The sequence below is a fragment of the Ipomoea nil genome, unplaced genomic scaffold (genome assembly GCF_001879475.1).
Source record: "Ipomoea nil cultivar Tokyo-kokei standard unplaced genomic scaffold, Asagao_1.1 scaffold0980, whole genome shotgun sequence".
Lineage (NCBI taxonomy): Eukaryota > Viridiplantae > Streptophyta > Magnoliopsida > Solanales > Convolvulaceae > Ipomoea > Ipomoea nil.
In genome coordinates, this window is record NW_017617408.1 from 427,953 (window position 1) to 500,041 (window position 72,089).

At 39.8% G+C, this 72,089-nt stretch overlaps 5 protein-coding genes across 5 annotated transcripts; 1 reads left to right on the top strand and 4 right to left on the bottom strand.

Annotated features, from left to right (window-relative positions):
- Positions 1-6,315: 6,315 nt before the first annotated feature.
- LOC109179725 (PITH domain-containing protein 1) lies at positions 6,316-10,570 on the bottom strand. Its single transcript, XM_019329214.1, has 9 exons — positions 10,387-10,570; positions 9,437-9,517; positions 8,752-8,801; positions 7,937-8,014; positions 7,575-7,632; positions 7,252-7,301; positions 6,850-6,958; positions 6,705-6,766; positions 6,316-6,571 (listed from the first exon to the last, which is right to left on the bottom strand). Exons 1-9 carry the CDS (start codon positions 10,468-10,470, stop codon positions 6,529-6,531), a joined length of 615 nt encoding a protein of 204 aa, XP_019184759.1. The 5' UTR covers positions 10,471-10,570; the 3' UTR covers positions 6,316-6,528.
- A 15,689-nt stretch (positions 10,571-26,259) lies between these two features.
- On the bottom strand, positions 26,260-28,048 carry LOC109179749. The gene is made up of 2 exons (XM_019329245.1): positions 27,330-28,048; positions 26,260-26,281 (listed from the first exon to the last, which is right to left on the bottom strand). Exons 1-2 carry the CDS (start codon positions 28,046-28,048, stop codon positions 26,260-26,262), a joined length of 741 nt encoding a protein of 246 aa, XP_019184790.1.
- A 3-nt stretch (positions 28,049-28,051) lies between these two features.
- On the bottom strand, positions 28,052-34,414 carry LOC109179750. The gene is made up of 8 exons (XM_019329246.1): positions 33,952-34,414; positions 31,545-31,613; positions 31,033-31,474; positions 30,024-30,952; positions 29,097-29,934; positions 28,717-28,985; positions 28,526-28,632; positions 28,052-28,363 (listed from the first exon to the last, which is right to left on the bottom strand). The coding sequence occupies exons 1-8, from the start codon at positions 34,412-34,414 to the stop codon at positions 28,052-28,054; spliced, it is 3,429 nt and encodes a 1,142-aa protein (XP_019184791.1).
- An 11,669-nt stretch (positions 34,415-46,083) lies between these two features.
- LOC109179751 lies at positions 46,084-47,397 on the top strand. Its single transcript, XM_019329247.1, has one exon. The coding sequence runs from the start codon at positions 46,084-46,086 to the stop codon at positions 47,395-47,397; it is 1,314 nt and encodes a 437-aa protein (XP_019184792.1).
- Positions 47,398-57,299: 9,902 nt separating this feature from the next.
- Positions 57,300-58,835, bottom strand: LOC109179752. Its single transcript, XM_019329248.1, has 2 exons — positions 57,792-58,835; positions 57,300-57,569 (listed from the first exon to the last, which is right to left on the bottom strand). Exons 1-2 carry the CDS (start codon positions 58,833-58,835, stop codon positions 57,300-57,302), a joined length of 1,314 nt encoding a protein of 437 aa, XP_019184793.1.
- Between the last annotated feature and the right edge of the window lie 13,254 nt (positions 58,836-72,089).

Genomic DNA, 72,089 nt, shown 5'->3' on the forward strand with positions numbered 1-72,089 from the left:
ATGACCGAGACGCGATATTCGGGTAGCGAGTGAAAGGAATTTCGATTTGCAACCTTCAAGTCTCTGGTTAATTTGATCAATCATCGGATTAAACAAACTAGCCATGACACTGCCACGGAAAGATAGATCTCCCAAGTACTTACTCAAATCTAACGTATGTTGAAATTCAACCAAATATGTAATATGTTTTGCCAGATTAATTAACGTGCACATTGCGAGAGCAACATATACTAGACTTAGCAATGTTGACTTTCTGCCCTGAAGCCTTGCTAAATGTGTCAAGGCAACTCTTAATGACCATCATTTGCTCCACGCTAGCTTCTGCAAAAAGAACTATATCATCAGTAAAAAGGAGGTGAGAGAGGGTAGGGTTGTACCTGGACAATCTGACAACTTTCTAATTGCCACAGTTAACTGCATCATTAATTAGATAGCTCAACCTTTCAATGCATAACACAAACAGGTAGAGAGAAATGGCGTCTCCGTGGTGAGCTCCCCTTTTTGGGGAAAACCATATAGAACATTATTTCCCATTCAATAGGATCGCAAGTCATGCTTCGAGTTCTCATTGCTAATATCATCAGGTTCGGTGTCCCCGGTGGTGCATCCGGTCTGCCAATAACTACAAGCTTCTTCAAATGCTCGTATATGTCACACTTAAAGCAAATCAAATGCATGCCTTCTTCGTATTCGATCCATCGAACCTTCCTTCAAAACCAAAATTTTAGTGAGCAATAGCTTGGTGATGTCAACTTCGACATATAGACTTCCTTGAAATCAGACTTGTAGCACAGTATAGTACGTCAAGTCGTCAACCATTATATTATAGGATTCCCTATCTTTTCTACAATAATTCTAAATTAAACAAGAATGCCATATCATATATTCCAGAGGAAGTTCTGGAAACCTAACCCCAACAATAATCTTCTCTGTTTTATCGGTCATGCATGGGGTCGAAGTTCAATGACCACTCCTTCGTAATGAGATAGTGGTCCATAATCATCCATGTACCCCCAAACTTAGCGAATTCATATATAATCCATCATTGAGCAATAAGTTCCATCTTAGATTTGGGGTGCCAGATGATGGATGGATAAGCATTTAAGGAGATAGGCCCGCATACCCAACTTTACGTCCCAGGACTTTGACAATCAAACTCTGCCTCTAGGGTGAATGCAACCGTGCCTTCTCCTCTCGGCTAAGTGAAATAACTGGGCATTATATTCGATCTGGATCACCATCACTGAAATATATATAAGCGCAGCACACAATGATGTTGAAACTGACGTTGTAACACAAACGATCTGTAACGCAGTTTGGGCAAACAACCCTAATCTGCGAGGCACTTCTCAATTTGAGAATTTGCCTAAATCCACTAAAAGTTTAATATTTAAAGTACACTGTTTGGAACCTGAGATTACACAATAGAATGATCTTTCTTATCGAACTATTGAAACCTAAACACATGTACTACTTTCTAGGGGATTTGGATATCTCTTCTCAGTGACTATCGTACCTCACAAATTAGATCTTGAAAGCTTGACTTCTGTGATAAAGGACAACCTCTATTTATAGTAGCTACTTCTAACAAATTTCTGAATAATAATGCTATTCCTAATCAAACTAGAACTAGAAGATCTTCAATAACAATTCCTCTTAGAACTAGTATTCTTCAATATCTATTCCTTTTAGGACAGTATTCCTTCATAGAACTGGAATCCTTTTTGCACATAACTTTGACAAGGTCTTTGAGTCAACAATCTCCCCCTTTGTCAAATTTTTGGCAAAATCCTTGATTCCATATAAAAGGTTGGTATTTGACTCATTTCCCCCTTAACTGATTCCATGTATCTCTGTTATTGGTGAGTGCTATCTTTGAGTATGATTTGTTTAAAAAAAATCCCAATTAAATCAGTCTATCACAGCTAATTTCTCATCTGATTTATTCTTCCTCTGTTATTACCGCAAACGCTTTTGATTTCATCACTTCTCCTCAATCGCGACATCCCGAAGGGAAATTGCACATCGGAGGAGCGCGATGCCAAAGCTGAGACAATCTGTCGAGAATCTTTTAATCGGAGATGTATTATGGCCATGCAAACATGAATCTACTGAGATTCCATCAATCGGTCTCTTCTGCCTTACGATCGCATCTAGATTTCCTGATCGGAATTTCGAATATACTAACTCTGCGCCATCATTAATTTATGGAAATAACACAAAATCCGGCGAAAGCTCTTCCACATGATCTCTAAAATATCTGATCTGATCTTCATGAGATAACCTAGACGCAATTGGAATTTCTCCAATTTCCGGTGACATAATCATCGACAGAAAACGCTTCGTCGCCACCGCCAGACCACCCTCGCCCTTCAGGGCTGTCTCGCACAAATAGGCTGGAGGTGGTTCGCGTTCGTCTTGAATATTTTTGTAGGGTTCCTGTGAAATCAGAACAGGACCCATAATGATCGTTGCAGAGCCATCATCCTTTTCTTCATCTGGTTCTGTTTCTGTTTTGTGATTCTGCATAATAGTAGTCAGAGGTGTTGGAACAGTTGTTTCAACAACTCTAGGACTTTCGTCATCATTAGTGGTTATTGTTGAAATTGTGTCATTAATAACCACATTCATGGATTCCATTGTACTGTCTATATTGAAAGCCCTACTGTTTGATGTATAACCTGAATAATCTAGGAATATTTCTTGGTCCCCTTTGATGTCATGAGAATTTATGTGTCCCATATGTTGGTGCCGTAATTGTTTTTGCTTGATGGTTGTCTGTAAACCAGATAGGTCACCATCCCATGTATAGCATTTGTTTGCGGACCCTTTTCCCATCATGACACACTTGTGATTCTGATTAAACACGGTGCAATTTTCTTTAGAGAATTCTACTTTGAGTTCATCTTCACAAAGTTGACTTATGCTGATTAGATTTGTTTTTAGACTTTGTACTAGGATGACTTTTGGCAACCTAGGCAGTCCATGGACATTCAAGATGCCGCTTGCAATGATCTGGCATTTTCCTCCATCTCCAAAGGTAATATGTCCTTCATTCTTATACTGAATGTTTTTCAGATTTTCTGGATTTCCAATCATATGCCTTGAACACTCGCTATCAAAATACCATACGTTTTGTTCTTTGCTAGTTTTTGAGGTGTAGGCAACATTCTGATCTTTTCTTACCCAGATTTTCTTGCTTTGTACGGACCATTCTCTGTTGATTTGTCTGTAATAAAGATCATTTTGTCTTTTGAAGCAGTATGCTTTTATGTGCCCCAGTCTATGACAGTAATAGCATTTGATCCTCCTTCGGTGTTGGAAGTGATGTTGCGACACTTCAGGAATTTCAGAAGAACGACTTTCATTTGAAGCTGGATTTGGAGATTTAGGCCTCTCAGTTAGTGCCTTGATCTCTTGTAACAGTTTGGCCTCTCTGCCTTTTGACCCCATTAATTCATTATGAGTATCTTTAAGGTGTTTTTCATTACTCTCTTTTTCATCTTTTAGAAACTAATTTTCATGCATGAGTTCTAGATTTACCTTGATGATTTGTTCTCATTTAGCATGCAGCTGTGTATATGACTCTAGCAGTTCTTGTATATCATTTTCGTTTCCGTTGTCATTCTCATAATTTGCGGTGAATGCTACGAAATTAGTGTTGGTGTCTTCTTCACTGTCTGAGTCATCGCTTAGTGATGTCACATATGTTTTGTTCTTCCTTTTAAAGTATGTTGGACATTCTGACTGGATGTGTCCAAACCCTTTGCACTCTTAGCACTGAATTCCTTCAGGTGTTGGAATCTCCCTTCTTTTTGTAGTAGACTGATTTTGTCCAGTTGGGGAGTTCCCTTGATTGATTGAAGCACTTTTGTTTCTAAATTTTTTGAGAACTCTGTTGAAATTCTTTGTTAGGAGAGCAATTGATTGTTCCATGGTTTCAGTATCAATTTCTGGACTCTCTTTCTGCTTAGATTGAAACGCAATTCCTTTGTCATTATTTTTCCCTTTTTGCAGTATCTGAAGCTCATATTTTTGAAGATTTCCCATTAGATCACTGAGTTTGTAGGTGTTTAGATCTTTGTTTTCTTGGATGGCTGTAACCTTTATCATAAATCTTTCAGGTAGGGAACGTAGGACCTTTTTAACGAGCCTATGTTCAGGAATAGGTTCGCCTAGGTTAGACGCATCTCCAGAGATGCTTAAAACTCTCGCACTAAATTGAGTGATATTCTCTTCTTCTTCCATTTTCAAGTTTTCAAAGTCTGTCTGTATCATTTGTAATTTGGATTGCCTAACAAATGTGTTCCCTTCATGATGATTACATAATATATCCCATGCAATTTTGGCTATGCCAGTGGTAACGATTAGTTTGAAAGTATCTTCACTTACTGCTCCATAGATGGCGTTCATTGATTTTGAATTGTAAGTATATTTCCTTCGCTCTTCTTCGTTCCATTCTGTTTTAGGTTTTCGATTACCTTTATCATCAACTAGAATCTTCCATTCTTCTTCAACGGCTTCCTAGACTCCTTCTCCTTGTGCCAAAATATAGATTTTCATTCTAGCTTTCCAGTAGGAGAAATTTGTACCAAAGAGAGCAGGGGCCTGGTGCTTGACAATCCTTCTCTGGGAAACTCCATTAGGATCCTGCTAATAACTTAAGCAGTTTGGCTCTGATACCAATTGAAATATATATAAGCGCAGCACACAGTGATGTTGAAACTGACGTTGTAACACAAACGATCTGTAACGCAGTTCGGGCAAACAACTCTAATCTGCGAGGCACTTCTCAATTTGAGAATTTGCCTAAATCCACTAAAAGCTTAATATTTAAAGTACATTGTTTGGAACCTAAGATTACACAATAGAATGATCTTTCCTATCGAACTATTGAAACCTAAACACATGTACTACTTTCTAGGGGATTTGGGTATCTCTTCTCAATGACTCTCATACCTCACAAGTTAGATCTTGAAAGCTTGATTTCTGTGATAAAGGACAACCCCTATTTATAGTAGCTACTTCTAACAGATTTGTGAATAATAATGCTATTCTTAGTTAAACTAGAACTATAACAATTCCTCTTAGAACTAGTATTCTTCAATATCTATTCCTTTTAGGACAGTATTACTTCATAGAACTGGAATCCTTTTTGCACATAACTTTGACAAGGTCTTTGAGTCAACAATCACACTTCCTGACGTTCTTGTCTTCATCTTCATCATCCGACGCGAGGTCTAATTCACTTTTCTCCTTCCTCTTCGTCATCCGATGTGAGGTCCAGTTCACTTTTCTCCTATCGCCTCGATCCATGTGGCGGTTGAAACTCCAAATTATTGCACGGGAATCGGAGTTCGTGTTCATGGTAGCTCCAGCATTAGGCATTTCATCCAATGAAACAGTAGTTTCAATACCTTTCATAGCATCATATCGTTAACATCCCCTCCCATGGCAATTTTCATATTTTTGGTGCTCCGTTCAAGCAAGTCCTGGACTTCCAATGAACGGTTTTTTGACGACGAAGCATTTTCAGACGGGTTCATTCATACATTTATATATTCATTATTTATTTATGATAAGTATTAATCAATTTTGACGATTCATTGAATTACGATGGATGTAAAGATATTGGAGCTGAGTAGGTAGGCGAGATGATAAAATAAAGCAAGTGGATCATGAAAATAGCGATGATAATGGATAGATACACAAATAACATAACCATTTGTATGATATAGGTAAAAGTGTAAAACGGTTTAGTATATTATAAAATATAAATACATATAAGTGGTAGGAACATGACTAAATTTAACATAACCACTCAAGTCAAAATCAAAATGTTATTATATTTTTTTAGAGTTAATTACTTAATTTCAAAAATGATCGATTATTAACATTATCTCAAATTTTAATTGGATCATAAATAGTCTGACTCTATTAAAGCACATAGATATAATACTGCCCCCACTAGAGCTCAAACCCATAACCTCCCATTCAGGAAAGTCAATTCATGCCATTAGACCACAAGATCATTGGCCATGAGTCCATGACTACTAATTTTTATCCTTAACTAACAAATTGACCATAAATAGTCTCTTGAGTATTGATTTTATTCCAAATTAATTAATAAATGCCAGTAAAAGTGTAACATGAAAAAAGTTAAAAAGTAGCACTGGAGTTAGGTCTTTAGTCTTTCTTTTCCATAAATTTAGGCCGAGTGGACAAAATATTTATGGGCTCAAAAAGATACTCCGTAGTGAATTTGAACCCATTCTTTTCCTGTGTGTCCTATTCACACATTGACACATCAGAACAGATGAGAAGACAACTCCAAACTTCATTAGGATAGAGGTTAAAACCATATCCATATATATTAGCATGCAAGACTCCTAAATGTTGTTATTCAGGGCAGTGGTGTTCGATCATCAAATGTACACACGTTGGACCACTCATAACTACTTGTGGGATAATACAAGACGCCATTTCCTTTCTCCATTTTTCTCTCGACCCTTCTTCATGAAAGAACCATTATTCCACGTGTGAAAAGCCACCACCATGCTCAGCACGCGTTCTATACACATTATCATTTAGTTAAACCCATAACTATTATTGTATGAAATGTCCAACTTGGGAAATGATGTAACCTAACCTATCAACAAGTGTGACATTTAGAAACCTTTTGACAATGATAAAGAGTGACTTACTTGTGATCGGAAGGATTAGGCATAAGCTCGTAGACAATATTTGCAACAGCATCCCTCTTCATCTGTATGTTTCATTAAATTCGTGTTTTAGATTGAACACCAATAACTCCATGTAAATAAGATAATTTCATAGAAATTATTTCACCTGGGTGGCTTCTCCTTTTAAGCCAATGTAATGGATTTGAGTAACATCTGCACCAAAACTGTCAGGGAAATGCAAGGTGATATTCCCAACACTTTGAAACTTGGAGTACCTGAATTAGTGAACTGGTGGTATCAGAAAACGAATGCCAACAAACATATTAAACAGCCAATGGCTGCACAATTTTATCACCAAATTATCAATCTTGTTATTCAGTTCACGCTACTCTTGTAATCCACGTTTTAGGAACAAATTAGTCTACGCATTGAACACTTGGAATATCTCTCCTTTCTTGTCCACAGGAATGTGGTGTGAGTTCCAGAACAGTAAATAACACTATAGAAAAGTTGACTATGGCAATAAAATGACAACACTTGTAGAGTTCATGGGGCAAGGAGCATTTACCTTGTTTGATACTCTAGGACACCTTGCAAATTTTCAGCCAAATCCCATTCCTTAAAAGTAAAAATTATTCATTAATGTAGCACATTACATAATGGACAATGCTAGATGCCCCTACATCTACCACTCACAAAATAGCCACTCCCTCATGTGGCAAGTTTTAATAGGTTGAGATTTGAAAAAAAAAAAAAAAAAAAAAAAAAAAAAAACTATTTAAACTTGCCACATCAGGGAGTGGCTATGTTGTGAGTGGTAGATGTAGGGGCAGCTAGCATTTTCGTTACATAATAAACGTAGCATTCCTATATGCCATCAACATTAAATACCTGAACTGGTTGCATATTTTGAGCATCTGAAAAGTCTATACCATCTCTATTAATAAACCTGTAGTTATTGTAGAACATTGTCAGCGCAGGGGATGAGTAAGTGAGTGGCAGTAGGTTGGAAGAACTGAATATGTGGGGAAATTGCAGGGAGCGGACATAACTCACTGCAAAGAATTAACAGACATGCATTTAAATGACAAATTAACTAACTTCCCCATTAAGGAAAAAACTAATGCATAATCATCTCCCACAAGAATCCAGGATCACTAGAATAAATATTAGCCAGCAAATTACTGATATTACACTATTACAGTGTAAGATATGTCAAGGAGAAAAGGAGTGAGAAGAAGAAACACACTAACACTCTCATCTTGGAAGGACTTGTTCCATCAGAACCACCAACAATTGCAATGCTCTTGATTTTAACATCCGAAGTAAATCTGTCGTAATTGGTTCCAAGAAGTAAATGCATCCATAAGATTTGCAGCAATATAAAATGGAATTTAGTAATTTGAAAGCGATATCAATAATTAAAAACACTGCAAAACAAAGGAACATTATTTCTTTCACTCCCTAGTGGAGACTATTTTGAAAAATAAAACTTAAAAAAAAAAAAAAAAAAAAAGGAAATTTCAATAGGTCATAGAATGCCAGATGTACAGTTTAAGTAGAAAACCAACACATGCATAGTTTATTAACTTATTTAGTTCAATTCTTTCCTATCAGGTTGAAACAAAGCGAAAGGAGAAAATGAAATTCCACAGGGATCTAGGAGTGGCCACTCCATGCCAGTTCACCTGACACCTGTTAATTACAAATCTACAAACACATTAAGCAATCAGAGCACATATTACAATTGCTTTTCATTGGCAAATGAGGTCGACAGGCATTTTAAAGATAGATATTAACAAAAATTATTCAAATCGAGAGCAAGCATGGTATATGAAGGTCATATCAAGACGTGGAAAACAAATTATTTGAATTATAACATTTCTAGTTGCTTGTTGACATATAGCATAAATGTCCTTATAATGACATATCAAACATCCAGGACTGAGGACACACGTAAAACAGAACACACAACTGATTGTAAATGAAGCTACCAAGTAACAGTAAAACTGAAGCAGGTAAGATGGTTAAGAAAATCGCTTATTTCCATGGAAAAGTTAGCACTCACGGGATGAAGACAATCAATTCAGGATCACCCTCATTGCTCTCCAAGTAACCCTGTGACAACAAAAAATGTCAAACTCAGAGTGTAGACACCTTCAGAATAGTAAAACAAAAAGTACAAGAAAGAAAAGAAAGGAGGGGAAAACGGGGAAAATTTTCAATGGCTACAGAATGTGTTGGTAGTAGGAGGAGGAAATTATTTGTCTTTCCCATATTTTGACATTTGAAAAAAAAGAAAAAAAAAAGATTCAATGAATAAAAAATTTCAAATATCCCCAAAAAATGGTTTTAAAATTTAATGGCACTATGGCAGAAGAAACACCTTATAAATAATAAAGGTATCATAACTCCTGCTAACAACAGACACATCATGTTTGGAATAGTCCTTTAAGGATGAAAGAATCTGAGATTTTTCATGTGACAATTATAATTTATAGGCTCCTTCCTTTCAGACACAAAAATGTTAGTCTTCCACAGGTAACATAGATTTTACTGTTACAAAAGAGAAACAAGACAAATTGAACATAAAATACATTTCATGTTTACACTTTCAGTTTCCCCTGTACTTGCCATAAACACTTTCTACTGGACTTGCCCAAAGTTATCTCTGGCACAAACAAGTGAAGAACTACTTGTTTGTAAGCAGCATAGTACAAGACTATAATTACAGAGGGAAAGAAACCAAATACCTCTGATGAATTAAGACGCTGTTCCCATGGTTTAAAAATAGACTTTACACTGCCTATGACAGCCTCATTCAGAGCAGTAACCTGTTGGAGAAGAAAATCAAAGTGTCAATCTCAAAAAGTATAGATTGTTTGATGAGAAATAGAAAACAATTGTGAGAAAGGAACCCTTCCCATCAATAAGTAAAAAGTCCACTGAACATAAGAAAACGAAAGTAACAATAAAAACCCCAGCTGTATTAGCATCAAGATAAGAGTTAGCAACAACTCTCCATAAAGATAATGGCAAACTGACAGTAAAATCTTACATTCCTGCCAGATCATGCCTTTCATATTAAAGCCATGAATAAGATCATTGTAATATTTATGCATTTAATCAAAGGAAACACACAAGTCCTAATATATCCATGCCGATTTTTAGGTGTTTATACAGCTGCTTTTCAAAACAAAACTTTTGATCCCACATCAAGATTTCATTTGGCAACTCCTTAAGGCCAAAAACTCAAGACACCAACATTAGTCTCAGTACCAAACAATCAATGCTAAACAAAGAAAAGCCTTAAACATCAGCAACCATGATGCTCAAATCATGAAAGCTATGACCCGAATTGACCAGTGACTCTCAACTCTCAAGATATAGAGACTACGGAATTCAATTTCCAACAAAAAAAAAAAAAATGGTAGCAGCCTGCATAATTCATCAATAGTAAAACACTCGTATAATTAAATAACAAAAAAATAATAATAATTTTCCAAAGTGAGAAAATTTTAGAACTAGGGTTTTATTGATCGTGAATAATTCAAGTAAAAATCCTTCCATTTCCAACTCTTGAAAGCGAAATCAACATCGAAATGGAGCTCTCAACGATATACAAGCAATAATAATACTTAAATTCCTGTTTCAAATACAGTCCAGAGCAAACAGTAAAACGCAGAAAAGATGGAGGGAGAACCTTGGAGAGGTCAATGTGTTTGTAGAGAGACCAACTGGAAGAACAGTCGTGATCTCCGCAGTCGTGATCGTGAAGGCAAGCCATCTTCGCTCTGTCTCCCTCTCTGTATTGCCTTTTGCCTCTCAATACAAGAAACGAATTGACGTAGAGAACCTTTCCACAAATTATATCATTATACGACGACCTGCGAATATGTGCGAAGGAATTTTTTGGAAATCCGATAAGGAATTCTAGTGTATTTAGAGAGCAAATATCAATTTTGATTTTACGAGTATTAGTAAAATGATGATTTTGGTTTACATATTTAATTTTTATTAATTTTCATTCACAATTATTATTTTAGTATTAATTTTTATTCACAATTATTATTTTAGTGTCAAAATTCATCACGCTGATTACCCATTCGTTTAAGACATGTGGGGAATATGAAATTATTTAAGATATTTTCGTCCTTTTCAAATTAATATCTCAATTTAAGCGTGAATAAAGAGATTTAAGCCCTAAGATCTATCCCAATTCGCAATTCTCGTCTTCAAATTAATGTATGAGGAGGAGGAGAACTGCGAATTGAGATCAATCTTAGGACTTAAATTCCATTATTCATGCTCAAATTGGAATCTTAAATTGAAAAAAAGGTGAAAATGCCCTTATTATTAACCCGCATGGGCAGCTCAACTGGTCACAGAGGTAATAAATTATGGTAATTAGACTCGATCCCTAGTAATTTATGCCCTAATTTATGCCCAAATTCCCATTGGTGACACAAACATGACTATGAAGCTAGTAATTTAGGCCTTTAATTACCAACAACAACAGGTTAAAACAAGATTGCAACACAAATCATAAAATCAAACATAAATATATTAAGAAATTAACGAACTAGGCACATAGGTTCATAAACAAATTCACCAAAAAATCCTTATAGAATTTAGCCAAGCATGGCTAAATTATACATAGCAAATATAAATAAAGAATTACAAATCATCAAAAGAGTACAAGAATTGACCAAGCGATTCTCCCAAATCTCCCTAGTCTTCTTCTTGCTTCCCAAGACAACTTGTGACTCTTGATTTCGCTCTTTCTTGTCTCCAAAGAACTCTAAAAATCTCTCTAATCTGGATTAGGGTTGAAATATTAAGTTTTTTTCTGATCTAAATAATCAAAAGAATATTAAGTTTTTTTCTGATCAAATGATTTTTAAAGTTCTTGATTTATAATTTTTGATGCTTAACTTTTAATGTTATGTATTTAGTCAGACTAATTATTTGAACAAAGTTTATGTTAAATTTTATATTAAGTTTTTTCTGATCAAATGATTTTTAAAGTTCTTGATTTATAATTTTTGATGCTTAACTTTGAATGTTATGTATTTAGTCAGACTAATTATTTAAACAAAGTTTATGTTAAATTTTATATTATATATATTTTAAATATATTTTAACATATTCGTAGTATATGTTTAACAATTATGCCAACTCTAATTGGGATGTGGTTCGAAACTAAGACTTTTCTTATAGAAATTAATGTGTAAGTTAAAATAATAAATACTTAACGGAATATTCCGTTACTAAAGTTTATGCTAACGGAATTTAGGTTATTTAAGGGAAGAAAATAATATAATAGAGGGTAAATAAGGAAAATCAATAAAAAAAAATACTAAAATAAAAATAATATGAACCATTCATTTTAAGAAACAATAGGACCGATATTTTTTTTTTCCAGTTAAGGGCCTAATATTATTGGCTCTTATTAGAATTGTAGATTGTAGATGTAGATGTAGATGTAGATGTAGATGTAGATGTAAATGTAGATGTAGATTCCAGTTAAGGGCCTAACATTATTGGCTCTTATTAGAATTGTATAGATGTATAGATAGATGTAGATAGATTGTAGATGTAGATGTAGATTGTAGATAATAATTGCCGCCTTCCAATTTGATTAGGAATATAAATGTTGTATTGGTTTGCATGGAAATCAGCGCCAATGATTGAGAAATAATCCTTTTTTTTATCAGGAATTAAATTGTCTTTCTTCATCAAGACTATGTGGTTTAATGGTACTCGGGTTGGACTTCTATTTGGAAGGTTGTGAGTTCAAGCCTCAGTGGAGGTGTTATTGGATCTTTGTGTTTCAATAGGTTGAGAAAGTATACGAACAGATACTACAATGTAATAGAGCCAGTAGCATTTGGAAATTGAACCAGCGCCATGCCTTTTGTGTTTCGCGAATTTTTCGACGCGTCGAGCCCTACTGGTCTGGATCACGATATTTTTTGAAAATTTTCGACGTGTCGAGCCTTTGGTTCGACGCGTCGAGTTCTCTGGGTTCCGAACTTGTCCAAAATTGTTTCAAACTCATCCTTGAACTCCCCTTGCTCATATATTTAACCCAAAATGGTTCAAAAACATTAACAAACACCGTAAAACATTCAAAACAAGTGTGAACCATAATTAAATGATAATAGCAAGGAAAACATGTATTAAATAAGCAAAATTGATGATTCAAAATAACTATAAAAACAAGCACAGATGTGAAGCAATGATTTCAAAATGAAATTAATCTATCTATAGTATTAACAAAAGTAAATAATAATTTACACCAATCTATATCTATACTATTAATAAAAGTAAAATCTTCCATTAAAATGTCTCTTACCCCTTCTGATACGAGATTGCCCTTCAAGTTCTAGCATAATTTACATCAATCTATATCTATACTATAATTTCGGTGTAATTTTATATGGAATAAATTATTATTTCCACCACTCTATATCAATACTATTAATAAAAGAAAAATCTTCCATAAATAATGTTTAATAATTGAGAAATTCTATTAGGCAATAAAAATTACTATTATAAAATCTTTTGTACTATGGACACATTATTTTTAATTATTTCAGTTTAATAATATTATATCTTATTTATAAAAATTCAAAGTAATACTTTTAGTAATATTGAATATTGATTGACTCAAAATTATCTTAATTATTATTAAGACAATTAATAGGTATTTAGCTTTAACAAGTATTCAAATATATGAATTATACATAGTAGCATGGAATCAATTAGTAGGACAATTATATTAGGTAATCTAATTAATAATTTACTTTTTAAATTATATCTCATTTTCAATAATGAATATTTTCTTAAAGTATATACACAGACTATACTTATCAATATAGAATTAAAAGAGCGCGTGTTTGTGTGTGTCTATACCACCACCACCACCAACACCACCATCTATCTACATCTACAAGTCTAATAAGAGCCAATAATGATAGGTAATCTAATTAATGTTAGTATTATTTAATGATTTTCCTTATTTACCCTCTATTATATTATTTTCTTCCCTTAAGTATCCCTAATTTCCGTTAGTATAAATTTTAGTAACGGGATATTCTGTTAACTATTTATTATTCTTAACTTACTCATTAATTTTTATAAAAAAGATCTTAGGCTTGAACCCATCCCAATTAGAGTTGACATAATTGTTAAACATATACTACGAATATGTTAAAATGTGTGTGTGTGTGTGTGTGTATATATATATATATATATATATATATATATATATATATATATATATATATATATATATATATATATATATATATAAAATTTAAAATAAATTTTGGCAAAATAATTAGTCTTACTAAATACATAGCATTCAAAGTTGAGCATCAAAGACTATAAAAAATCATGAACTTTAAAAATCATTTGATTTTCTTGTGTTTTTTTAAAAAAAAAAAAAACAAATTTAAGTTAAGGTTTTTTTTTTTTTTTTTTTTTTTTTTTGTTTAATTAATCGTCTTTTGATTATTTAGAACAAAACTTAATATTTGAATTATGCTTTTGCATTATTGGAATGACTTAGGTCATTATGGTATTAATATTTTTTGTATGTATTTTTATAATGGTACAATTGTACATTACTTTACAAATATTATACTATTAGGTTTTTATCGGAAAAAATTGTTCTTATATCATTGTCAGACTTGCGCAACCTAACTACAAAGTTGTTGATCATAAATACAATTACACTTGGACACTAAAACAGTACGACCATTTTTCAAAAAATTGTCAATGTTGACATCCCACTAGCCCCAATTGAATAAGTTTACACATCAGAGTATTATTAATGCATGAAAACTTCTAAAGAAATTTGTAAGTTAATTTAATTTTTACTATATCATTATAACAATATCTATTGTGACCATATCTTTTGAATTATTTATTAGCAATTGACAGCAATTGTAGCAATTGCCATTGACAAACTCTCAAAAAAAATTATCTCAACAACGGATGGAAATTAAAAAAAATCAATAATTTCATTATTGTTGATGAAAAGTATGTACGTCATTTTAGTACTCTTATTAAATTAAAATAAATTAGTAGCTGCAACAAAAAATAATTACATATGCATTTAATTAATTTAAAATTAGATGCCAAACACCTTATGCTCAGATGGTGTGTAGTGACCTCACCTATATGGGAGGTTATGAGATCAAGCCTCATTGGAGGTATTGTTGACTCTTTGTGCTTTAATATGTTGAGAAAGTTTATAATGCCATTATTTTTAAAAAATATTCATTATAAAAAAATTTAAAAAGAGATATAACTTCATTCGTTATATTATCTTTATTTTCTACAATTCGAAGTTTCCTTACCTTCAAATTTATTAATTTATTATATTTACTACATTGTCCATTGTCTTCTTTTTACATTATCTTGTAATTAAATATCAAAGTTATAATACAAAATATGTTATATATATTTATTTACCAAGTATTTTATACAAATATAATAAATATTAATATTTTCTTCTATACTTTCACATGATAACCTACGATAGACATCTCACAACACATGAAACATGTAGAAGAAAAACTACGACTACCAAATATCAATAGGTGTTTGTAAGTTAAAGAGTTTATAGTACAACTAAGATTACAGTCATATACACAGCAAACCAAATCTAAAGCTTCCTACACTATAATCTCATTGCACGATGTATCCCTCTATGCTAGGCAAATTATGCTGCGAGGTGGACACTGTTCCAAAACTGTTCATAATTATGAATATATAGTTCAAAATTGTGAACATATAGTTCTATAATTATAAATATAGAGTTGTGAACATAATTATGAACCTATAGTTCTGTGATTATGAATATAGAGATTCAATAATTGTGAATATGAAGTTACAAAATTATGAATATATATCATTTTATAATTATGAATATATAATTTAGTAATTATGAACATAGAGTTCTATAATTCTGAATATAAAGTTCAATAATTATGAATATAAAGTTCAAAAATTATGAATATATAACTTTATAATTATGAATATATAGTTCAGTAACTATGAACATAGAACTGTGTCCACCTTGCAATTTGGACATGGTTCCACAACATAACGATTGACTATGCTACCACCAGAAATCCAATTGCACATGACACAATACCAATAAAAAAAACAAAAACAAAAAAAAATGACATGTACTGAAGATGAAGATAATGACAATGTTACCCAAAAGAGAATTAAGAAAAATTAGAGAAAGTTAAATAAAAAATAGTATTTATTTAGACTATTGCTTTTAGACTAAGAATTTAGACTAACGTTATTACAAAGTTGCAAACAGTTATTTTAGTGACAATTATAATCAATCTTAGTATCTTGCATTTATATACTTTAAATTAACGATTTAAATAAACAAATTCAACATTTATTTACCGATGCATGAATATCTCCTATATAATATTGCATTGATATACTTATTTAAAAATAATTATTGGGCATTATCGCATTCGCGCAAAACGCGTAAAAAAACTAGTTATTATTATGTAGGAACATTTTAGTCTTTACGCTCATTATTCCTTACCATTCTAACTCCAACAAAACAACGAAATTAATATCCCCAGTTATTTCTTTTCACCAACCAAACAAAGAAATCAATCTTTCTAATAATTTCTTTTACGTGAAATTTCATTTCCATTTCCTCGCAAATATTTTCCACTGCACAAATAAAAAAGAACATTAGAATTATATTTCATTATAATTTTTGTTTATTTTTTTTAATAAATAAAAAGTATTTGTTCCCTGCCAAAATTTTCCTCTTTTAAAATTTCTCATGACATTTCTTATAATCATAAGTTGTCATGAATTGGTTGACTCCACTAATTTGTTATCAAAGATTAAATCATCTCATGAAAATGTGCCATATCGGCAAAGAGAATAAGAAGAGAAAAATTTTAGATTTTTGAAATTTATATCTTTTAAATTTTAACATAACAAAAATTTATTGATGTCAAGCACATTGTATTCAGACACCTATGTGCTCCCTTGAGGGAAGGTCACATGATGGAATCCCGGTGGTAGAGTCTTGACTCATTAAGCTACAATAGATAGAGAAAGTATAGAACAGATACTACATTATAATAGAATCAATAGTATTAAAAAAAAGTATCATTGATTCATTACAATATATTGTAACTTTTTAATAAAGAGTTTTGAATTATCGATATAATAATTTAGAAACTATTATATATTGATATATATATATATATATATATATATATATATATATATATATATATATATATATATATATTTGAAAAGTTAATATTTAATTGCTAAAAGATATATTAAAAAAACGTAGGGAATAGAACTAAAAAGGAATGACACTAAAATTCTTTAATTTATGGTATGTCAATAAATTCTTTCAATTGTAAGGTAACAATAATATGAAAGATTGTAAAATTTGTAACAAGCCACACCATATTAATCTGGCAAATTATGCCCTGGAAACGTGTTCACCGTGAATGGTGAACACAAGGCCAAACGACGTCGTTTTTAGGCAAAAAAAAAAATAAAAATTCGCGGATGTGGAGTTAACGGCACGCATTGATCAAATTATGAATTTTCTGTTATGAGATTATGAATTTTCATAAAATTCATAATCTCATAACAGAAAATTCATAATCGCATAACAGAAAATTCATAATCTCATAACAGAAAATTCATAATCTTATAACAGAAAATTCATAATCTTATAACAGAAAATTCATAATCTCATGGTTCCAAAGTGAATATGCAGGCATGGATTCATAATTTATGAATGTCCGTGATTTCGGACGGGAATGTGTAGGCATGATTCCAAAGTGAATGTGCAGGCATGAATTCATAATTTATGAATGTCCGAAATCATTGTTCACCTCAAATTAAAGTGAAACCGCAAAATGTGAAAATGAAGAAGAAAAGTCACGCAATTAATTAAGTAAAAAAAAAAAAAAAGATAACGGTGTACTAACACCGTTGAAACCGTGTTCACCATGAATGGTGAACACGGTTCCATGGCATAACGCTCCTACCTTCTGAGGTTCACTTGCTGCGATGGTAATAGCCTAATATCTTAAAAGGTAATGTTTTTGTCTTAAATAGTATAATTTTGTCAATTAATTTATGGTATGTTAACAAATATAATTCTTTAAATTGTAAGCTAGCAATAATATAAAAGACTGTAAAATTTTTAACAAGCCACATCATATTAATCTATATTTGGTACTGACAGGATAATAGGGCTGACCCGGATCACAAATGAGCATCTGACTCAGCATCACATGGGAACCCAACGGGCAGAACTCCAACGGTTAGAATCCAACAGGTGTCACATTTATTGTCATTGAAGCCACCTTTGATGCCACCATTGATGAGAGAGAGTTAAAGCCTCAACGCCTCATTCATGACTCTTGATATTCTTGCCATTAGCTCAGCTCCCCAAGGATGTCTCTTCATGTTGTTACCGTTAGGACCTAGCATAAATAGAACTTCCCTCAGCTGAGCAGGGGACACTGTACTTTCTATACTGAGACAAAGAGCAATACAACTATTGTTACTCTCTTTCACGGAACGTCATTCTAATATTATATTTCCGGTAACATTATTACCGTCATTGGTGCTTTCATTGAGAGCCTGAGTCCAATACTCAAGCAGGCTACAACACAACTCATTCCTCTTTCAACAGCAAGCTTGAAAGAATGGTGTCCCGCAGCTCCCATGGTTCCCGCAACGTGAACAATGACAATGCCTCAGGTGACCTCCGGGACCAACTCACCAACAATCGCGGAGGGGACCTTCGAGACCAACTCAACAATGGAGGGGACCTTCGAGACCAACTCAACAATGGAGGGGTGAACCAAGCCGTGAACCTCCAGGCGACTGCCGATGTCATTCAACAAGCAGTGACGGCGGCGCTAAATCAGGTGGCGGTGGGACTGCAAGGCCAAGTGCCCCCGCCGCGGCCCCAGGAAATAAGGGTGGAGACCCAAAGAAGTGGACCGGCCAGACGACAACCAGGCCCTTCCCAATCTGCACCAGAACGATTGGGACAAAGGGCGCCCGTGCGGCAAAGATTAGGACCACGGGCCGAGGGATCCTCTACCAGAGGTCCTCGCCAACACGAAAACATAGAAGCCGAGAGATCACCCACAGAGGAGGTGAGCGAGTCTCGGGAGCCGACCCCACGCCAACACGTTGATGAGTCGGCCTTACGTCGACACTTGGAGGAGCGACGCGTCGAAGAGCCGGCTCCGCGACGGCACTCGGCGGGGAAGCGACGCGTTGATGAGCGGGCTCCACACCGACACTTGGAGGAGCGGCAGCCGGCCCCGCGCCGGCACCCTGATGAGTCGGCCCTGGTCGAGAGGCTACAGAGAAGAATCGAGGAGTTAGCAAGAAGGGTGGAGGCACGGGAGCAGTCGCCGGAACCCGAGGTACGGATGGCAGCACCATTCTCCCCAAGCATCATGGACGTACCTTTGCCGAGGGACTTTAGGTTGCCCGCCATCAAGGAGTACACGGGGGTCACTGACCCAAGCGTCCACATGACGAGGTACAAGGCTGCTATGGTAATGATCGGGGCAGGGGACGCCATCATGTGCCGAGCGTTCTTGTCCACCCTGGATGGAGCGGCCCAAGACTGGTTCAACACCATCCCTGATGGGTCGATCTAAAACTTTGGGGAGTTGTCCAAGAGCTTCCTGACATACTTCTCCGGTAGCATACAGCGTAAGAAACCCTTCTCTCACCTCTGTGTAGTGAAGCAAGATAGAGGTGAGAGCCTCAAAGACTTCCTGATAAAATGGAAAAAGGAAGTCAATAATGTGTACGACTTCGACTCCAAGGCGGCGATCCCGATATTTATCCATGCCTTAAGATCAGGGTATTTCCACAAGCAGTTGAACGCCCACCACCCCCGCTCTTACGAAGATCTTATAAGGACGGCTAGCCGCTATGCTGAAGCAGAGGACGTCGACAGAAAGAAGAAGGACGAAGAGGATGGAAGGAAAGGTGGGAAGCCTGGGAAAGCGGGCCCGCCCAACCAGGCACCACCCTCGAACCACCCGACCGCAGGGAAAGGCCGAGACCACGAACGACCTCGCTTGGTCCCCTTGCGTAATCTAACTCTTCTTACCCATCCCGTCAGTGTCATTCTACAGCAAGCTGAGGAGATGGGAATGGTAGAATTCCCCGAGGAGTGCATGAAGGTCTCCCCAAAGGCAGACCAAATAAAGTACTGCAGGTTTCATAGTCAAGCCGGCCACGATACAGATGAGTGTCACGTTTTGAAGAGACAAATAGAAGAACTCATCCAGCAGGGCTACTTTCGGCATTTTGTCAAGCGATCCAAGCAGCAGCATCAGCCGCAGCGCGATCCATCAAAAAATCCACCAAAAAATGTCTGGAGAAATGAGGATGTCACCGAGCCGTCCACCTTGAAAAAAAGAGAACACGACCAAATATCTGAGCAGAGTGATAGCGAGAAAGAAACCGAGGTGGCGCCTAGACGACAAAAGAAACACACCATACACTTTATCTATGGTGGACCTGCAGGGGGCGACACGCCCGCGGAAAGAAAGAAGTGGAGCCGGCGGCTATACGTGGGAGAAGTGGCGAGTCTTCCTAGAGAAAAGAAACAGAGACAGGAGGCCATCACCTTCTCTGATGATGACCTCCCAGAGGGCCCATTACCCCATCGTGACGCCTTGGTAATTGAGATGGACGTCAATGATGTCATTGTCTGCCGCATCTTAGTTGACACGGGAAGCTCAGTCAATGTGATGTATTACGATGCCTTCACCAAGTTAGGGATACTTAGGAACCAGCTCAAAGAAGTACGTACCCCACTCTCTGGATTTACGGGTGATTCAGTGGAGACGGAGGGGTCAGTGGTCTTACCAGTGGAGATAGGCACGAGCCCTAACATTCGCAAACTTGACTTGGAATTCATCGTGGTAAGACTCACTTGTGCGCACAACATCATATTGGGGAGACCGGCACTGGAGAACCTCAAGGCCATAGTGTCGGTGGAACACTTGTGTATGAAGTTCCCCACTCCGAGTGGGATAGGGGTCGTCAGAGGAGACCAGCGAGCGGCCCACAGTTGTTACGTTAAAGCATGCAAAAAGATTGGCAGAAATGATCTATAAGTCCACACCATCTGTAAAGATAATCGATCGGGTATGGAGCTAGGAACATTTGATTAAGTATTTTCCTTAATATTCTAGTAGTCGTTTGGGACTAGTGTTTGGTAATCGCGGTCCGCCCGCTTTGCATTCTGAAATCTTTTAGAATAATATCTCGTGCTTGTGGTCCGCCCATGTTGTTTCCAAAAAAAAAAAAAGGGAACGAGTCGCACGCCCCGGCCACAGGTTGGCCGAGACGTGACTCGACTCGGATAACCGAGGCAAGCCTCGGCCAAAGTTCGGCCGAGGAGCCCGCCTCGGCCACAGTCTGACCGAGGCACGCCTCGGCCAAGGGTTGGCCGAGGCGCACGCCTCGGCCAATTGTTGGCCGAGGCGCCCGCCTCAGCCAATGGTTGGCCGAGGCGCACACCTCGGCCACGGTTCGGCCGAGGCGCAACGCCGAAGTCCGTCTCGGCAAAAAAAAAAAAAGGCCGGAGCCTGCCCCAGCCACGATCGGTCGAGGCGACGCCTCGGCCACGATCGGTCGAAGCGCACGCCTCGGCCACGGTCGGTCGAGGCGACGCCTCGGTCACGATCGGTCGAGGCGACGCCTCGGTCACGATCGGTCGAGGCGACGCCTCGGCCACTATCGGTCGAGGTGACGCCTCGGCCACGGTCAGCCGAGGCACACGCCTCGGCCACGATCGGTCGAGGCGACGCCTCGGCCACGATCGGTCGAGGCGACGCCTCGGCCACGATCGGTCGAGGCGACGCCTCGGCCACGATCGGTCGAGGCGACGCCTCGGCCACGATCGGTCGAGGCGACGCCTCGGCCACGATCAATCGAGGCGACGCATCGGCCATGATCGGTCGAGGCGCAAGCCTCGGCCACGATCGGTCGAGGCGACGCCTCGGCCACAATCGGTCGAGGCGACGCCTCGGCCGGAGGCACGCACCTCTGCCAACCTAGGCCAAAGCCTATCTCGGCTAGCATAAGAAATAAAATAAAATCATATGTGATTAATATATATATATATATATATATATATATATATATATATATATATATATATATATATATATATATAAAATCACATATCCTAAATCAAGCAGGATTCTACACAGGATCAAGATAGATTCAGCCTTACTCCCAAGTCAACTCAAACACATCCGTTGACTCAGGAGTAGGGGGGACTGGTGACAGGATAATAGGGCTGACCCGGATCACAAATGAGCATCTGACTCAGCATCACATGGGAACCCAACGGGCAGAACTCCAACGGTTAGAATCCAACAGGTGTCACATTTATTGTCATTGAAGCCACCTTTGATGCCACCATTGATGAGAGAGAGTTAAAGCCTCAACGCCTCATTCATGACTCTTGATATTCTTGCCATTAGCTCAGCTCCCCAAGGATGTCTCTTCATGTTGTTACCGTTAGGACCTAGCATAAATAGAACTTCCCTCAGCTGAGCAGGGGACACTGTACTTTCTATACTGAGACAAAGAGCAATACAACTATTGTTACTCTCTTTCACGGAACGTCATTCTAATATTATATTTCCGGTAACATTATTACCGTCAGGTACAAAGAATATTCTCCAACTAAAAATTAATTAAGAAAGCAAACATTATATTGTATATAACTCCTCAGGAACATAACCTTACTTCAAATTAAAGTAGTCGTTAAATATAAAAAGTTCTACCTTTCTATATAAAAAAAAAAAATCTTAAAAAAAGAAAAAAGAAAGAGAGAGATTGTTATAAAACGAGTAATAATGTAATACCATATAGAAATAAGATCACAAAAATAATTACGAAAAATGTTGAAAATGGCTTTTGAACCATGCATGCAAATTATGATATTACACTATTGTAACGTTTTATCTATTACTATTATTATAACATCATCTTGAGATAGGTTCACTAGGATAGCCTAATAACTTAAAAGGTAATGTTTTTGTCTTAAATATATGATTTTGTCAATTAATTTATGACAGGTCAACAAATTATTCTTTCAATTTTAAGCTAGCAATAATATGAAAGATTGTAAAATGTGTAAAAAGCCACATCATATCAATCTATATTTGGTACAAATAATACTTTCCAACTAAAAATTAATTAAGAAAGGAAACATTATATTATATTATATTGTATATAACTCCTTAAGAAATATAACCTTTTCTCCTAAAGAAATATAATATCAAGGGAGCTCTGATCTGCAGGGTGATGGCGTCACCATTATTGTTAGCTTTCATAATCTTTATTGTAATTCTTGAAACTCCGGCGACGGCGAATAGTCGCCGGAAACTTATTATTGATGAGGTTTATAGTAGAGAGGAGCTTGTGGAAATGGCTGGCTATGGTGAAGACAAGATCTCCACCGTTCTGATTGAAGGTAAAGTTGTTTGTCAGACTTGCAGCGACGGCGATCAAAGCCCGTCTCTTCATCCCATCCCAGGTTCGTATAGTAAGAATTGAATTAAATTCAGTTAGTTCATCAAGTTTCAATGTTGTACATGCATTGTTTGATCATTAATATTTCATTCTTTGATTTATTCGAATGTGTGCTTTGGATGAAGCTATTATTGTGATCTTAGTCATAAAAAAATTACAAAGAGAATTTTCTGTAATTGATTGGTTCAAACAAACAAAAAAAAAAAATAATAATAAACAGCTCTCACAAGAGTAAACTTTGTGGTTACTGAGTCATCTTGACTTAGGTTGCCTCAAATGACTGCGGTAAAAATCATGTCTAGGCGCTATTCAACTGTGGTGAGTTTCCATTTAGGCCCCTAACTCGGCCGAATTATTATTATTATTATTATTATTATTATTATTATTATTATTTTGTAATTCTAGAGTCATGTGTAATAATTTTTTATTTGTCTGTGTGTGTTACATGGGAGACTAGGGTGAAGGTGGGAATTTAATTTCCACAGAACACATGGGGTCTGGTGGGGCTTCAGTGATAAAAAAACAATAAACAGCTCCTACAAGAGTAAACTTTGTGATTACAACTTGATTTGGATTACCCCAAATCACTACTGTAAAATCGCGCCTAGGCGCCGCCCAACCGTGACGAGTTTCCATTTGATTTTTACAGAACACATGGGGTCAGGTGGGACTTCAGTGATATGATTAAGGGTCATTCTGGAAGTCCCACCTCTAGCGACAAGGTAGGTCTGACATGGGCATCTAGTGGGGGTTTGATTCGATCCCCATTGACGAAATAACGGGGTCTCATGGGAGATTCAAAACCTAAAAAATTGATTAGACCGAGGTACAAAATGAATGAGTAATATATGTATATATATATGTACGTATATGCAGGTGCATCAGTGGGTATTTTGTGCAGCAGAAGTGGAAGAAGAGCATCATATCCATCTTCATGGGTAAAAGGCTTCACAGATGAAGACGGCGACTTCCTCATAGATCTCCCTTCTCATCTTCATGCAATCCCAAATTTGGAAAATACATGCCTAGTTAGGGTTCTTCATCTCCCAAAGGCCTCAATTTGCACCCAACATCACTACTACTCAAGTAGGGCACCAAAACACAAAGGAATTCAACTGATTGGAGTTGAAGAAGGCACCCGCACTTTCACAACTCACACCATACTCCTTACACCTAAATCTTGCAATCACAGATACACTGCACACACGCACACATATGTATATAATCACATTAATTTGTACAAATACTGATGAGTTATTTGGAAAAGATTAGAGATGTATAATTTAAAATAAATGAGTATATTAATAAAACAAAACATTTCCTAATATCGTAAGTCCCCGACAATGGTGCCAAAAACTTGATACTCAATTTGTAACTATACAATTTCGAATAGACAAATGTACCTATCGTTTATACTTTATAATTATAGAGTTGTGAGTAACGAGTGTCGTATCACACATGGACTACAAGTATTAGTACTATTTGTTGTTCTATTATGTTGCATTTGGTAAAATGTGTAATAGAGTTTGGGAAAAAAGGAAAAATAAAAATAAAAGCAAGCAAACAAAGTCAAGTAGGTTTGAGAGAATTAATTAATGTGAAAATTGTACTTTGATCTATTGATCCCATAGAATATCATTGATTATAAAATATGATTGATGCCATTCTATTTTCTATGGCTGCATTCAACTACTTCCGATTGTGTGGGATCTACATAACCTAAGAATATCTCTATCTCAATGATAATGCATCATCAAAAATCTAATAAGCATGCAATTCAATTATGCAATTATTGGTTGAAGTCCCCAAAAGTGTCTTGAACGTTTCTTGAAGTTTATGGTTCAAAAGTACTCCAAAAGATCACAAAATGGGCTTAAATACTCATTCCCGCATCCTACATAGATTGTGACATGACCATGGCACGGGGTGTGTCTAATCGTTATATTCTACACCACGGCGCACATAGCACTGTGCGCCGCGCGCCTCCCAAAACGACGTCGTTTTGGGGTAGTGTTGGGAAGCGCGGTAGGAAGTTGCTGAGATTATGTGTATTTGTTCACAACGTTATGTGTATTGGTTCATACAGTTATGTGTATTTTTTATACAATTATGTACATTCTTTTTATATAATTATGTACATCCGAATCATGAAAATTTGTGTGTATTATGTTAAGAGTTGATGTGTATTATGTTAAAAGTTTATGTTTATTATATATTATGTTAGATTATGTGTATTATCTTTTAAAAAGAGTATGTATATTTTGTTATATAATTATATACATTCATGTATAACATTATGTGTATTCTAGTATAACATTATGTACATTCTTGAACAGCGGGTTTTTTTTTTAAGAAAAAACTACTGCCATTCACTGGGGCGGGAAATTTAAAAAAAAAAAAAATTAAAACGACGTCGTTTTGCATCTGGGCGCATAGTGCAACGTGTGCCGTGGTGTAGGATATAAATTGCCGGGTGTGTCATGGCCGCATCAAAATTCGCAAGAAAAGTCACTCAGGTGACATGTGGCTTGTCATCGCCGAGTCACTTGGCGCATCAAACTTCAGGCTTAGTTTTGAACATTTTCTGCTCTGAATTTGAGAAAACTTTGAACATGATAGTTGTAGGGAACTATTTTATCTTTTCAAGCCGCTTTGATTCGTCTAATTTGGATATCATTTGAGGGAGATATGATCAAAACACTATCAACATGTTACAGGACAGATTCTTCAGATCAGGACGTGTCCAAATGTTCTGATTTTCTGGTAATATATAATACATTTGAAATATCTTAAAGTGTTTAAGATGACTTTTATAGCTTTACATTGACACATGAATCACCCAATTTGGACATCGTATGACAAATGTATGGCCAAAACACTCCATCATATTGCGAATTATCATCTTTTACCATTCTTACTTAGAAATTCCTAAAAATAAAATTATAAGGAATTAAGTACCGAATTCATGCAATCTAAACAAGAGATATAACAATTTGACATGAAATAGCTAATGGGAATAAGTGCCTTTGAGCACTTATCTTTACAAAAGACCAACATGTAGACATCTTCAATCATCACATGAAAGAATAATTTGTTAATTAAATTATGAACAATTTTTGTGAACCTAAATTGAATTCCAAAATAGGAAAAAGAATTTGAATTAAATCTTATGGTTATGGATGACGATAACATGCATATTAACAAACAAAAATTATATAACATAACTAAAATAAAGAATAAAAAAATGAAAGATATAATGTATCAAAAAAAGTTGAAATATAAAAAATTGAAGATAGTAGTGGGCGGGGATGGGCGGCTATCCCCTCCCCTTACTGTCATGTAATTATGTAAACCATTTTTTTCTTTGAAGAAAACTAGTAGGTGCACCCGCGCGATGCGCGGCTATATATAGTATGATATATATACAGTATAGAATATAGTTATAAGAGTTTAAAAAAATGTAAAATGAAAAATTGTGATTTTATTACACATTGATGAATATAGTAATTTTATTATACATTGTTGAATACTTCATTGTTGAAATAATGTGATGCATGGCTACCTATATAGTACATATTATATTACGTATAATAATATAATAATAATAAGAAACCTAGTATTTAAAAAATACTAAATTTTAAATAATAAATTGTTGAATGTTATTATACATTATTGAAGACTTCTTTGTACACAACATTTTTAGTCGTACTAAGACATGGTACACTTTCTCCGCAAATCAAAATTTTCAAACCCCTGGGGTTACTAACTCTTGAAACAGCTACGTATAGTTGTCCATGGTTAAAGACCGGTTTTTTCAACAACAACCCAACTTTAGCAAGCGTTTGTCCTTGACTTTTGTTGATTGTCATGGCATAGGATAGCATCAAAGGAAATTGCTTTCGTTGAAATTTGAAAGACAATCTTGGATCTGACGGTGTAAGTGACATCCTAGGAATCAATACTCTGGTTCCTGAATTTGTACCGCACATGATTTGGCCTTCCAACACATGGTCAGCCAACCTTGTAACAATCAACCTTGTACCGTTGCATAATCCTAGTGTGTGATCAATATTTCGCAATAGCATAACAGGTGATCCAACTGTCAATGTCAAAGCATGATTTGGTACTCCAGAACATCTCAAGGCATTCAAGAATTCAGGAGTGTGCAAATCCGATAACATGTCAACATTGGCATCTGACTTACACACAGAATCACAACTCAAGTATGTCTTACCCTCAGCCGGATTATGATCATTCATGTATTGGTTAACGGAATCTACCACATCCAATGTTGGAGCCAAAATTGCACTATGATTAAGATATGACAAATCGGCAATTCCCAGTCGGAAATAAGGGAAAGTGCTATCAACAATTGTAGCAATAGGTTCATCTTCGCACTTCAACAACAAATCTTCTGGAACAGTAATCTCGGACTCCCCATCAAGTTGACACCCAATAATTCCGTCACCTATATTAGCTATCCATTTTGCAAATTCCTCGATCTCCTTGCACTCGTTTTCTGAATGAACACTCTTCAAACGTAGATTCTTAGTCAACTTTAGGACTTTACAGGATTTCCAGAGATAGGATGAGCTAATGCTCGCTCGAACTATATCCGGTCTAGTACCCTTTGGAATGACTGGTAAAATTTGCCTGAAATCGCCCCCCAAAACAACTGTTTTACCACCGAATGTCATATCCGAACTCCTTGGATTTATGAAGCGCATCAAATCCCGCATAGTTCAATCAAGGGCTTCAAAGCAGAATTTATGTATCATTGGGGCTTCATCCCATATTATCAACTTTGTTTGCCCAAGAAGTTCCGCCAGTTCACTTCCGTTACGTATGTTGCATGTGGAATCTTCATTAATAGATATCGGTATAGCAAACCGAGAATGTGCCGTACTCCCACCAGGTAATAAAAGCGAAGCTATGCCGCTAGAAGCAACATTTAACACTATTTGACTCTTAGACCTTAATGCGGAAGAAAGTGCTCGCCACAAGAAAGTCTTACTGGTCCCTCCATAACCATAAACGAAGAATAATCCCCCTTCCTGGCAATCAACGTCAGTTAACACTTCATTGTATATTGCCTTTTGTTCGTCTGTTAACTGCCTTACCAATTCTTGATTCTCTTTCTCCTGTTTGCCACAATCCTATGCTAATTCTTCTTGAATAAACCTATTTGCAATAACGTTTAAGGCACCAAAATTTGCCGTTGGCATTTCAGGATAGTCCTTCAAACTCTTACCATGATTAGATAATAGCTTCTCAATCTCTACTAAAGCAAAGTTCATTTTGTGCGAATCGGTCAACACAAAATCTGCATAAATATATATTAAAATTTGGTGTTATAACACAACTACGTTAAACTTGACTTAATATTTTTTTAAAAATGTACGATTACCTCTGTTCTGCAGTTGTCTACAGACGTTGAATTGTGCATCGTCTGATAGATGTTGCCAAACAGCATGCCAAACTATTTCCGGTTTCCCCATGCAACTGCTCATTAGCAATGTCACAAACAATCTCCTCAATTGATCTACTGACGCCCAATGACTGGCTTCATCTATTGCATCAACATATTCGTTATCATCATCAACTAAACCCCTTGCATAACACGCATCTCGGAATGAGTCATATTGCACCCCATTTACAGTCCTAATATCTTCATAACTTTTAGGGCCCCGGATTTTGTTCAGCAAACACCTCAAATAGAAAATTTCACCAGTAGCTGGCGGAACATAGAATATACGTCATATTGAGAACCCTTTCTTTCGTGGCTACCATTTTCTAAGGTCTTTCTTCCAAACGAATCTTGTTGGCATCTCAACATAAGTAAGTTCTCTCGCATCGGGGCATGTTTTATTTGCTTCAAACCATTCCAAGAACATGCTCTGTGCTATCGTAGGTCTATTCACAATGTTCTCAACAGCATCATCATCTGCAAATATCACACTCTGTTGATTAGGAAGGTGAAAGCTTAACCTTTCCACTGAAGGCGCCTGAAGTTGTATATCAAAACCAAACAGACGCCAAACCGCTTCACACGGGGATATGTACCTACAGTCATAGTACATATTTATCTCATCTATTTCTTTTCCATTCTCGTCATCATTGCCTGTTTTGTAAAATTCGGCGGTTACCCGATCATAACCCTTGTTAACATACTTGAACAGGTACTTGATTGACCGTGACTGGTTGCACCACTCGACATTTATATGAGCCTTGTACTTGAGCAATAAATATCTATTGTGCGGTACCACATACCTGTTGTCCAAGGCGATCCCGTTCTTTGTAACTACACTGCCATTGTCTCTCCTTCTATATACCGGGTAACCATCGTCATCAAATGTAGAACTCTCAACAAATCTCTTGGGAAAATGTTTAGAGCATCGCGCATTTACCATACATGGAGAATTGGTCCTCGCTTTTCCACATGGACCATGCATCATAAATTCCTCTACCGCTTGGTAATACTCTGCATCTTTCTTTTCATCTGGAATCTCTGCGCAAATTTTGTTGTCTAGAATAAGAACTTGCCTAACTTCTTTACTTTTCTCCAAAAAAAGTAATATATGAACATGCGAAAGACCTCGCTTTTGAAACTCAATTGTATATATGACTGCAACAACATAGACATAAACATCATAAGGTTAAGTAATTACATAAAATTGTAACAAAATTGATTTAAAATAAAAGGACAAATATTACCTCCAGCCACAGGGCCAAATAGTTTATTCTTTCGACAATCAGCTATCAAAGCATCCAACTTAATCTTGAATAACCGGCAAATTATGTCCGGCCGATCTTCTGGCTTCAACCTTTGATCTTTTAAAAAGCGTTGCACCTCAGGCCACTTCGGATTGCATGTAAAGGTTATAAATAAATCTGGGTATCCAATCCACCTACATATTGCCATTGCATCTTGGTAGTTTTGTATCATGTATCTAGTACCACCCGTAAAACTTGAAGGTAGTATTATTCTACGACCTTGGGCTGCAGGGCTTAATTCACCCCTTGTCAAAGCATCAGTCAATCCACTATAACTCTCACACCTTAGGCTTTTTTGGTGTGTCCTTATATAAATTAGTCTTCCAGACTCAACCATTGTGTAGCCATCTACAACAAACTGTTGGAACAACCGCTTTGCAAATAATATGGTACTCGAAGCTGACTGTCTAGACTGTATGCGGTAGCAAAAAAACTCCCTGGGACTAATCCTCTGTCTACCACCTGAAGAGCGCTTGCCTACTACGTCCGCGAACGCAATGTCCTCCCGATAACCGTCTTCGCCATATGGAAACAAAATAGGGTATTGCAGTGGTAAGTATGAAGGATTTAATTCACTTATCCTCTGTAGGTGGCCACCCTTCGATTGAACAATAATATCACGCTCTCCAATACTGGTATCCAGATCTCCCACAATTAAAGCTGCTACTTCAGAAACTTGAGGCAGATTATATGTCCTCGCATCTCTAGTTCTTTTTCCCAACAACTTTATTTTGACTTCGGCGCATGGATTAATATCCAACTCAGACATAGCCATCCGAAAAGACTTAACCAAAACATTATTTTCATCGAGGTCTTTCTGAATGACATTCACTATTTCTACATGAATGTCATCTTGCTCACCACTACCCCTACAACAACATAAACTTAGCATTGATATTTATTTAGATAAAAAATAGTATTTAATGTGTAATTACGCAAACTTGTTTACCTCACAACATTTATACGGTTGATCTTTTCATTTGCCGTGTCGTATATGTATAACTGGGCAAAATGAGGTTCTTTGCCTTGTTCTGGAAGTAGAGTGCCCATTAGGTGATAGTTTTGACCACTTAATCGAAAAATTGGAGGTGCTCCCCCCTTGTTCACGTTCTTGTCAATTTTTCTTCCCATGGATGTGAAGCAGAACATGTTGTTGTAGGTCCTAATGTTGTGTAAAAATTCTTTTGATAATTCGTCATTGCCGAAAAAGAGATCAAATATACCTTTTGGTAGCAACTTATTATCCGGCAACTTGATCTTCCCATTGTTGCAACACAACATAAACAGTGGCGATGCTTTTGTTGACAAATTCTTCTTCCTTTCTTCAAACCAAAACAAAGCCCCACAATGGACGCATTTATTTGTTGCATCACCAAAATCGAAGTATTGACCTGAAACCAAATATATACAACATGAAATACTAATTGATATTTTATGCAGTTATAAAACAACTATACATACCATGTTGTGGACCAGAGGATGTCCCAATATCCGAGGTCTGCCTAACATCGATACTCGATATATTCGCATCTGAAATTAAAAATACATTTAAAAATGAATTTTAATAGTGAAAGATCGACCATATGTACTTTACTTATAGTTGTTTCAAAAACCAGGATAGTATCTTATTACCAGCTAAGTTGTGATTTGGTGCATCGATCATTGTATGGTTACATTCATCCTCAAAGGCAGATAGCAAGTCTCTTGTTGTTACATGGTCTTCGACAATTGCATATCGATGCAGGATTTAGTTTATCTACAAAAACAAATGGCTGGCAATTGCTTGCACCTATCTATGTATTGGACGAACGTACTGTCCACATACGTAATATTAGACAAATTTAAAGTATAACAATATTTAAAGTCACAATTAATTTAAACCCCTACATTTTATGGGACTATAAAAAAAATAGTTGGTAGCACATAATAACAAAATAAATTATAGAAGTCTTAATATTATAAATTAAGTATGTAAACGCGAAAAACTTGAATTGTATATATTCAAAATTCAAAGTATCGGTTACAAGTAGTATGTATCAATCAAGAAGGGGTACAATCTCTGTATATGAGAAGTCCTCTGATTCTCTACTAGAAGTATGCTTATTAGAACTGTGCTGAATTCGGAATATGCCGAATTGGAAGTGTGCCGAGCTCAGGGTATGCTGAACTTGAAGTATGCCGAGTTCGGGAGTATGGCCGAACTGGAAGTATGCCGAGTTCCTTGTTGGAAGTGTGCTGAGTTCAGAGTATGCTGAACTGGAAGTATGCCGAGTTTGGGAGTATGCCGAATTCGGGAGTGTGCCGAATTGGAGTAGTTCCTTGCTAAAGGGCCTCCGGAGTTAGTAGCTTGTTCCTCAGTGAAGGGCTAATATGCAGCTTGATCTTCAAAGAAGGGCTTCCGGTGTTCAAGTGGCGTGTTCCTTAGCGCAATATACGCAGTATATATAACTGCGGGCGTGTTCCAGACGATGTCCCGACGAGATTTCGGCAGAGCTTCGATATGCAGATTTCCAGCTCCCATTCTTGAAAATGAAACCACTATTTATAGTGGTGAGTGTGAGGGAAAATCTCCAACCAACTCTTAATTCCTTATTTAATTTAGTTTCTTTAATTAAATTAAGGAATGTACCGGGACACCATTGTGTCCAGGTTCATGATTTCATTAAATTTCCAAATAATATAAAATATTCAAACTTCCCAAAATTATATAATCCACATATAATTTTGATGGGCCAAGACCAAGTCAAACCCACTAACTAGGCAACCCAATTCATCCAAGCAGCCTGGTCCAACTTGATTAAATATTTCATCATCTCAGGCCGAACAATCCAACATCCAATTACATTTAATTAAGTAATTAAACCAATTAAATATTTAATGGGCCATTTAATTAACCCAATTAAATAAATATTAGTCCAATTAGCCTAATTAAAGTAATTAATTTTATAATTAAATATTCACCACGGCCCAATAACATCATTCAAATTTTTGATGCTTACATATTGCCCCTTCGAGACTTGCTTGACGTGCCTTAAATGCAGAGGGAAGGTAGTCTCGAAATTAACCGTAATGGTCCAAGAATCTATATTTGTAGATAGCAATCCAATAAACTATATCTTGGTGGTAGAGTACCCAGCTTGATAACAGCCCAACAAAACCCATATCCAAAGTCCATAGTGTGTCCAACATCTCATTAAAGGCCCATTCCATTTTAGCCCATTTTTTAATCTTAATTTGTTTCGGCCAAAATTAATTTCCTACTAGAATTTAGAGCTTGAATGCCAGCCATGCACGAAACTTTCCAAGTCCTTCTCCTACGCGCGGATTTGCAAGCCGCTCACAATCCACCAATTAGTTTTTGAATCCTCATCACATTATAACTTGCACCACACAGTTCACAATCCGATTTGGATTAACAAACAGAATTGGAGTCCTAAGCATATCCAAACTCATAAGACCTCAAGACTCTGCATCTATAAATAGCTCCCAACAGGTTTACAGTTTTCCACACCACGGACTACAGCTACTGCCAGCAATTGACCTCACCAGCTGCATCTTGTTCTTCAGGTAATTTAATTTTTTACCATATATACTATCTTCTTGATTTTTCTTTCGATAGGAGAAGAAGAAAATCGAGGAATGTGAGGCATTGGATAGAAAACACCTGGAAATTGACTTTCTAAGGTGTATTTCACCATTGCTTGAACTCACCGTCGTCACCAACATTGGATCGGAGCTTCCTAGGAATTAATTTCCTGGGTTGTTTTCCACCATTGTTTGGGTCTGCCAGCCTTGGCTAGAAGCTTATAAGCGTTAGGGTCGAAACCCTCGGTACGTTTGGCGGGGAATATTTGGCCCACTTTATCACCACATTTCTCTTTGGATGATTTTGCTGCATCTGTTTTGAGTGTATCAATCATTGCAAGCGGGAATATGAGTTTTGTGTTGTGTTGATCTCCCTCTACAACTTGTTTTCCCTTTGACTTTGATTGGGAAGGTGGATCGTCATTGTTTCCCTCAATATCTTCAACAATAACTTGCCTTTTAATGTAGAACTTTGCATCTGCAAAGTAAGACTCAGCCTCTGTGAAAGGGCTTTCATCGGCGACAACCTTTTCAACTACGCCGTTCTTTTCAAACATGAGGCATTGATGCCAAGACGAGGGTACCACCCCATTTTCATGTATCCATGGCCTTCCAAGTAACAAGTTATAAGATGCCCTTGCATCTATGACGTGGCAGAGGACACCTGAACTCAGACTTCCAATTCTTAAGTCAAGTCTGATGATGCCGATTGCTCTTTGCCCTCCCTGGTTGAAGCCTTGTATCATTAGACGACTTTGGGCAAGCTTACTGTTCGACACAGGGGCATCGAGATTGAACAAGCAAAGATTGACGCCATAATGAAGATGCCTGAGCTGAGAAACCTTCATGAGCTTAAAAGCTTACAAGGGAAGTTGGCATACATCCGAAGGTTCATATCAAACCTAGCAGGAAGATGTCAACCTTTTAGTCGGTTGATGATAAAGGGCATCCCGTTCATATGGGACGAGGCATGCAAGAGCGCATTTGAGAGTATCCAGTCATACTTGATGAAGCCGCCTGTGCTAACCGCTCCTGTTCATGGTCGCCCGCTGATCCTTTATATCTCCGCCCAAGATTGTTCTGTGGGCGCCTTGCTTGCTCAAGAAAATAACAAAGGGAAGGAGAATGCTCTCTACTATCTTAGTAGAATGATGACCCCGAACGAGTTAAAGTACTCCCTAATTGAAAAGCTATGTTTGGCACTTGTGTTCGCCATCAAAAAACTTAAGCACTACTTTGAGGCTCATACAATCCGGCTTGTTTCCAAAGCGAACCCGGTGAAGTATGTTATGGCGAAGGTCGTGCTCTCTGACCGCCTTGCAAGGTGGTACTTATTGTTTAAAAAATTTGAAATCATCTATGTGCCGCAGAAGTCTGTCAAGGGGCAAGCCTTAGCCGATTTCTTAGCAGACCATCCAATACCTGCTGAATGGGAGTTGTCTAAAGATTTGCCTGATGAAGATGTGCTTGTCATTGAAATCCTACCCCCATGGAAGATGTACTTTGATGGAGCTTCGCATAGAGAGGGGGCAGGTGCTGGAGTTGTCTTCGTCACTCCGGAAGTCGAGGTGTTTCCATATTCATTCACCTTGACCGAGCAATGTTCAAACAACGTTGCTGAGTATCAAGCATTGATACTTGGGCTCGAAATAGCGGCTGACATGAAGCAACTAAGAATTAACATTTATGGAGATTCAAAGTTGATCACAAACCAAGTGTTGGGTCTATATGAAGTGAAAAAGGCGGAGTTAGTCCCATATAACAACTATGCAAAGATATTCATGCAATGTTTAGGGGACGTCACAATTGAACATGTACCGAGGAAAGAAAACAAGCAAGCTGACGCCTTAGCCGCATTGGCTTCAACTATTGCTCATCCTGCAGCCCGAATACAAGTATGTCAAAGGTGGGTGGTTCCACCAATCTTTAATGAAGACGGCTCATTTGATGAAACTGTTGAACTCCCTACTGCCTCAGTGTATAATATAGGCAAAGACGACTGGAGGCAACCGTTAATTGACTACCTCATTGATGGAAAGTTACCTGAAGATCCCCGTAAAAGGGTGGATATAAAGCGTCGAACTCCTCGCTTCATCTACTATAAAGAGACATTGTATCGTCGTTCCTTTGATGGAATATTTCTCCGATGTCTAGGGGAAGATGATGCTTTACAAGCTATGCAAGAAGCTCATTCTGGGGTTTGCGGTGCACATCAATCCGGTCCCAAGTTGCATTTCCACATTAAGCGAATGGGATATTATTGGCCTACAATGGTAAAGGATTGCATAGACTATGCTCGAAGGTGCCAAGCTTGTCAATATCATGCAAACTTTATTCATCAGCCACCAGAACCTCTACACCCAACAGTTGCATCTTGGCCATTTGATGCTTGGGGACTTGATGTGGTTGGCCCAATTACGCCTGAGTCATCTGCAGGGCACGCATATATACTAGCTGCCACCGACTACTTTTCAAAATGGGTTGAAGCCGTGGCATTGAAGGAGGTGAAGAAAGAAAATGTTGCAGACTTTCTCCGTGTCCACATCGTCTATCGATTTGGTATCCCACGATATATCTTAACAGATAACGGGAAACCCTTAGACAACAAGTTGATGGACAAGATCTGCAAGCTTTTTGACTTTAAGCAGCGAAACTCATCAGCTTACTGTGCAGCTGCGAATGGGCTTGCTGAAGCTTTTAACAAGACCCTATGCAATTTGTTGAAGAAAGTGGTTTCAAAATCGAAAAGGGACTGGCATGACAGAATGGAAGAAGCTTTGTGGGCGTATAGAACCACATACTGCACACCTACTCAAAGCACTCCATACTCTTTGGTGTATGGTGTAGAAGCGGTCTTGCCTCTAGAGCGCCAAATACCTTCCTTAAGGTTGGCCATACAGGAGGGTCTTACCGATGAAGAAAATGCTAAACTACGCTTGGCTGAGCTAGAAGCCTTGGATGAAAAACATCTGCAGGCGCAACAAAGCTTGGAGTGCTATCAAGCTCGCATGTCTAGAGCTTTTAATAAAAGGGTAAGGACCCGTTCCTTTCAAATTGGGGACAAAGTCCTAGCTGTTCGCACGCCCATCATCGTCACGAGAAAAACTGGTCACAAGTTCACTTCAAGGTGGGATGGTCCCTATGTGATTCTAGAAGTTTACACCGGTGGGGCTTACAAGTTGATTAGTGAAGATGGTTTGAAGATCGGTCCAATCAATGGAAGGTTCCTAAAGCTTTACCACCCTTAAACTTGGGGTGTCAACACAAGTCATGAAGATGTGATGAATGACTGATCCACCAAAAATGCAGCACGTGGTTAAACTGCTAATGCATCTCGCTTTGTCTATGGGTGGGCCCAAATCATAGACGCTCCTGGCCCGCATGAGTCTAAACTGTGGACGGCTCTACTTTGTAAAAAAAAAATCATTTGAACTACGTTTGACTTGATCTCCTTGATAGGAGTACGTAGGCAGCTTAGAATCAAATTATCTAAGTTCATTCATAACAAAAACAAATCCAATTCATGTTGCAAGAGTGGGTTATCGAAGCTGCCGCATATCCTTTAAGACTCAATGGCATGAGTCGAAACCGCCACATATCTTTCAAGATTCCTTGGCACGAGTTAAAACTGCCTCATGGTGGCCTTCAAGAAGTCATGATGCATACTGAGAGTGCTAGTTGCACGAAGCTCCACCTTCAAGTTTCCATCTCCCTAAAGTCGGGAGTATATCTGAATATTCCATGGTGCTAGTTGCACGAAGCTCCACCTTCAAGTATCCATCTCCTTAAAGTCGGGGGTACATATGAATATTCCACATGTCGTGGGCCGAACTGCAGATCCCATGTTTTGAGGGCTAAGTTTCAATATCAAAAGTCCAATTCTCCACTCAAAGTCATGGCTGGAAGGGATTCTTGGTATGGCACGTCTTTTCCAGTCTCATTGCTCGACAGTATGGGTCTCTTCTTTTGTTAGATCCCATTGTTCCTCAGAACAAGACCATTGTTCAAAAGTGGTTCTTGATATGTGAAGCTACATTATGAGTCAAGTCCAAAAGTTGTCCAAAATTTATAACACAAGGAAAAATTAAAGTTTTAATACCAAAATCATGTGGTCTAATGGTACTTGGGTTGGACTTCTATTTGAAAGGTTGTGAGTTCAAATCGCAATGGAGGCGTTATTGGTTCTTTGTGTTTTGCATACTACGTATATATATATATTATATGCGTGTGTGCATATATACCCACGCAATGTCATGCAAAGCAAATTAAATATATAATATATATGTTACACACACAGACAAAGTTAGTACATCATATATATATATACATATGTGTACATTCACGCAATAAAGCAGAGGCATGAGGATGGACTACACATTACATTATATACATATATATACATTGCAAGAGAAACAAGGATTATAATACATATATGTTGGCAAGCACATAAATGGCATGCAAGGTGATAAAGCAAAAATATTAAATATATATATACACGCACAAAAAGCTGTGACAATCACGTATATACACTGAAATACGCAAAGTGAAGAAAAAGACCTCCCAACCTGACATGTGGAAAAGGGCGAAGGCACATGGTTTTGTCAGATGAAAATTTCAAAACAGGCTACCATTATATAAGGTGGAGAGCTTCGACGCTGCAAGGTCGAAGACACAAGAAGGTGGTCTACGACGAAGAAGTGAAGAACTAAGATGTTTTGGGTTACCTCGGCAGCGTCGCCACATCGGAGTGCGAGGACATCAAGCCAAGACTCTCCGGCGGTGAGCTCGTCGAATGTTTCACGACGATAGCAGACGCAACAACTGTCCGGTGATGATGGCCGGCTAAGAGGTCCGAACAATGGGTCTCTCTTCGGTTGTCATTAAGCAGAAACAAAACAAAGTTTCTCTCTAAGTAGTGCGTTCTTCCTCATCAAGCACGTAGCTGCGTTCGAGGCGATGACGACGCCTTAACAGGCTTTCCTCTCCGTCAAGTCCTCCGGCGAACCCTTGGAACAAGTGATGGCATTAAAAATTTTTAGAGCGCAAAGCTCTATGAAGACTCATGGTTTATATTGAGTCTCTCCCTTCAGTAAGCTGGAACCTGGAAGAAAACATAAAAGTTTCGTTCGAAGCAGCGCAGGGTACTTTCTCGCCGAGCTCTAGCAAGTTGAGTCATAGCGTCCTTCAGCGTTGAGTCAGGTTGTGATTCTCTTTCTCAGAAGAGGTCGTAGAAGCCAACAATGGAGGACAGCTGTCCAAGAAAACTAATTCCCCATGACGGTGGCCGGCGACCGGCGGCGTGAACCCAAACAGTGGTTGAAGTGGTTGGCGTGATTTCATCTTCTCCGTCGCCAAGTGCGATGAGAATAGAGACGCACTGGTGGGAGACGTGCCCCGAAGCAACATCTTGAGGTGGTCTTGTGGCGCGTGCTCTTTCTCCCATGATGGTGGCCGGCAGTGGCCGATTACGTGGAGCCAACAATGGCGAAAGACAATTTCTCCGATGAGAATGGAGCAACACTCTGCGACGACCTTACGGCGGCGGCGACGTGCCGGAGCACATGCCCGGTGAGTACCCGGCTGCTTTCCTCTCCGATCATAGAAGACGCGCCGGAGCAACGTCTTGAGGCAACGTCCAGCAGTGGCCTTCCTCGATGATGGTGGCCGACGGTGAGAATTGACAGAAAACAATCGAAGAAAATTAATTCTCAAGTGTTTTCTGTCCAATGTCTCTCACGCGTTTCTTGTTGTTCTTCTCCAAGGACGGTGGTAAAGCAGCGACGACATGCCTGAACATGTGTTCGGCGACGTTCCAGCAACTCTCCGGCCCCAGTGATGGTGATCGGCGCGGAAAAGTTAATCTCCAAGCAGGTCCGATGTTTTGTAGTTATAAGTACGAGAAGACCCAAACAATGGTGGAAAACAACCTAGGAAATTAATTCCTAGGAAGCTCCGATCCAATGTTGGTGACGACGGTGAGTTCAAGCAATGGTGAAATACACCTTAGAAAGTCAATTTCCAGGTGTTTTCTATCCAATGCCTCACATTCCTCGATTTTCTTCTTCTCCTGTCGAAAGAAAAATCAAGAAGATAGTATATATGGTAAAAAATTAAATTACCTGAAGAACAAGATGCAGCTGGTGAGGTCAATTGCTGGCAGTAGCTGTAGTCCGTGGTGTGGAAAACTGTAAACCTGTTGGGAGCTATTTATAGATGCAGAGTCTTGAGGTCTTATGAGTTTGGATATGCTTAGGACTCCAATTCTGTTTGTTAATCCAAATCGGATTGTGAACTGTGTGGTGCAAGTTATAATGTGATGAGGATTCAAAAACTAATTGGTGGATTGTGAGCGGCTTGCAAATCCGCGCGTAGGAGAAGGACTTGGAAAGTTTCGTGCATGGCTGGCATTCAAGCTCTAAATTCTAGTAGGAAATTAATTTTGGCCGAAACAAATTAAGATTAAAAAATGGGCTAAAATGGAATGGGCCTTTAATGAGATGTTGGACACACTATGGACTTTGGATATGGGTTTTGTTGGGCTGTTATCAAGCTGGGTACTTTACCACCAAGATATAGTTTATTGGATTGCTATCTACAAATATAGATTCTTGGACCATTACGGTTAATTTCGAGACTACCTTCCCTCTGCATTTAAGGCACGTCAAGCAAGTCTCGAAGGGGCAATTTGTAAGCATAAAAAATTTGAATGATGTTATTGGGCCGTGGTGAATATTTAATTATAAAATTAATTACTTTAATTAGGCTAATTGGACTAATATTTATTTAATTGGGTTAATTAAATGGCTCATTAAATATTTAATTGGTTTAATTACTTAATTAAATGTAATTGGATGTTGGATTGTTCGGCCCGAGATGATGAAATATTTAATCAAGTTGGACCAGGCTGCTTAGATGAATTGGGTTGCCTAGTTAGTGGGTTTGACTTGGTCTTGGCCCATCAAAATTATATGTGGATTATATAATTTTGGGAAGTTTGAATATTTGATATTATTTGGAAATTTAATGAAATCATGAACCTGGACACAATGGTGTCCCGGTACATTCCTTAATTTAATTAAAGAAACTAAATTAAATAAGGAATTAAGAGTTGATTGGAGATTTTCCCTCACACTCACCACTATAAATAGTGGTTTCATTTTCAAGAATGGGAGCTGGAAATCTGCATATCGAAGCTCTGCCGAAATCTCGCCGGGACATCGTCTGGAACACGCCCGCAGTTATATATACTGCGTATATTGCGCTAAGGAACACGCCACTTGAACACCGGAAGCCCTTCTTTGAAGATCAAGCTGCATATTAGCCCTTCACTGAGGAACAAGCTACTAACTCCGGAGGCCCTTTAGCAAGGAACTACTCCAATTCGGCACACTCCCGAATTCGGCATACTTCCAGTTCGGCATACTCCCGAACTCGGCATACTTCCAGTTCAGCATACTCTGAACTCAGCACACTTCCAACAAGGAACTCGGCATACTTCTAGTTCAGCCATACTCCCGAACTCGGCATACTTCAAGTTCAGCATACCCTGAGCTCGGCACACTTCCAATTCGGCATATTCCGAATTCAGCACAGTTCTAATAAGCATACTTCTAGTAGAGAATCAGAGGACTTCTCATATACAGAGATTGTACCCCTTCTTGATTGATACATACTACTTGTAACCGATACTTTGAATTTTGAATATATACAATTCAAGTTTTTCGCGTTTACATATTTGGGCACGCCCAGTGGGACAGCTCTGCCTCTCATCTCTCTACTACTTCCATACCTCTCCCTACGCATCCAATGGCATCGAACAATCCCATGTTCAGCAGGACCTATGCCCAAGCTACCAAGTCCAAGTCTACGCCTGTAGCTAGCTCTGGCACTACCCAGAAAACGCAAGGTCCGCTGACAAGGAATCGCGCAAAAGATTTGGATGTCCAAGTGCCTGAACCTCAGTCCATGGCACGACGTGTGGTTCGACGGCTCGACAAGGCCCCTGCTGCCTCAAAGGCAATTGCTTTTGCTGGAAGTCCACCCTCGCCCAAGGGAGCTATCGATGGTGGTAGTCCAACTTCTATGCAAGGGAACGCTAGTAGCGGGAGCACTTCCCCCGTAACTCCGCCACATCCATTATGGAAGGCTGCACCTGAGTGGTCGCATGTCTACAACGTCTTGCCGGCCATGGCGACAAACACAGAGTTTGTGGAGGAGCAATTAGCTAGAATTGCTAAGTCTCTGGAAGGAATGGCTGTCACTCTCCAAAATCAAGAGAAACGGCTTAACACCCTCGATAATAGGGTAGGAAGCATCATGGAAGAGCAAGGAAGCCGTGTTCCAGGAAAGCAACCTGAAGGGCAAGAAGAGGTTGGTCAGCAATCACCACCACCTCATGTTAGCCATGTGGTAGGAGAAGCTGCTTCCCACTTACCTGCAACTGAGAAAACTATTCCAGTTACCGAAGGCATGATACTAGTGGATCAGTTGAAGGACTACATAATGGGGGCCATCAAAGGCAAGTTGGATGAAGGCCAACCTTCATATTCCTATGCTAAGCCCTACACACAAAGAATTGAGGAGTTGAAAATGCCCTACGGCTATCAACCTCCTAAGTTCCAGCAATTCGATGGCAAAGGAAATCCCCGACAGCACATTGCCCACTTTGTGGAAACATGCAATGATGCAGGGACTTATGGCGATCTATTGGTAAAGCAGTTTGTCCGTTCATTAAAGGGAACTGCGTTTGATTGGTACACTGACCTCGCGCCCGGCTGCATTGATAGCTGGCATGATATGGAACGTGAGTTCTTAACTCGTTTCTATAGCACAAGGAGAACGGTCAGCTTCTTGGAACTCACCACTACTCGCCAATGGAAGGGTGAACGCGCCGGTACCTACATCGAAAGGTGGAGGGGACTATGCCTCAATTGCAAAGAAAGAATATCCCAAAGTTCTGCAATTGAGATGTGCATCCAAGGAATGCACTTTGAACTCTCCTATATCCTACAAGGGATTAAGCCAAAGTCCTTTGAGGAGTTATCCAGTCGTGCTCACGACATGGAATTGAGCATCGAAGCCAGCGGAGGGCTCAACATATTGAACTTTCCTAGCTCCTCCAATGCGCCTGGAAAACAAGAAGTTAAAAAGTGGAACAAACCTTTTCCAAAGCAGGAAAAGAAAGAAGTGATGAATGTGAAGGCTACTCCTATGACAGTCTTCACTAAGGCAACTGAAAGGCCTAGGCCAAGACCATTTTCTGGCCCGTCAAGGGGTGGTAGAAGGCCGACAATTGAAGAAAGGCAGGAGAAGACTTATCCTTTCATGGATTCCGATGTATCTCCCATGTTTGATGAGCTACTCAAACTTAGACTCATTGAGTTGCCAGAAATGAAACGTCCTGAGGAAGCTTCAAGGGTGGATGATCCACACTATTGCAAGTACCATCGTCTTCTTGGTCATCCGATTGAGAAGTGTTTTATCTTCAAAGATAAAGTAATGGCACTGGCCAGAGATGGAAAAATCGAGCTTGCCGATGCCAAAGCAAGCTCAAATCAAATCTCGATTACACCCGGACGGTTCGCTCCGCTGTGTACTGAAAAGGAAGATGGGAAACAACGGAAACGTCCACTCCCCTTCATTGTTAAGCACGCTGTCGGTCAAAGTTCAGAACCGCAGCGGAATGATAACGCATTCGAAGGTAAATGGGTGATTGTCACTCATAGAAAGAAGAAATTCGAGCCTGTGAAGCATCAAAAGCACATAGTGAAAAGTTGGGTTGAGAAAACCTCAAAAAATACCCATGCCCGCAAATCAAAGACGAAGGGACATGTCAAACAACCACGTGCACTAGTTCCTTTGGCTCAATATATGCCAAAGGGATTTGATCTTCAAGGGGCAGGCACTTCTAGCTCCTGCCTAAATACGAATGACAAGCCAGAAGACGGAGGGGAATGTTCATCTCCTAAACACATTGGGGATGAGGAAGTGCTAATGCATAAGGCTACTTCCTACTCCACAGAAATTACCTTCAAGAATGAAGACTTGTTACTTGGAGGCACGCCACACAATCGCCCACTATTTGTTGAAGGCTATAACCGTGGGCAAAGGCTTAAAAGAATTATGGTTGATCAAGGCTCGGCTGTCAACATCCTATCCCTCCGAGCTGTGAAGGACCTTGGTATATCTACAGACGAGCTTGCCCAAAGTCGTCTAATGATACAAGGCTTCAACCAAGGAGGGCAAAGAGCAATCGACATCATCAGACTTGACTTAAGAATTGGAAGTCTGAGTTCAGGTGTCCTCTGCCATGTCAAAGATGCAAGGACATCTTATAACTTGTTACTTGGAAGGCCATGGATACATGAAAATGGGGTGGTACCCTCGTCTTGGCATCAATTCCTCATGTTTGAAAAGAACGGCGTAGTTGAAAAGGTTGTCGCCGATGAAAACCCTTTCACAGAGGCTGAGTCTTACTTTGCAGATGCAAAGTTCTACATTAAAAGGCAAGTTATTGTTGAAGATATTGAGGGAAACAATGACGATCCACCTTCCCAATCAAAGTCAAAGGGAAAACAAATTGTAGAGAGCGATCAACACAACACAAAACTCATATTCCCGCTTGCAAGGATTGATACACTCAAAACAGATGCAGCAAAATCATCCAAAGAGAAATGTGGTGATAAAGTGGGCCAAATATTCCCCGCCAAACGTACCGAGGGTTTCGACCCTAACGCTTATAAGCTTCTAGCCAAGGCTGGCTATAACCCCAACGAGCCACAGAAGTTGGGAAAGCTTATCCCAGAAGCCGGTGGTAAAGGCAAGGCAAGTCACCAAGAACCTCAAACTCGCAAAGGGTTGGGCTATGTTCCCCCTAAACCAATGCGAATTCTTATAAACAGGGCTGCAAGTAATTGTATCTCCGCGGAGGGAAGCGAGTATGACCCAAAACTCATTCCTACCAAATTATAATGGGCAAGACAAAAAAAAGTCAGTCTTCGACCGAATCGGTAAGGCGGACTCTCGACGCTCAGTCTTTGATAGACTGGGGTCAAGTTCTAAAGCCTTAAAGAGAAAGTCAATGCATGATCGACTCGGAGTTGTCCAAGTTGTTAAAGACAGTGCCAATGTTCCTGCTGAAGTGGAACCTCCCAAAAGGCTTAGATGCGTGATTCCTTCTCGGATGAGACGAGAAACATATATTCATGTTTCATGCGGTGAAGTGTTGAAAGTCCAACCGAAGACCATTGTACACACTCGCGTACATAAAGAAGAAAATGAGGAAAGCGTAGGCTCAAGTGATGACGTACCACCAACTACTCAGGAAGAGGTGGCATCGTCGTTCCATATCACGTTATGTGATGAAACCCCGATTGAGGGGGAAGATGCAGAAGATGAACCCCATGAGTTAGAAGAAGGGGTACGAGCCGCGGTGGACGAATTAAAAGAAGTTGATCTGGCAACGCCTGAAAATCCTCGTCCTATCTTCATTAGCGCACTCCTATCTGACGAAGATGAAGAAATCTATGTCACATTGCTGAAAGAATATATTGATGTCTTTGCATGGACATACAAGGAGATGCCAGGGTTAGACCCAAAGGTAGCTGTGCACCGCTTAGCAGTGAAGAAGGGGTGTCGCCCGGTTAAGCAAGCTCAACGACGCTTCCGCCCCAAGCTCATTCCCTCGATTGAAACAGAAGTTAATAAGCTTATTGAGGCTGGCTTCATTCGTGAAGTTAAATATCCAACCTGGATATCCAGTATTGTGCCTGTGCACAAGAAGAATGGCCAGATCCGCGTCTGCGTAGATTTTCGGGACCTCAATATGGCATGTCCGAAAGATGACTTCCCGCTTCCTATCACGGAGTTAATGATAGATGTCGTGACTGGGCATGAGATCCTGTCATTCATGGACGGCTCCTCCGGTTACAATCAAATCCGCATGGCGTCGGAAGATGAAGACCTAACTGCATTCCGAACGCCGAAAGACATTTACTGTTACAAAGTAATGCCCTTTGGTTTGAAAAATGCAGGTGCTACATACCAACGGGCTATGCAGACAATATTTGATGATATGCTGCACAAAATGGTTGAATGCTATGTAGACGACCTAGTTGTGAAGTCAAAATGGCATACAAATCACTTGGTGCATTTAAGGCAAGTCTTCGACCGCCTACGGAAGTTTCAACTCAAAATGAATCCCGTGAAATGTGCTTTTGGGGTTGCTGCTGGAAAGTTCCTCGGGTTTACTGTTCGACACAGGGGCATCGAGATCGAGCAAGCAAAAATCGATGCCATAATGAAGATGCCTGAGCCAAGAAACCTTCATGAGCTTAAAAGTTTACAAGGGAAGTTGGCTTACATCCGAAGGTTCATATCAAACCTAGCGGGAAGATGTCAACCTTTTAGTCGATTGATGAAAAAGGGCATCCCATTCATATGGGATGAGGCATGCAAGAACGGATTTGATAGTATCAAGTCATACTTGATGAAGCCGCCCGTGTTAACTGCTCCTGTTCATGGTCGCCCGCTGATCCTTTATATCTCCGCCCAGGATTATTCTGTGGGCGCCTTGCTTGCTCAGGAAAATGACAAGGGGAAGGAGAATGCTCTCTACTATCTTAGTAGAATGATGACCCCAAACGAGTTAAAGTACTCCCCAATTGAAAAGCTATGTTTGGCACTTGTGTTCGCCATCAAAAAACTTAAGCACTACTTTGAGGCTCATACAATCCGGCTTGTTTCCAAAGCGAACCCGGTGAAGTATGTTATGGCGAAGGTCGTGCTCTCTGACCGCCTTGCAAGGTGGTACTTATTGGTCCAACAATTTGAAATCATCTATGTGCCGCAAAAGTCTGTCAAGGGGCAAGCCTTGGCCGATTTCCTAGCAGACCACCCAATACCTGCTGAGTGGGAGTTGTCTGACGATTTGCCCGATGAAGATGTGCTTGTCATTGAAATACTACCCCCATGGAAGATGTACTTTGATGGAGCTTCACATAGAGAAGGGGCAGGTGCTGGAGTTGTCTTCATCACTCCAGAAGGTGAGGTGTTGCCATATTCATTTACCTTGACCGAGCAATGTTCAAACAACGTTGCTGAGTATCAAGCATTGATACTCGGGCTCGAAATAGCGGCTGACATGAAGCAACTGAGAATTAACATTTATGGAGATTCAAAGTTGATCATAAACCAAGTGTTGGGTTTATATGAAGTGAAAAAGGCGGAGTTAATCCCATATAACAACTATGCAAAGATACTAATGCAATGGTTAGGGGATGTCACAATTGAACATATACCAAGGAAAGAAAACAAGCAGGCTGACGCTTTAGCCGCATTGGCTTCGACTATTGCTCGTCTTGCAGCCCGAGTGCGAGTATGCCAAAAGTGGGTAGTTCCACCAATCTTCAATGAAGACGACTCAGTTGATGAAACTGTTGAACTCCCTACTGCCTCAGTTTATGATATTGGCAAAGGCGACTGGAGGCAACCGTTAATTGACTACCTCACTGATGGAAAGTTACCTGAAGATCCTCGTAAAAGGGTGGATATCAAGCGTCGAACTCCTCGCTTCATCTACTATAAAGAGACATTGTATCGTCGTTCCTTTGATGGAATATTTCTCCGATGTCTAGGGGAAGAGGAATCTTTACAAGCTATGCAAGAAGCTCATTCTGGGGTTTGCGGTGCACATCAATCCGGTCCCAAGTTACATTTCCACATTAAGTGAATGGGATATTATTGGCCTACAATGGTAAAGGATTGCATAGACTATGCTCGAAGGTGTCAAGCTTGTCAATATCATGCAAACTTTATTCATCAGCCACCAGAACCTCTGCACCCAACCGTTGCATCTTGGCCATTTGACGCTTGGGGACTTGATGTGGTTGGCCCAATTACGCCTAAGTCATCTGCAGGGCACGCATATATACTAGCTGCCACCGACTACTTTTCAAAATGGGCTAAAGCCGTGGCATTGAAGGAGGTGAAGAAAGAAAATGTTGCAGACTTTCTCCGTGTCCACATCGTCTATCGATTTGGTATCCCGCGATATATCTTAACAGATAACGGGAAGCCCTTTGACAACAAGTTGATGGACAAGATCTGCAAGCTTTTTGACTTTAAGCAGCGAAACTCATCAGCTTACTATGCAGCTGCAAATGGGCTTGCTGAAGCTTTTAACAAAACCCTATGCAATTTGTTGAAGAAAGTGGTCTCAAAATCGAAAATGGACTGGCATGACAGAATGGAAGAATCTTTGTGGGTGTATAGAACCACATACTGCACACCTACTCAAAGCACTCCATACTCTTTGGTGTATGGTGTAGAAGCGGTCTTGCCTCTAGAGCGCCAAATACCTTTCTTAAGGTTGGCCATGCAGGAGGGTCTTACCGATGAAGAAAATACTAAACTACGCTTGGCTGAGCTAGAAGCCTTGGATGAAAAACGTCTGCAGGCGCAACAAAGCTTGGAGTGCTATCAAGCTCGCATGTCTAGAGCTTTTAACAAAAGGGTAAAGACCCGTTCCTTTCAAATTGGGGACAAAGTCCTAGCTGTTCGCAGGCCCATCATCGTCACGAGAAAAACTGGTCACAAGTTCACTTCAAGGTGGGATGGTCCCTACGTGATTCTAGAAGTTTACACCGGTGGGGCTTACAAGCTGATTAGTGAAGATGGTTTGAAGATCGGTCCAATTAATGGAAGGTTCCTAAAGCTTTACCACCTTTAAAGCTGGGGTGCTGATTCCATGAAGCCTCACCTTCAAGTATTCATCTCCCTAAAGTCGGTAGTGTGTCTGTGTAGTCCACATGACTTATGCCGGTCTTCAGAACCCATGTTTTCGATGGCTGGGTGTCAGTGTCATGGGTCCAATTTTCCACTTTATATGGCGGTATCTGGGAAAGACGAGTTCTCGACGCCATTGGTGGGTAAACGATGAACGACATGCTATCTTTTCCAGTCTCGTCGCTTGATACTTTGAACCTCCTCTTCCGATCGGCTTCCACGGTTTCCCAAAAGACTACCATTGTTCAAAGATGGTTTGCGATGTATGAATCTGCATGAAAATCAAGAGGCCAAGTCCATAAGTAATAACAATTTGTAAAGCAAGGAAAAAGTTCTAAGTCTAAAATCGCCATGAAACTGTTCAAGGAAATTTTTCAAGTGATGATATGTGCACAAGGCAACCCATATAATATATATTATATGCATACACTTACCACGTACATATATTACATATTACATGCGTGTGTAGTGAGTACATATATTATATGGCAAAGGAAATATACACGCAATATATGCAACAAGGATATTATATATATAAATTATGCTACATGGTGCGTGTACATGTTATATATATTTATATGATACGCACAACACAAATAAAAGTGCACTGCATATTATTATATAAATATATCATATATATACATATGTATATGTACACACAGCGTGCATACACCACATGCAACCAAATTACATATATATTATGTAGTATATACATATATACACTAATACACCCCATTACAATATCACATGGACAAGTGGAGTACTATATATACTCCCACGCAAACAGTGAAGAAAAAAAAGGCAAAGGGCAATGGATGAAGCCAATACATGCCACGTATACATTATATATGTGATTCATTTAGTCAAGCAAGTTAGTGAATTAAATATATTATATATGTACATTCACGCTAGCAGGAGGATTATTGAAAGCAAAGCAAAAAATAAAACAATATGTATTTAGATGCTGCTCTCAAGGAAATCATGTCTACACGCAAGCATACATGGGAAAGTGTGATGGCACATGGCTCTATGCAGTCTTAGTTTAAATGCAAAGAATAAAATAAATTAAAGTGAGAACTTCAGCAAAGGAAAATAAATTCCTCTGTTGGTACCTCTGTCGATGAGCGCAGCAAAACCTTATCAAGCGTCCTTCTCCGTCGAGTTCAGCGGCGGTCGGTCTAAGCGATCGGTCCTCCGGTAATGACTCTATGGCGCACAGCGAACTCCTGGAGCACAAGAGAGGGTTTCTTCAAACCAAAAATGAGAGAAGAGAAGGAAACAAAACACAGTTACGCCTGTAGCAGAGGCGTGCCCGGAGAGCTTCCCCTGCGACGGCATCGCTATACCGTGGTGCGACAGCCTCGAGTTAGCACTCTACGGCGGCGAGCTCGTCGGCGACGGTTCGTAGGACGGTGGCAACACGCCGGAACGCGTGTCGGGAGAGCTTCCCCTGCGGCGGCATCGCTATACCATGGTGCGACAGCCTCGAGTCAGCACTCTACGGCGGCGAGCTCGACAGCAGCAGTTCGTAGGACAATGGTGAGGTGCCGGAGCACGTGCCCGGCGGCTACCCAGCAGCTTTCTTCTGCAAGGACGGTGGTAAAGCAGCGACGACATGCCTGAGCATGTGTTCGGCGACGTTCCAGCAACTCTCCGTCTCCAGTGATGGTGACCGGCGCAGAAAAGTTAATCTCCAAGCAGGTCCGATGTTTTGTAGTTATAAGTGCGAGAAGACCCAAACAATGGTGGAAAACAACCCAGGAAATTAATTCCTAGGAAGCTCCGATCCAATGTTGGTGACGACGGTGAGTTCAAGCAATGGTGAAATACACCTTAGAAAGTCAATTTCCAGGTGTTTTCTATCCAATGCCTCACATTCCTCGATTTTCTTCTTCTCCTGTCGAAAGAAAAACCAAGAAGATAGTATATATGGTAAAAAATTAAATTACCTGAAGAACAAGATGCAGCTGGTGAGGTCAATTGCTGGCAGTAGCTGTAGTCCGTGGTGTGGAAAACTGTAAACCTGCTGGGAGCTATTTATAGATGCAGAGTCTTGAGGTCTTATGAGTTTGGATATGCTTAGGACTCCAATTCTGTTTGTTAATCCAAATCGGATTGTGAACTGTGTGGTGCAAGTTATAATGTGATGAGGATTCAAAAACTAATTGGTGGATTGTGAGCGGCTTGCAAATCCGCGCGTAGGAGAAGGACTTGGAAAGTTTCGTGCATGGCTGGCATTCAAGCTCTAAATTCTAGTAGGAAATTAATTTTGGCCGAAACAAATTAAGATTAAAAAATGGGCTAAAATGGAATGGGCCTTTAATGAGATGTTGGACACACTATGGACTTTGGATATGGGTTTTGTTGGGCTGTTATCAAGCTGGGTACTTTACCACCAAGATATAGTTTATTGGATTGCTATCTACAAATATAGATTCTTGGACCATTACGGTTAATTTCGAGACTACCTTCCCTCTGCATTTAAGGCACGTCAAGCAAGTCTCGAAGGGGCAATTTGTAAGCATAAAAAATTTGAATGATGTTATTGGGCCGTGGTGAATATTTAATTATAAAATTAATTACTTTAATTAGGCTAATTGGACTAATATTTATTTAATTGGGTTAATTAAATGGCTCATTAAATATTTAATTGGTTTAATTACTTAATTAAATGTAATTGGATGTTGGATTGTTCGGCCCGGGATGATGAAATATTTAATCAACTTGGACCAGGCTGCTTGGATGAATTGGGTTGCCTAGTTAGTGGGTTTGACTTGGTCTTGGCCCATCAAAATTATATGTGGATTATATAATTTTGGGAAGTTTGAATATTTGATATTATTTGGAAATTTAATGAAATCATGAACCTGGACACAATGGTGTCCCGGTACATTCCTTAATTTAATTAAAGAAACTAAATTAAATAAGGAATTAAGAGTTGATTGGAGATTTTCCCTCACACTCACCACTATAAATAGTGGTTTCATTTTCAAGAATGGGAGCTGGAAATCTGCATATCGAAGCTCTGCCGAAATCTCGCCGGGACATCGTCTGGAACACGCCCGCAGTTATATATACTGCGTATATTGCGCTAAGGAACACGCCACTTGAACACCGGAAGCCCTTCTTTGAAGATCAAGCTGCATATTAGCCCTTCACTGAGGAACAAGCTACTAACTCCGGAGGCCCTTTAGCAAGGAACTACTCCAATTCGGCACACTCCCGAATTCGGCATACTTCCAGTTCGGCATACTCCCGAACTCGGCATACTTCCAGTTCAGCATACTCTGAACTCAGCATACTTCCAGTTCGGCATAATTCCAACAGGGAACTACTTCAAGTTCAGCATACTCTGGACTTGGCACACTTCCAATTTGGCATATTCCAAATTCGGCACACTTCCAATAGGCATACTGCTAGTAGAGAATCAGAGGACTTCTCATATACAGAGATTGTACCCCTTTCTGTTTGATATATACTTGATACTACTTGTAACCGATACTTTGAATTTTTGAATATATACAATTCAAGAGACCGGGCGACCGTCTTAAGTCATGTGGACTACACAGACACACTCCCGACTTTAGGGAGATGGATACTTGAAGGTGAGGCTTCATGGAATCAGCACCCCAGCTTTAAAGGTGAATTTAGCTTTACAAAGGGGTATTGGGAGTGGACTGAGGCTATACTCAGTCGGCATCGCAAACTTCTAGAAGATGTGACGATCTACGACGGCGTATATGCCTCCTTATTCACATATGACCGCTCGACGCCTATCGTCCAAGCATTCTGCGAAGCGTGGTGCCCCATGACAAATACCTTGCTTACATCCCTCGGTGAGCTTTCAATCTCACTTTGGGATATGCATGTACTTTGCGGTCTACCGATATCTGGCGACATCTACGATGAGTATGTTCCAACTGCCTCGCAATTAACAGGGGAAGCATCGACTCCGCCCCTCAATGTTGTAAGTATTTGTTCCAAGCATACTGTCACCTTGGTAACCGAATTAGGCAACGAGGTGGTCGCCGTGTGCAATGGGAGAAAAGTCGTTCAGTTCACGTTGTTGAGTGGATAGAATTCTGGAGCAGAAGACCGCAAGTTTATGACAGGCCACCGCCTAGGAAGGAGGATAAGAAGAAGACTCGCCCGAGGAACACTCATAATCCAAGTGGCAAGATCCCAGCATTCGGGGGTTGGACCAAAACGACCAAAGCGCCTTTTGCTGAGCTTGGAATTCCCTCCGAATACGAGGAGGAGACCCATTTAGCGGCATACCTAAGTTGTTGGCTGTGCGTATTCGTGCTCCCCATCAAAGCAACGCGACTCATTCGAGCCCAAACATTCAAAATGGCTAGTCTAATGGCGACGGGCAAAACACTGAACCTTGGGATCCCCATACTTGCGAGCATTTACAATGGATTGAATGTAATATCGCACTCTAGTACGCCGGGGTCAGTTGATAGTCACTTTCCCATTCACTATGTGTATGGATGGCTGTTGTTTTACTTCGACACTCATTTCGCAAATGATCAAACGTCCGCTTCCCCGCTGATGATCGCCTACTCTGGAGAGGGTGGCGCGAGGTATTATGGACCAGTAGAGGCTCGTCGTAAGATGTTCAAAGCCGACAGCGCCAATTGGCTCTGCACAACGCGCCGCCTAACTAAGGATCTCCACTTCCTCGATAATGGGGACGCACACTCTACCGACCACGAGTACCTCATGTGTCTTCGTTCTAACCACCTCATATTGCGATGGGCGGATGCATGTATCGCAGAGCCTTACACTCCTCATCGATTCAGCCGACAGTTCAGCTACTACCAAGACGGCAGCTCTGGCATACTGGGTAATGATGAACGTGAGGTCATGCTTTCGGAGGGTTTCCAACGTTAGCGCCACTCTACACTTAGGGGTTCAGGGTCGCGAGTGACATTTCCCGCGACTCGAGTTACTGTCACCATGAAGAAGTATTTCTCGCCGGGCTATAAAGATTGGTGGGCCCAAGTCCATGGGGACTACCTCGAGCGCAATATCAAGGGTTTAGCTCCTGAGGATCCAGCCAACGTGCAGCAGGAGGGTGGCACTGCCAAGAAGGGCAAACACCCAGTCCAGGGAGATGAACCACCACCCAAGAAGAGAAAGGAGCAGATCATCTCGAAAAACAGGGCTGATGTGGTACGGTCGGACTCGGGTGATGAGGAAAGCCATGACCGTCACTGGAAACGGCGACGAGATAGACGTTCGCCTTCCCCAATAGAGGTAAATCACTGTTCTCGCTTATCCCAATGATTGCTGGTAGCACTTAATTTACCCTCTTTTACTTCTTGACAGGAAAATGTGGCGATACCTGCTAGTGGAGGGGCTGAGTCATCGAATAAAAGGGTGGCAGCCAGCAATACTGGAGAAAGTGGACATTCAAACAATGCCTCAGCATCAAACACGCACCAGTCAGGGAATTCCCTCGACGAGCCACGCTTAGGTCAGCAAGATAGACCTGAGGTCTCTGTCTTTGACGGAAAAGACCTCGTACTGGAAGAATTTAAGGTGGTTGTCATAAATGAAGTTAGTTCGCGCCAAGGCGGAGGAATGCGACACTGCGATTGCCAAAATTACAGATGACCTGGGCAATGCTAAGACTGCCATTTCGGAGGCTGAGGCAGAGGTCACCCGCATTAAGGACCTGACTGTACTGACGCCAGAAGATGAAACGAGCCTAAAGGAGGCAAAGAGAGGCTTAGAAGCGTGCAAAGACGATATGCTTAGCTTTAGGCTTTTTTATTGACTGATACTCTTTGTCATTTAGTTTCTCTTTTGATTGCAAGAACTTTTGTTGTTTCGTTTCTAACTTTTGATAATTGAATGCTTCTCATTTATGTGCCGGTCCTTTAGCGATAATTCATACAACTTTTCTTTCACCCGTTGAAGGATTGTCTAGATAACCCACTCTTGCAACATGAATTGGATTTGATTTTGTTATGACTGAACTTAGATAATTTGATTCTAAGCTACCTACGTACTCCTATCAAGGAGATCAAGTCAAACGTAGTTCAAATGATTTTTTTTTACAAAGTAGAGCCGTTCACAGTTTAGACTCATGTGGGCCAGGAGCGTCTATGATTTGAGCCCACCCATAGGCAAAGCGAGATGCATTAGCAGTTTAACCACGTGCTGCATTTTTGGTGGATGAGTCATTCATCAGATCTTCATGACTTGTGTTGACACCCCAAGTTTAAGGGTGGTAAAGTTTTAGGAACCTTCCATTAATTGGACCGATCTTCAAACCATCTTCACTAATCAGCTTGTAAGCCCCACCGGTGTAAACTTCTAAAATCACGTAGGGAACATCCCACCTTGAAGTGAACTTGTGACCGGTTTTTCTCGTGACGATGATGGGCCTGCGAACAGCTAGGACTTTGTCCCCAATTTGAAAGAAACGAGTCCTTACCCTTTTGTTAAAAGCTCTATGTAACACCCCAGATTTTCAAGACATTTAAAACTTATATAACAAGGATAACGTCTCATTAAATCCCAAAGTATAACATAAGCGTACGGGGTGCTATGCCACACCTGGGCTAGAGGACCCAGGTGCACAGGCTATCTAACTAATATCCTCCGAAATATAAATGCATAACATGGCACGCAGGCCGAAAGGGAAACTACTCTACTTCTACGCTCCAGTCTAGCGCGCTCCAGTGCTCTAATCCTCTGTGCCTGAAAGCCAAATATATCTGTTCAGCGAGAGATGCTGGTAACCCACTCCAACGCGTTGAAATACAATACATATAGAGATATATATAGATATACGAAAACCATTTTGAGCATGAAGATAAGGCTAGACACAAGCAACAGTTATAACAAGCGTATACAATCCACAACAGGCAAGACAGATAAAGCTGAGCACAATTAATAATCATAACCCAACATAAACAATCCCCAGCATAAATCCCATAGTCACATCCCCCAAGATACTCATAATCACAACTCATCCATATCTCATCACATAGCACACTTTGTTGGCGCCACAGGACCAATCGCATGCCCATACATGAGGGTCAGCGCATATAGCTCTGACACGGCCCCGCAGCACCCTGCCCCGTATCGCAACACGGAGGGGTCGATCGCAACCGACCGATGAACCGCAGCTCATCATAATGTTTGATCGCAACCAAACAGTGGACCGCAGCCCAAGAGAATGTCATCTGACCGCAGCCAGGAAATATGAACCGCAGCTCATGTAGAAACGTTTGATCGCAACCAAACGGTGGACCGCAGCCCAAGAGTGTAAATCTGACCGCAGCCAGCTTCTGAACCGCAGCTCAGGGTAACCAATCCGATCGCAACCGAATTGGGGTATCATGCACACATAACACATAGCAAGCACATGCAACCCACGTTAACACATTGGGAAGGGGAGGAAGCTTATAACAAAACCTATGCGTGATCCTTCACATACTAAGAATGGCCCTAAGGGGTTCATACTTCTTCCACCTAGGTCAACGGGATACCAATTCAACTAGCATGCAATATAAAAGACTCATAAACCTACGAACGATACCCGAAACATCAAACTAGACACGGCACGATGAACGGAGTCCGTTGGGACACCACGGGGATCGGGGAAACATCAAACGGGGAAGCCGGGGTCCCGAATGGGGGAGATTTCCAGCGGGTAGCCGGTGGGTGGGGGGCCACCCGCCGGCTGCCCGCCGGTAAGCACTGTTCCGGGCAGTGGGTCGCCGGCGGGCAGCTGCCCGCTGCCGGAGACGTCCCTTCTGGCCGCGGGTAGGTGGCGGGTCCCCTACCCCCACTGACTCTTTACACACAAAACGCCCCGGGAACCATTGTGGAACCCGAAACCATGCTTAGACACTTTACAACGCAATTAACGATCAACACGTAGACAATTAACGGATCAAATACGAGAAACGTACGGCACATAACCTATCATGCTTTTCTAAACACAATCGACACCCAAACATGCAATTTCCCCACCCGATACACCAAGAATAATATCATACGATACAACCTAGGGTTCTAATCACTTTTATATCAACGAGAATACGATTCGTCTTCTAATTACAAGATTTGGTAAGAATATCACATAAGCATCAAGAACATCACACAAGCATCAAGAACGCCAACAAGAACGTCAACCTAGGGTTCTAATTACTTTTACATCAACAAGAATATGGTTCGTCTTCTAATTACAAGATTCGGTACAAATAACACATAAGCATCAAGAACGCCATACAATTATCAAGAACGACATATAATCATCAAGAACTCCACATAATTATCAAGAACACCATAATTATCCAGAATCTCCCAATATCAAGATCACCCATGGAATTATCCCATCGATCATCAATAATAATATCACAAATCATCAATACACAATAATATGGGGAAATCCTACGGGGGAAATGATAGCTATGAAAATAGGTTTTGTTGAGACATGGGTTACCTCTTAGCCTTAATTAATTCCTTGGCTACGAAGGATCTTTCTTTAAGCTTTCTTACTTTCTTGATTTCTTCTAAGGGGATTCTTGGAGCTCTTTTGGGGTGGTGGGGCGTTATTCTTGTGGTGGGGATTCTAAGTGCCTCCTTGTGTTCCCTATTTATATATCTAAGAGTCTTACTTAGGCCTAATTACTATAGGTTTGCTAACTCTATTTCTTTTGGGATTAAGGATTGGGTTTAGGGATAAGGGCCCATGGACTATAGTGGGCCTCCCTAATTAATTGTTGTGATTTAATTCTTTCTCTTAGGTGATTAATTAAATGATTTAATTGGTTTTAGGGGTCGTAACACGGGGTGTTACACTCTAGACATACGAGCTTGATATCACTCCAAGCTTTGTTGCGCTTGCAGACGTTTTTCATCCAAGGCTTCTAACTCAGCCAAGCGTAGCTTAACATTCTCTTCATCAGTAAGACCCTCCTGTATAGCCAACCTTAAGGAAGGTATTTGGCGCTCTAGAGGCAAGACCGCTTCCACACCATACACCAAAGAATATGGAGTGCTTTGAGTAGGTGTGCGGTATGTGGTTCTATACGCCCACAAAGCTTCTTCCATTCTGTCATGCCAGTCCCTTTTCGATTTTGAAACCACTTTCTTCAACAAATTGCATAGGGTCTTGTTAAAAGCTTCAGCAAGCCCATTCGCAGCTGCATAGTAAGCTGATGAGTTTCGCTACTTAAAGTCAAAAAGCTTGCAGATCTTGTCCATCAACTTGTTGTCAAAGGGTTTCCCGTTATCTGTTAAGATATATCGCGGGATACCAAATCGATAGACGATGTGGACACGGAGAAAGTCTGCAACATTTTCTTTCTTCACCTCCTTCAATGCCACGGCTTCAGCCCATTTTGAAAAGTAGTCGGTGGCAGCTAGTATATATGCGTGCCCTGCAGATGACTTAGGCGTAATTGGGCCAACCACATCAAGTCCCCAAGCATCAAATGGCCAAGATGTAACTGTTGGGTGTAGAGGTTCTGGTGGCTGATGAATAAAGTTTGCATGATATTGACAAGCTTGGCACCTTCGAGCATAGTCTATGCAATCCTTTACCATTGTAGGCCAATAATATCCCATTCGCTTAATGTGGAAATGCAACTTGGGATCGGATTGATGTGCACCGCAAACCCCAGAATGAGCTTCTTGCATAGCTTGTAAAGCTTCCTCTTCCCCTAGACATCGGAGAAATATTCCATCAAAGGAACGACGATACAATATATCTTTATAGTAGATGAAGCGAGGAGTTCGACGCTTTATATCCACCCTTTTACGGGGATCTTCATGTAACTTTCCATCAGTGAGGTAGTCAATTAATGGTTGCCTCCAGTCGTCTTTGCCTATATCATACACTGAGGCAGTAGGGAGTTCAACAGTTTCATCAACTGAGCCGTCTTCATTAAGGATTGGTGGAACCACCCACCTTTGACATACTTGTATTCGGGCTGCAGGATGAGCAATAGTTGAAGCCAATGCGGCTAAGGCATCAGCTTGCTTATTTTCTTTCCTCGGTACATGTTCAATTGTGACGTCCCCTAACCATTGCATGAGTATCTTTGCATAGTTGTTATATGGGACTAACTCCGCCTTTTTCACTTCATATAGACCCAACACTTGGTTTATGATCAACTTTGAATCTCCATAAATGTTAATTCTTAGTTGCTTCATGTCAGCCGCTATTTCGAGCCCAAGTATCAATGCTTGATACTCAGCAACGTTGTTTGAACATTGCTCGGTCAAGGTGAATGAATATGGAAACACCTCGCCTTCCAGAGTGACGAAGACAACTCCAGCACCTGCCCCCTCTCTATGCGAAGCTCCATCAAAGTACATCTTCCATGGGGGTAGGATTTCAATGACAAGCAACATCTTCATCAGGCAAATCGTCAGACAACTCCCATTCAGCAGGTATTGGATGGTCTGCTAAGAAATCGGCTAAGGCTTACCCTTTGACAGACTTCTGCGGCACATAGATGATTTCAAATTGTTGGAACAATAAGTACCACCTTGCAAGGCGGTCAGAGAGCACGACCTTCGCCATAACATACTTCACCGGGTTCGCTTTGGAAACAAGTCGGATTGTATGAGCCTCAAAGTAGTGCTTAAGTTTTTTGATGGCGAACACAAGTGCCAAACATAGCTTTTCAATTGGGGAGTACTTTAACTCGTTCGGGGTCATCATTCTACTAAGATAGTAGAGAGCATTCTCCTTCCCTTTGTTATTTTCTTGAGCAAGCAAGGCGCCCACAGAACAATCTTGGGCGGAGATATAAAGGATCAACGGGCGACCATGAACAGGAGCGGTTAGCACAGGCGGCTTCATCAAGTATGACTTGATACTCTCAAATGCGCTCTTGCATGCCTCGTCCCATATGAACGGGATGCCCTTTTTCATCAACCGACTAAAAGGTCGACATCTTCCTTCTAGGTTTGATATGAACCTTCGGATGTAAGCCAACTTCCCTTGTAAGCTTTTAATCTCATGAAGGTTTCTCGGCTCAGGCATCTTCATTATGGCGTCAATCTTTGCTTGTTCAATCTCGATGCCCCTGTGTCGAACAGTAAACCCGAGGAACTTTCCAGCAGCAACCCCGAAAGCACATTTCAAGGGGTTCATTTTGAGTTGAAACTTCCGTAGGCGGTCGAAGACTTGCCTTAAATGCACCAAGTGATTTGTGCGCAATTTTGACTTCACAACCAGGTCGTCTACGTAGCATTCGACCATTTTATGGAGCATATCATCAAATATTGTTTGCATAGCCCTTTGGTATGTAGCACCTGCATTTTTCAAACCAAAAGGCATTACTTTGTAACAGTAAATGCCTTTCGGCGTTCGGAATGCAGTTAAGTCTTCATCTTCCGGCGCCATGCGGATTTGATTGTAACCGGAGGAGCCGTCCATGAATGACAGGATCTCATGCCCAGTCACGGCATCTATCATTAACTCCGTGATAGGAAGCGGGAAGTCATCTTTCGGGCATGCCACATTGAGGTCCCGAAAATCTACGCAGACGCGGATCTGGCCATTCTTCTTGCGCACAGGCACAATACTGGATATCCAGGTTGGATATTTAACTTCACGAATGAAGCGAGCCTCAATAAGCTTATTAACTTCTGTTTCAATTGAGGGAATGAGCTCGGGGCGGAAACGTCGTTGAGCTTGCTTAACCGGGCGACACCCCTTCTTCACTGCTAAGCGGTGCACAGCTACCTTTGGGTCTAACCCTGGCATCTCCTTGTATGTCCATGCAAAGACATCAATATATTCTTTCAGCAATGTGACATAGATTTCTTCATCTTCATCGGATAGGAGTGCGCTAATGAAGATAGGACGAGGATTTTCAGGCGTTCCCAGATCAACCTCTTTTAATTTGTCCACCGCGGCTCGTACCCCTTCTTCTAACTCATGGGGTGCATCTTCTGCATCTTCCCCCTCAATCGGGGTTTCATCACATAAAGTGATATGGAAAGATGATGCCACCTCTTCCTGAGTGGTTGGTGGTACATCATCACTTGAGCCTACGCTTTCCTCATTCTCTTCTTTATGTAGACGAGTGTGTACAATGGTCTCCGGTTGGACTTTCAACACTTCACCACATGAAACATGAATATATGTTTCTCGTCTCATCCGGGAAGGAATCATGCTTCTAAGCTTTTTGAGGGGCTCCACTTCAGCAGGAACATTGGCACTGTCTTTAACAACTTGGACAACCCCAAGTCGATCATGCATTGACTTTCTCTTTAGGGCTTTAGGACTTGACCCCAGTCTATCAAAAACTGAGCGTCGAGAGTCCGCCTTACCAATTCGGTCGAAGACTTCTTTTTGTCTTGCCCATTATCACTGGTAGGAGTGAGTTTTGGGTCATACTCGCTTCCCTCCGCGGAGATACAATTACTTGCAGCCCTGTTTATGAGAATTCGCACTGGTTTAGGAGGGACATAGCCCAACCCTTTGCGCGTTTGAGGTTCTTGATGACTTGCCTTGCCTTTACCACTGGCTTCTGGGATAAGCTTTCCCAACTTCTGTGGCTCGTTGGGGTTATAGCCAGCCTTGGCTAGAAGCTTATAAGCGTTAGGGTCGAAACCCTCGGTACGTTTGGCGGGGAATATTTGGCCCACTTTATCACCACATTTCTCCTCGGATGATTTTGCTGCATCTGTTTTGAGTGTATCAATCCTTGCAAGCGGGAATATGAGTTTTGTGTTGTGTTGATCTCCCTCTACAACTTGTTTTCCCTTTGACTTTGATTGGGAAGGTGGATCGTCATTGTTTCCCTCAATATCTTCAACAATAACTTGCCTTTTAATGTAGAACTTTGCATCTGCAAAGTAAGACTCAGCCTCTGTGAAAGGGCTTTCATCGGCGACAACCTTTTCAACTACGCCGTTCTTTTCAAACATGAGGCATTGATGCCAAGACGAGGGTACCACCCCATTTTCATGTATCCATGGCCTTCCAAGTAACAAGTTATAAGATGCCCTTGCATCTATGACGTGGCAGAGGACACCTGAACTCAGACTTCCAATTCTTAAGTCAAGTCTGATGATGCCGATTGCTCTTTGACCTCCTTGGTTGAAGCCTTGTATCATTAGACGACTTTGGGCAAGCTCGTCTGTAGATATACCAAGGTCCTTCACAGCTCGGAGGGATAGGATGTTGACAGCCGAGCCTTGATCAACCATAATTCTTTTAAGCCTTTGCCCACGGGTATAGCCTTCAACAAATAGTGGGCGATTGTGTGGCATGCCTCCAAGTAACGAGTCTTCATCCTTGAAGGTAATTTCTGTGGAGTAGGAAGTAGCCTTATGCATTAGCACTTCCTCATCCCCGATGTGTTTAGGAGATGAACCTTCCCCTCCGTCTTTTGGCTTGTCATTCGTATTTAGGCAGGAGCTAGAAGTGCCTGCCCCTTGAAGATCAAATCCCTTTGGCATATATTGAGCCAAAGGAACTGGTGCACGTGGTTGTTTGACATGTCCCTTCGTCTTTGATTTGCGGGCATGGGTATTTTTTGAGGTTTTCTCAACCCAACTTTTCACTATGTGCTTTTGATGCTTCACAGGCTCAAATTTCTTCTTTCTATGAGTGACAATCACCCATTTACCTTCGGATGCGTTATCATTCCGCTGCGGTTCTGAACTTTGACCGACAGCGTGCTTAACAATGAAGGTGAGTGGACGTTTCCGTTGTTTCCCATCTTCCTTTTCAGTACATAGCGGAGCGAACCGTCCGGGTGTAATCGAGATTTGATTTGAGCTTGCTTTGGCATCGGCAAGCTCGATTTTTCCATCTCTGGCCAGTGCCGTTACTTTATCTTTGAAGATAAAACACTTCTCAATCGGATGACCAAGAAGACGATGGTACTTGCAATAGTGTGGATCATCCACCCTTGAAGCTTCCTCAGGACGTTTCATTTCTGGCAACTCAATGAGTCTAAGTTTGAGTAGCTCATCAAACATGGGAGATACATCGGAATCCATGAAAGGATAAGTCTTCTCCTGCCTTTCTTCAATTGTCGGCCTTCTACCACCCCTTGACGGGCCAGAAAATGGTCTTGGCCTAGGCCTTTCAGTTGCCTTAGTGAAGACTGTCATAGGAGTAGCCTTCACATTCATCACTTCTTTCTTTTCCTGCTTTGGAAAAGGTTTGTTCCACTTTTTAACTTCTTGTTTTCCAGGTGCATTGGAGGAGCTAGGCAAGTTCAATATGTTGAGCCCTCCGCTGGCTTCGATGCTCAATTCCATGTCGTGAGCACGACTGGATAACTCCTCAAAGGACATTGGCTTAATCCCTTGTAGGATATAGGAGAGTTCAAAGCGCATTCCTTGGATGCACATCTCAATTGCAGAACTTTGGGATATTCTTTCTTTGCAATTGAGGCATAGTTCCCTCCACCTTTCGATGTAGGTACCGGCGCGTTCACCCTTCCATTAGCGAGTAGTGGTGAGTTCCAAGAAGCTGACCGTTCTCCTTGTGCTATAGAAACGAGTTAAGAACTCACGTTCCATATCATGCCAGCTATCAATGCAGCCGGGCGCGAGGTCAGTGTACCAATCAAACGCAGTTCCCTTTAATGAACGGACAAACTGCTTTACCAACAGATCGCCATAAGTCCCTGCATCATTGCATGTTTCCACAAAGTGGGCAATGTGCTGTCGGGGATTTCCTTTGCCATCGAATTGCTGGAACTTAGGAGGTTGATAGCCGTAGGGCAATTTCAACTCCTCAATTCTTTGTGTGTAGGGCTTAGCATAGGAATATGAAGGTTGGCCTTCATCCAACTTGCCTTTGATGGCCCCCATTATGTAGTCCTTCAACTGATCCACCGGTATCATGCCTTCGGTAACTGGAATAGTTTTCTCAGTTGCAGGTAAGTGGGAAGCAGCTTCTCCTACCACATGGCTAACATGAGGTGGTGGTGATTGCTGACCAACCTCTTCTTGCCCTTCAGGTTGCTTTCCTGGAGCACTGCTTCCTTGCTCCTCCATGATGCTTTCTACCCTATTATCGAGGGTGTTAAGCCGTTTCTCTTGATTTTGGAGAGTGTCAGTCATTCCTTCCAGAGACTTAGCAATTCTAGCTAATTGCTCCTCCACAGACTCTGTGTTTGTCGCCATGGCCGGCATGACGTTGTAGACATGCGACCACTCAGGTGCAGCCTTCCATAATGGATGTGGCGGAGTTACGGGGGAAGTGCTCCTGCTACTAGCGTTCCCTTGCATAGAAGTTGGACTACCCCCATCGGTAGCTCCCCTGGGAGAGGGTGGACTTCCAGCAAAAGCAATTGCCTGTGAGGCAGCAGGGGCCTTGTTGAGCCTTCGAACCACCCGTCGTGCCATGGACTGAGGTTCAGGCACTTGGACCCCCAAATCCTTTGCGCGGTTCCTTGTCAGCGGACCTTGCGTTTTCTGGGTAGTGCCAGAGCTAGCTACGGGCGTAGACTTGGACTTGGTAGCTTGGGCATAGGTCCTCCTGAACATGGGATTGTTCGATGCCATTTGATGCGCAGGTAGAGATATAGTAGTAGAGAGATGAGAGGCAGAGCTGTCCCACTGGGCGTGCCAAAATATGTAAACGCAAAAAACTGGAATTGTATATATTCAAAATTCAAAGTATCGGTTACAAGTAGTATGTATCAATCAAGAAGGAGTACAATCTCTGTATATGAGAAGTCCTCTGATTCTCTACTAGAAGTATGCTTATTAGAACTGTGCTGAATTCGGAATATGCCGAATTGGAAGTGTGCCGAGCTCAGGGTATGCTGAACTTGAAGTATGCCGAGTTCGGGAGTATGGCCGAACTGGAAGTATGCCGAGTTCCTTGTTGGAAGTGTGCTGAGTTCAGAGTATGCTGAACTGGAAGTATGCCGAGTTCGGGAGTATGCCGAACTGGAAGTATGCCGAATTCGGGAGTGTGCCGAATTGGAGTAGTTCCTTGCTAAAGGGCCTCCGGAGTTAGTAGCTTGTTCCTCAGTGAAGGGCTAATATGCAGCTTGATCTTCAAAGAAGGGCTTCCGGTGTTCAAGTGGCGTGTTCCTTAGCGCAATATACGCAGTATATATAACTGCGGGCGTGTTCCAGACGATGTCCCGGCGAGATTTTGGCAGAGCTTCGATATGCAGATTTCCAGCTCCAATTCTTGAAAATGAAACCACTATTTATAGTGGTGAGTGTGAGGGAAAATCTCCAACCAACTCTTAATTCCTTATTTAATTTAGTTTCTTTAATTAAATTAAGGAATGTACCGGGACACCATTGTGTCCAGGTTCATGATTTCATTAAATTTTCAAATGATATCAAATATTCAAACTTCCCAAAATTATATAATCCACATATAATTTTGATGGGCCAAGACCAACTCAAACCCACTAACTAGGCAACCCAATTCATCCAAGCAGCCTAGTCCAACTTGATTAAATATTTCATCATCTCGGGCTGAACAATCCAACATCCAATTACATTTAATTAAGTAATTAAACCAATTAAATATTTAATGGGTCATTTAATTAACCCAATTAAATAAATATTAGTCCAATTAGCCTAATTAAAGTAATTAATTTTATAATTAAATATTCACCACGGCCCAATAACATCATTCAAATTTTTGATGCTTACAAAGTACATCTAACATTATAACTTATGCGAGCCTAGAATTTGAAATAGTAATTTCACTGTATAAGTATTATATTTTAGTGGAAAAATTATTAGGTAGACCATGGTCCACAAAAATCAGTGCACCATAAATAGAATTAGAATGAAAAAGTAGATTTCACTAAGTAGAATCTAACAAATTAATTACACATAAGAAAAGAAATTTAACTATTTTAATGAAAAATTAGAAATTGATATTAAAAAGTAAATCATATGAAGACAAATTAGTGAAATTACAATTCCACTAAGAGTTCTATGGACCATGAGTTACATTATAATTAAATTTACAATGAATGTATATCAAATCATCTTAGGGGATTTACCGTTAGTGATGTTACTCAATGGTGTGATATTTTCAGACAAACATCCTCTAAGGGGAATTGTGGAAGGATTAGTTGTCGTACGTTGGTCTTTAGCTTGAGCAGCATTATTCGTAAAAGATGAGTTGCCGAAATAATGTGCTGTGATATAAAATATAACATTAAATTAAGAAATAATTCCAATAATTATAACTCGAAACAATTCAGTACACATAACATAAATATTTTTTCAATTGCACAATATTAATATGTAATCGAATAGAATTATGTAGACCATAGTCCACAGAAATTTGTGCAACCTAAATAGAATTAGAATGTAAAAGTATATATCATTAAGTACAATCTAATCAATTAATTACACATAACTAAAAAAAATTAACTATTGTAAAGAAAAATTAGAAATTGATATTAAACATACTATACATTATAATTATAACATTTAATTTGACAAACATCGCTTAACAATTAAAAGTATAAGGATATTTAAATTACAATGAATGTATATCAATTCATCCTAGGGGATTTACCGTTACTGATGTTACTGAATGGTGTGATATCTTGAGACAAACCACATCCCAAAGGAATTTGGGAAGGATTAGTTGGCGTATGTTGCTCTTTACCTTGACCAGCATTAGTCCTTAATGATGAGTTGCCAAAATAATTTGTTGTGATTTAAAAAAAAAAAAATTAGAAGACTATAATAACAACAGTAATTACAGCAGTTTAAATTTTTTAAATTAATCACACCTAACGATATTAATTATGTTAGCCTACAAGTTGAAATTGTAATTGCTATAAATAAGGGTTACCTAATAAGTGGACCAATTATTAGGTAGACCATGGTCCACAAAATTTTGTGCAAAATAAATACCATTAATTAAAAAGTATATATCATTAATACCAATCAAAGTATTATTGTAATAATAAAGTATTCTATGCAAAGTGGTATGGTCCATTACTTACATTATAATTATACAATTTAATTTCACACACATAATTAAAAATATAAGGTTTTTTAAATTCACAACTTGGGTATATCAATTCAACTTAGGGGACTTACCGTTAGTAATGTTACTCAATGGTGTGATGTTTTGAGACAAATACCCTCCAAAAGGAATGCGGGAAGGATATATTTATTGCCGGAGGCTGTTGTTTTCCTTGAGCAGAATTATTCCTTGATGATGAGTTGCCCAATTCATTTTCTGTGAAATAAAATCTAACATTAAAATAAAAAATAATTCAAATAATAAAAAATCGTAAATATGAATTACACATAACACAACTAATAGTACAACATTAATTTCTAATTGTTCAAGATTTGACTAACATTTATGAAGAAAGTAGTCGTTGTGACACTAAACACACCTAACGGATAATCTAATTATGCTAGCCTATAACCTGAAATTGTAATTGCTATAAACAAAGATTACAGTTTAGTGGACAAATTATTAGGTATAACATGGTCCACAAAATTGTGTGCACAATAAATACCATTACAATGAAAAATAATATATCTAATTAATTACACATAACACTTCAAAATTAAATAATATGAAGACACTATATATATATATATATATATATATATATATATATATATATATATATATTTATTTATTTATTAATTTATATCTATAAACTATTTAAATCTATTTATCTATTTATATAACAATATATATATATATATATATATATATATATATATATATATATATATATATATATATAAAATATTATATGTTTGTTCGGTCGGAATCTTCTGAGAAGAGGAAGAAGGGTGAATACCCTTCTCCTTCGCATGTCTGAACAGATCTGTTTTTCACCCTCTCAAAACGATATTCCGATCTCTCTCTGTCAAGCCTAAATCTAGATCAGTCCTTAGTCGTAATCTCCGATTCAACTGTTCTTATTGAACATTGCTTCCGGAAAAATTGTAGTCGGGTCTAGATGAGCATCGCCCCGATTATCAGTACATAATCGCGATCTTTCATTTCTGTGAAAGATCGTAGTGTTCAACAATGGTAAATGGTGACAATCGCGATGCAGTGAAGCTAATTTTCAACTACTAAGGTTAGTATGCATTAAATTTGCAGTCAATTTGTTTAGGGTTTCCTATTTTTCATTGTTGTTTGTTCTAAACTTGATCTAATTTTCTGGATCTAAGCATGCATATCCACAATCATAGATAAAATCTCTTAATTTCAGATTTGTATGATTCATAGCAATTAGGGTTCTAAATCGTATTCTTTGTAGTGTTGCTCTAAAAACACCCAATTGAAATTACTGTTAACTGTGTAAATATCATGTTCAAAATGCTATAGCTATATTATTATTCACACAAACCCTAACCTCTAATCGACTTTAACATGTTGTTTTTCATGGACATACTGGAATTATTTGAGGAGATGGAGAGCATAAACAGAATCGCACAGGAAGAGGGATGCTACAATGCAGCTTCATTTCAAGTATGAAAAAGATAAGTTTCGAACTTACCTTTATTTACCTCACTTGGTTTCCTTTTGATGCCTATAATTGTTGACTTAGTGATTTTCCTCATTGCTCTGTCTATTGTGTGTACTTGAAAATGTAGATGTGAATTGTCTATTTGGCTGGGGTCTGAAACTGGAGAACTGTGTTGGTAGTTAGATGGGGCATCTTTCTTTAGATGGGTTCATTGTAGTTTATTTAACTTTTGCCTATATTTTGAAAATAGGATTGGAACTGAAGAGTTTTCTCTTAATAGTAATGATAGCTGTCCATCAATTATATTTAATGTTTAGGAAATTTGTTTCTTTCCCTAAGAATGATTAACTTTTACTTAACAGGCCAATAATTCCATTGTCTTCTCAGTTTTTTAGTTAACACAGTAATGTTAATTACTTTACAGATCTTGAATTTAGGTGCTGTTATCTAATTTCTTTCTAAATGTGCTAGCAAATTTCTTCTATACTGGTGTTGTTATTATTTATTCAGAACACAAATTCTAACCTTTTTATTTGTTTTTTTATTCTTTTTAGAATGAAATTATTCAAGCTCTAGAGTAATTGAAGAGCAACAAGCAGAAAATAAGCACTATGGTCATATCAGCAAATAAGTTAAGACTCTATCTTGATTTGACGTACTTTAGATGACTTTGTATTGTTATACTTGCATAGTTTGTAAGTTTGTTCACTTTACTTTGTAAGGCAATAGACAATTTGATTTAAAAAGACTTTTTTCAACAAATGGTCCTCAAGTATAGACCAAGTTCATCTGTTTTTACTTTCATTGTTGTCAATTTGTTTAGATAAGTTGTAAGAACATTGAACACATACTTTGATTATTTGATTCTACTAATCTTCAATTCTCTGTTATGCCAGTGTATCCTTTTCCTCTTGGTCTTGTTATTAAATATTTTGAACACAAATTCTAACAATTTTTTTTTTGGTATTGTTTTTAGAATGAAATAATCCCAGCTCTGGAGTAATTGAAGAGCAGCAAGCAGAAAATAACCAAGCAATCAAAGACCACTAAAAGCAATATGGTCATATAAGCAAATAGGTTAAGACTTTATCTTTATTTGCCTGTCTTTAGATTAGTTTGTATGAATATACTTGCATAGTTTGTAAGTTTGTTCACTTTACTTTGTAAGGCAATAGACACATTAAATAAAAAAAGTCTTTTTTCAACAAATGGTCCTCTACTTCTTTGATATCTAGATCAGTATAACACTAATGCAAAAAGTTTTCCATTACTTTGTTTGACTTTGGTGCATTGTTTGGTTCTATATAAGTATAGAAGTCAGTAATGTTAACACAGTAATGTTAATTACTTTTTTTTTTCTCTTTGGTTAAAACTGGTATAATGTTCTTGTATATATCATAATATTCTTTAAATGTGTTTTATTGGAAGCAACAACTTTGTTTTATTAATAATAGACACATCGAATAAAATGTCTTTGTTCAACCCATGGTCCTCGAGTATTGACCCAGTTCATATATTTTTATTTCTAGTGTCTTTGATATCTGGACTTTGGTGCATTGTTTTATTCTATATCAGTATAGAAGTCCGATTTGTGTATGATCAAATTATTTTTCTAATTAAAGGAGATTCTCATTTTTTTTGTTAACACAGTAATTTAAATTAATTTTTTTTTTTCTCTTTGGTTAAAACTGGTATAAGTTTCTTCTATATATCATAATATTCTTTAAATGTGTTTTATTGGAAGCAACAACTTTGTTTTATTAATAATAGACACATTGAATAAAATGTCTTTGTTCAACAAATGGTCCTCGAGTATCAACCAAGTTAATCTATTTTTATTTCTAGTGTCTTTGATATCTGGACTTTGGTGAATTGTTTTATTGTATATCAGTATAGAAGTCAGATTTGTGTAGGATCAAATTATTTTTCTAAATAAAGGAGATTTTTATTTTTTTAGTTAACACAGTAATGTAAATTACTTTACAAATATTGAATCTAGTTGCTGTTATCTAATTTCTTTTTAAATGTGCTAGAAAATTTTGATGGATACCAGCTTGGACATCAGGTGCTTTGGAGAGTTGCAAACAGAGTAAAAGAAGATTTTGCAAATAGGTAAGTGGAACTAACTCTATTTTTTAGGCACAATGTATGTATATATATAAAGTCTTCGAAGAAGATTGTAAAATTAAAATAAATTATTTACTATACAAACTTTTCTCTCTATCCCTACGTATTAGGGTTTCGATATTCATCCATGATTTCTAGGGTTCCGGCTACGTTTTCCGGCGAGTGACTTCCGCGACTGGAAGCTGCGTGCGCTTCGTCTGGCTGTCTGCTACTGATGGACGTCCAGGAGATAATTGAGGGCACAGCCCATATCGCGTTGCAAGATGAGGAGGTGGGGGTGCAGTTCGACGAGGAGGTTGATGGCGGGGAGGTGCATGGTGGACAACGTCTTACATGGGATCTTGTAGGTCAATTCTTGATTGACCGGAATCTCAAGGTGGAGATTATGAAGAGGGTGATGGCTTCAGCATTGCGCCCCTTGATGGGCATTGAGATCATTGATGTGCGTCCGGGGCTGTATTTGTTTACATTCTTTGACGAGGCAGATCGGCGTCGGGTATTGGAAGAGGGGCCCTGGGCATTCGAGAATGCGTTGTTCCTTTGTCAGCCATTAGAGGGGGATGAGGATCCGGCTACGATGGAGTTGTGCACTGTGGATTTTTGGGGTCCCGGCGGGTTACTGTACAGAGAAGACGTTGGAGAAGGTCGGGGATTATGTGGGCGTATTCCTGCGTATTGATGACCGGAACTTCGCTAGACCGTGGTCAGAATTCTACAGGGTTCGGGTACGTCTTGATGTTGCGAACCCTATTAAGCGACGCATGAAAATGGTGCTGCGTGATGGCACATGGGCGTGGGTTGATTTCAGGTACGAAAGGTTAAATGTTTTCTGTTATTGTTGTGGTAAGTTGGGGCATGTGGACAAGTTCTGCTTGGAGGCTCGTAGGTCCTCGTTGACGCCAGAGCAATATGTTTATGGTCCGGGTTTGAAGGCGGGGGGAATGGGGGCAGCCAAGGTGCTGGGGGACAAATGGTTTCGGCTTGGGCAGGAAAGGAGGAAGGAAATAGGCTATGGTGGTGTGGCGGAGGGAAGGGGGTCGCAGAGGGGTGCACGGGCTGGGGAGGTTGCTGCGGAGAGGGGTGGTGGTTTGGGACAGCGGGGGGTGCGAGTTGAGGGTGTAGGGGCTGTGGGAGTGGTCGACAGTATGGGGTTGAGGGGGGTACGGAAAGACGGGGAGGTGGAGGTGGATGGCAGTATGGGGCGGGGACTGTTGAGGAATGAGGTTTCGGGTATGGGAGTTGAGAGGGTTGATAGGGTGGCTGATGCGGTAGAAGGGGAGGAGAGGGGTGTGAGGGTGGATCCGAAACAGAGGCGGGGGCCGGGTGGTGAGGTGGTGTGCGAGGTAAGGGCTACGCAGATGGATACGGATCATGTTAGTACGGTGGGACCTGGGGACCAGGCCCACCTCTCTCAATGAGTACCCTTTTTTGGAACTGCCGTGGCTTGGGCAATCCACGGACAGTTCAGGAGGTGGTGGACTTAGTGTCCAAAAAGAAGCCCGAGTTCGTGTTCTTTATGGAAACTATGGTAGACAGGAGTCATGCAGAGAGGCTACGAGTAAGATTGGGTTTTGAAGGTTGCTTTGCGGTGGATAGTGATGGGCAGAGAGGGGGATTGTGTTTTTTATGGGCCAAGAATAATGGAGCACATTTGATTAAGTATTCGTCCAATCATATTGATTTGGAGATTTCGTTGCCTGATAAGCCGTTGTGGAGGTTGACTTGTTATTATGGGTATCCCCAGAGGGACAGGAGGAGGGCTGTATGGGATTTCTTCGTTCACTCAAGGGGGTTTCTGACTTACCGTGGGTGGTCGCGGGGGATTTCAATGATTTGTTGATGCAGTCAGAGAAAAGGGGGAGGCGGCCGCATCCTGTTGGTTTGATTGAGGGGTTTGCTGAGGCTCTGGATGACTGTGGTTTGATGACACTGCATATGATTGGGTACCCTTACACGTGGGAGCGTGGTAAGGGGACTGTTCGCTGGGTAGAGGAGTGTCTGGATAGGGTGGTGGCAAATATGGACTGGTTACAGGCTAATGATAGGGCGAGGGTCTATAATA

What these genes read in the sequence shown, in the direction of transcription:
- LOC109179751 (XM_019329247.1), top strand. Translation starts at nt 46,084, where the DNA reads ATGAAAAAGGGCATCCCATTCATATGGGATGAGGCATGCAAGAACGGA.
- LOC109179749 (XM_019329245.1), bottom strand. Translation starts at nt 28,048, where the DNA reads ATGCGGGATTTGATGCGCTTCATAAATCCAAGGAGTTCGGATATGACA. An exon ending in ACAAGGTTGATTGTTACAAG is followed by an intron (nt 26,282 to 27,329) that starts GTTGGCTGACCA and finishes TCTCTTGTTTAG; the next exon opens with ATTGCATGAATTCGGTACTT.
- LOC109179752 (XM_019329248.1), bottom strand. Translation starts at nt 58,835, where the DNA reads ATGTTGCTTGTCATTGAAATCCTACCCCCATGGAAGATGTACTTTGAT. An exon ending in AAGCCGTGGCATTGAAGGAG is followed by an intron (nt 57,570 to 57,791) that starts GTGAAGAAAGAA and finishes AATTTGTTGAAG; the next exon opens with AAAGTGGTTTCAAAATCGAA.
- LOC109179725 (XM_019329214.1), bottom strand. Translation starts at nt 10,470, where the DNA reads ATGGCTTGCCTTCACGATCACGACTGCGGAGATCACGACTGTTCTTCC. An exon ending in GAATTGATTGTCTTCATCCC is followed by an intron (nt 8,015 to 8,751) that starts GTGAGTGCTAAC and finishes CAATTACGACAG; the next exon opens with ATTTACTTCGGATGTTAAAA. An exon ending in AAAATATGCAACCAGTTCAG is followed by an intron (nt 7,302 to 7,574) that starts GTATTTAATGTT and finishes TTTACTTTTAAG; the next exon opens with GAATGGGATTTGGCTGAAAA.
- LOC109179750 (XM_019329246.1), bottom strand. Translation starts at nt 34,414, where the DNA reads ATGATACAAGGCTTCAACCAGGGAGGGCAAAGAGCAATCGGCATCATC. An exon ending in AAGAAAGACCTTAGAAAATG is followed by an intron (nt 28,986 to 29,096) that starts GTAGCCACGAAA and finishes GGGCCCTAAAAG; the next exon opens with TTATGAAGATATTAGGACTG. An exon ending in TAGACAACTGCAGAACAGAG is followed by an intron (nt 28,633 to 28,716) that starts GTAATCGTACAT and finishes ATATTTATGCAG; the next exon opens with ATTTTGTGTTGACCGATTCG.